This window comes from Lactuca saligna, chromosome 5 (assembly GCF_052625555.1).
Source record: "Lactuca saligna cultivar CGN05327 chromosome 5, ASM5262555v1, whole genome shotgun sequence".
NCBI lineage: Eukaryota > Viridiplantae > Streptophyta > Magnoliopsida > Asterales > Asteraceae > Lactuca > Lactuca saligna.
The window spans coordinates 307,531,031-307,603,119 of NC_136421.1; the positions used below are offsets into that span (position 1 = coordinate 307,531,031).

The 72,089-nt window shown below is 33.7% G+C and overlaps 5 protein-coding genes and 2 long non-coding RNA genes across 8 annotated transcripts in view; 2 read left to right on the forward strand and 5 right to left on the reverse strand.

The window, feature by feature from the left end:
- Positions 1-23,916: 23,916 nt before the first annotated feature.
- Positions 23,917-25,177, reverse strand: LOC145048523 (uncharacterized). The gene is made up of 2 exons (XR_013682894.1): positions 25,041-25,177; positions 23,917-24,761 (listed from the first exon to the last, which is right to left on the reverse strand). It is a non-coding gene; the product is annotated as an uncharacterized LOC145048523 (long non-coding RNA).
- LOC145048522 (uncharacterized) lies at positions 24,713-25,375 on the forward strand. Its single transcript, XR_013682893.1, has 2 exons — positions 24,713-24,835; positions 25,104-25,375. It is a non-coding gene; the product is annotated as an uncharacterized LOC145048522 (long non-coding RNA).
- A 4,790-nt stretch (positions 25,376-30,165) lies between these two features.
- LOC145048524 (Leucine-rich repeat transmembrane protein kinase family protein) lies at positions 30,166-33,766 on the forward strand. The gene is made up of 2 exons (XM_078997042.1): positions 30,166-33,073; positions 33,155-33,766. Exons 1-2 carry the CDS (start codon positions 30,442-30,444, stop codon positions 33,586-33,588), a joined length of 3,066 nt encoding a protein of 1,021 aa, XP_078853168.1. The 5' UTR covers positions 30,166-30,441; the 3' UTR covers positions 33,589-33,766.
- Positions 33,767-34,336: 570 nt separating this feature from the next.
- Positions 34,337-37,289, reverse strand: LOC145048525 (Nuclear transport factor 2 (NTF2) family protein with RNA binding (RRM-RBD-RNP motifs) domain-containing protein). 2 transcript variants are annotated; one of them, XM_078997044.1, is made up of 9 exons: positions 37,010-37,289; positions 36,757-36,891; positions 36,127-36,433; positions 35,698-36,032; positions 35,422-35,593; positions 35,215-35,336; positions 35,062-35,127; positions 34,880-34,961; positions 34,337-34,677 (listed from the first exon to the last, which is right to left on the reverse strand). In XM_078997044.1, exons 1-9 carry the CDS (start codon positions 37,046-37,048, stop codon positions 34,577-34,579), a joined length of 1,359 nt encoding a protein of 452 aa, XP_078853170.1. In that variant the 5' UTR covers positions 37,049-37,289; the 3' UTR covers positions 34,337-34,576. The 2 variants fall into 2 exon arrangements, with proteins under 2 accessions (XP_078853170.1, XP_078853169.1); XM_078997043.1 differs by having other exon boundaries at positions 34,337-34,686.
- Positions 37,290-44,284: 6,995 nt separating this feature from the next.
- On the reverse strand, positions 44,285-49,525 carry LOC145048526 (pre-mRNA-processing factor 39-1-like). The gene is made up of 14 exons (XM_078997045.1): positions 49,367-49,525; positions 48,084-48,465; positions 47,877-47,989; positions 47,561-47,790; positions 47,313-47,480; positions 46,861-47,221; positions 46,234-46,377; positions 45,992-46,144; positions 45,787-45,903; positions 45,639-45,719; positions 45,403-45,552; positions 45,065-45,325; positions 44,858-44,986; positions 44,285-44,712 (listed from the first exon to the last, which is right to left on the reverse strand). The coding sequence occupies exons 2-14, from the start codon at positions 48,433-48,435 to the stop codon at positions 44,584-44,586; spliced, it is 2,388 nt and encodes a 795-aa protein (XP_078853171.1). The 5' UTR covers positions 48,436-48,465; positions 49,367-49,525; the 3' UTR covers positions 44,285-44,583.
- An 11,956-nt stretch (positions 49,526-61,481) lies between these two features.
- LOC145048527 (Glutathione S-transferase family protein) lies at positions 61,482-63,691 on the reverse strand. Its single transcript, XM_078997046.1, has 3 exons — positions 62,865-63,691; positions 62,111-62,360; positions 61,482-61,957 (listed from the first exon to the last, which is right to left on the reverse strand). Exons 1-3 carry the CDS (start codon positions 63,665-63,667, stop codon positions 61,769-61,771), a joined length of 1,242 nt encoding a protein of 413 aa, XP_078853172.1. The 5' UTR covers positions 63,668-63,691; the 3' UTR covers positions 61,482-61,768.
- Positions 63,692-70,463: 6,772 nt separating this feature from the next.
- Positions 70,464-72,089, reverse strand: part of LOC145047018 (uncharacterized) — a 4,358-nt gene continuing 2,732 nt past the window's right edge. The window contains exons 4-9 of the mRNA XM_078995265.1: positions 72,015-72,089; positions 71,307-71,473; positions 71,084-71,204; positions 70,944-70,996; positions 70,779-70,866; positions 70,464-70,628 (exon numbers count right to left, since the gene is read on the reverse strand). The exon at positions 72,015-72,089 is cut by the window's right edge and continues 12 nt beyond it. Coding sequence (XP_078851391.1) covers positions 70,464-70,628; positions 70,779-70,866; positions 70,944-70,996; positions 71,084-71,204; positions 71,307-71,473; positions 72,015-72,089 — 669 coding nt within the window. The remainder of the gene's footprint in view (positions 70,629-70,778; positions 70,867-70,943; positions 70,997-71,083; positions 71,205-71,306; positions 71,474-72,014) is intronic.

Below are 72,089 nucleotides of genomic sequence, written 5' to 3' on the forward strand. Positions count from 1 at the left end.
AATTATCTTTAAGTCGACATTCAATATCCTTTTTCAAAATATTCAAAATTACTTTATAAGGTAACAGTTATCAGAGTACAATCCCAAAACCATCATAACATGGAAACATGGGTGGAAGGCTACAATCAAGTTGGGCCCTTCCCTTCCGAACCGTAAGTACCTTAAACAATAGCCATAAAAGCGTAAGCATAAAGCTTAGTGAGTTTCCAAAAGTAAAACATACCATACATAATAATCACATTTTGGGCCCTCGCCTTCATCGGGCCTCGCCTGTCATCAGGTCCCCCCCCCCCCCCCCGCGACATCGGGCCCCACCCGGCATCGAGCCCCACTCAGAATACAAATATGTCGGTTATCAGGCCCCGCCAAGCATCGGGCCCCTCCCGATACACATATAATCATATAAAAATATAATCCTACACAGACATGCAATAATCACAAAGACAATAACATACCATACAGTCATCAACCCCCACCTGGCATCGAGCCTTGCCCGATAAGTATACCATCACATAACACATGTAAGAGTCACACATACATCTAGCATCCTAACATATAAACCATGAGACGACATTGGTGCCTTCTGATGGGTTTTATGCATAACAAACAAAACCTATGTGTGCATGAAACCCTAATTTTCCCGATATATGTTTTCTCCAATTGAGCATACCACATTTGAACATCAATTGGGAACCCTAATCCTACTAGTATAATGTTGAAATCACTAATAGGGATAGGAAAAACATACCTTAATTGTTATATATAAATAACAATGAAATCCAAGTCTTATTGAACTTTGAGAGCAAGCGTCACAAGTGTCACGCCTCTAGTGGTTCACACCCAAACTAAGCAAGTGGATGAGAGAGCAGAGAGGAGAAGAGTGCTAGGAATTTCGGCGATTCCATTAGGGTTTCATGTATCCGAAAATGTGAATGGGGTAAGGCTCCTTATATAGGTAAGGTAGCTTAGAGCCAAATCTAGGGTTTAAGGAGGAAACCCTAAATACTTAGCTTATGGACAAAGCAACCCATGAACTCATGATTCGAAGTTTATTTGCTCCTTCTTGGATTAGAAGCGATATCTGGGCCCCTCGATGGTTTTGTGTTGACCCATGTAACTGGCCCAATCATAACTAAGTTGATGTGTTCAATTAAGTTCTATGTCAAACAAATTGGAAATCGGGAAACAAACTGTTGGACAATAAGTAAGACATTGTTCCATGTATTTTTTCGGCTGATATCTAGAACTGGAGATTATATGATCCTTTATCTAAAATGGTGCTTCATAGTTCAAAAGAGTTTTAAGAGTTACGATTTTCGGTTGGTTCCTGAAGTCACACTTGCAACTATAGTTATTAGACTTATCCAAGTGGGAAATTGTTGTATAAGGTGTTCAAGTCCATAACTATATTTGAGAGGTACTTGAACCGACCTGGCATGGTCCATTTGGGTTGCACAACAATTTATATGGATAATATTATGAGAATAGTATAAGTTATGATTTATTAATATATTATAAGTTCTAATATATTAATATGAAATCATATTATTTAATTAGTATTGATCTAAAATTAACTTAGAATTAATTTGGTGATCAAAAGAATGACTAATTAAATATGGACTCTTGTATTTATATAGTATGGGCTAATGCTTATTTAGAATGGGCTAGGCTTGCATGGTAAGTCCATGGATAGTCCATGAAGCTTTAACCCATGGATCTCATGGAAATTAAAGGTCATGGGTATTAAAGTTTACATGGATGTAACCCTAATCCACCACACTATATAAAGGAGTCCTTAGCATTTGAAATGGCACTAGTTGTGTGTGAGCAAAGGTGGCCGATTTCTACAAGTGTTCATACTCTCTCTAAATGTTTCCAAGGTTTGTGGTGATTTGTGACTTCCATTTGAGGCATCTACATTATTGGTGCAAGGCTCTCAAACTCCAAGCAATCAACCACTACTAAAAGGTATGTAACTCTACTAGCTTATTAAGTTTCAAAGTTCCCCATGCCATACTAGTTAGGTTATGAACCTTGGAAAAGTAAATTTGCATGTATCTTAGTAAAACATAGATCCAAGGTTTCTAGGGTTGCATGTACACCATAGGAGTGTTAGAGTGCTCAAAACCCTTCACTGAGTCCCTGGGTTGTACGCGATGCGTACTCTAAGTTACGCCGGACATACAAACAAATTAAGCACTTTCCTCTATTAAGTTATTAATACTCGATGCTCTAACGTCCAATATAAGATCTGAGCTCATTAAGACATCCTAGGGCATAAAGTTGGCAACTTTATTCCCTTGCATGCTATATGGGACATAAAACTTCATTCTTCAAATTAGGACTTCATATAAGGCTTCAAACTCATGCATGGAGTCTAGATACTCGCCAAGCTAGCACCTTTATGCATCTAGCATGCTCACAAAGCTCAGATCTAGTCATTTCAGCCTCTGGAGTTTCTCAACTCTCAAGAGGAGGTCCAAAACCAACTAAAAGGACCAAATAGAAAACCCTAGCTAGATCTAATGAATAAGATGACAAGATCAAAGCTTTATACCTACAGAAGCTCTTCAAGGTGAACTACTAGCAAATTCTTGAAGCCCAATGCCAATCCAAGCTTTCTTAGCAACTCCTTCTTATTAAATGGACACTAAAATGGCCATAAATGCACTCCTTAAGCTCAAAAACACACTCTCTAACGATTTTAGGGTTTCCAGGGACGTTTGAAAGTGAAAGAGGCTGGTTAGGGTGAAGCTCAAATGAGATAAGGATGCTTATATAGGTCTTAACTCTGGAAATTAGGGTTTGAACATCCGTTATGTATGCCCCACGTACCTTTTGGTACGCCCAGCATACGTGTTGTCCCTACGCGATCATCCATGCATGGTATGCTAAGCATACTCATGAAGTACGCCCAACGTACTTAAGGGACTTATTATGCAATAATTAAAATTTCAAGGGCTTCAACGGTAATACCTGATTTGGAGTGTTACACGTAGGTTGTTGACCCTGCATCGGAGGGTTTGGGTACCTTACTGGGGTGGTGTACGCCAGGTTCTAATGGAGGAGGCTCACAAGTTGGATTCTCCATTCATCCCGGGGCAACAAAGATGTATCGGGATCTTCGCCCTGATTATTGGTGGCCCTGCATGAAGTGGGACATAGCTTGATATGTGGAGTGATGCTTGACTTGTAGGAAAGTCAAGGCCGAGCACCAGCAACCTCACGACAAGATGCAGCCGTTGGAGATTCCCGTGTGTTAATGGGAAGACATCAGTATGGATTTCATCACAAAGCTTCCTAGGACTGTACGTGGAGTGGATTCGATTTGGGTCATTGTGGATCGGTTGACCAAGAATTCTCATTTCATCCCGATCCTGGAGAGTATATCGACGAAGAAGCTAGCCGAGATCTATGTACGTGAGGTGGTGGCACGTCATGGAGTGCCGGTTTCGGTTGTGTCAGATCGAGATGTCCGTTTCACTTCCAGATTTTGGAAGAGGTTTCATGATGAGATGGGTACTCATCTTCAATTTAGTACAACTTTTCACCCTCATACGGATGGGCAGGGCAAGAGGACGATTCAAACTCTAGAGGATATGTTGTGTGCGTGTGTATTTGATTTTGGTGGGAGTTAGGATACGTATCTTCCATTAGCGGAATTTTCTTATAACAACAGTTATCACGCTAGCATAGACCAACCTCCCTTCGAGATGCTCTACGGGAGTAAATGCAGGACCCCAATCTATTAAGCAGAGGTCGGTCAGAGAGTCATGGGGAGTATCGAGGTGGTACTCAAGACTACCGAGATGATCCAGCAGGCTCCATACTACTCAGAGTCGGCAGAAAAGCTATGCCAACAAACGTCAATCAGACCTAGAGTTTCAGTTAGGGGATATGGTTCTCCTGAAGGTGTCACCTTGGAAAGGTGTCATCCAGTTCAGGAAGCAAGGCAAGTTGTGCCCCATGTATATCGGCTCGTTCAGGGTTTTGGCTCGGGGGGGGGGGGGGGGGGGGTCGGGTTGCTTATCGTTTGGATCTTCCACAAGAGCTTAGTCAGATTTACAAAACCTCTCATGTCTCCCAGTTGTTGAAGTGTTTAATGGGTGATTCCGCAGTTGTACCCTTGGACGATATCCAGGTGGATGACCGCCTAAATTACATAAAGAGACCGATAGCAATTCTCGATCGGAAGTAGAAAACCTTGAGGAACAAGGTTTTACAGTTGGTGAAGGTGAAATGGATGCATTGCAAGGGTTCAAAATGGACGTGGGAGCCAGAGGAGGAAATGAGGGAGAATTACCCCGAGTTTTTCGAGGCAACGGACTTCAAGGACGAAGTCTGATTCAAGTGGGGGAGAATTGTAACGCTCGGTAATTTACCAAGGTAGTATTTATGTATTGTATTAATTGTTTTATATTGATTAGGCTTGGATCCATTGGATCCTTGCAAAATGGGCTTAAGGGGTGTCGTACGTTGGGCGTACCACCCTATGTACGCCCAACGTACTAATGAAAGTTGATCGCGCATGCCATGCACATACATGCAATGTACTAAAGAGTACGCGCAGTGTACGTGTGTAGTCCCCAAAACCCTAAATTTAAGGGTTTGGTCCTTATATAAAGAACATTATGCCCTAAAGCCCAGCCTCCCTCTCATCCTTAAGCTACTCCCACGAAACCCTAACCTATATTTTGTGTGTTCTTGTTCTTGGAAGGCTTCTTGAGAGTTTTTTTTAGTGTTTTGATCCATTATCCAAGGAAGTGGAGAGCAAAGCAAGGTGGTGGTTCAAAGGAGATGGTGTAGATTTAGGATTGTTGCTTCATTTCAGACATTTTCAAAGTATAAAGTATTGAACTTGCTCCATAAGTGCTTAGATCTCTTATGTTGAGTTTTTAGACCTTTTTTGTCCCAAGAATGGAGCTTTATGGTTCCAAATCCGTTTCTAGGCTTAGGGTTACCACCCTTAGTGCTATTTGAGTCCCCAAAGAAAGAAAAGTTACCATCTTCAAGGTCTTAAAGAGGTCATGCATGAGTATGAGTCTTTTCTATGGAAGTAAGTTGTCATATGTCAAGTTTGGGTCCATTTGGGGGTTTGAAAGCCACCAAGTAATCGAATTCATGAGTTAGGACACTTTATTGGACTCAGATATGTGTTTGGAGCTTTAGGTCTTAAGGGGTTAAGCTCTTTTTGAGATTATGGCTTAACAGGGGAGTATGCTGAGGGTACAAGCCCGTACGCACAACGTACAAGCCATCCAGCATGTACGCTTAGCGTACAGAGGAGTACGCCCCACATACTCATTGGATTTGGGCCTCGGTTTAGGCCATTCCTTGGACTTTTCTATCTTGGGCCTTAGTGGGCCATCTGGAATTGAACCTTTGGACTAGAGAATAATTATTGGTCCTTAGATTGAGGCCCATGTGAAGGGATTGGGCCCAATTGGAAATTGGGCCATATATTGGGCCTTATAGGAGTGTTTATCTTTTTGGTTCAAGGGCTGAGTAGAGTTCATTTTGGGACAAGAGTATGTGAAGGGTAGAATGGTCTTTTACCCCAGTGAGGACTTATGGTTAAGTTATGAGAATCTCGAACTTAACTAGTTTATATGATGATTAGTAGCTCGGGGAGTCGAGAGATCACCAACTTGGGGATCTGACAGCTAGCAGCCAGAGGATTATCCGTGAGATTCAGCTTTGCAAGGTGAGTTTCCTCATGTATGAACGAGTCGAAGGCACCAATGTTGGCCAGTATATTTATGTTAGTAGGTTCCGGACTAAGGTCCGATGTCGGGTCGTACCCGATGTATGCTTATAGGATTTCCGGATTTCGGTCATATGTCGGGCATTGCCCGAGGAATGTTTGTATGCTTGATTTCTTCGTGATTCTTGCGTGTGTTCTGTATTTGTATGTTTCTGGATTACGGTTCGATGTCAGGAAATGCCCGAGGAATGTTTATATGCTTCCGGATTTCGATCCAATACCGGTCAGGGTTTGAGGAATGTTTATATGTTTATGTTATGTGATTATTTTATGTGTATTTGTTTATATGTTTATATGTATACCGAGATTTGCTCGATGTCGGACGGGGCCCACAATACGTTTATATATGATTACGTGATTATATGTATGGTATGTGGTAGTTTGGGGAGACTCACTAAGCTTCGTGCTTACAATTTTCAGTTTTGGTTTCAGGTACTTCTGGTAGCACGGGAAAGAGCTTGGGATGACTTCATTACACACACCATGATGTTTTATCCTAGGATGTTTACTCTGATATATTTGACAGATGTTCATGATGTTTTGAGATACTATGACTTATGTTTTGATGAGATGATTTTGATAACTATGGTTTTATTAATAATTAAAAATGAAATTTTTGGACCGTATTTTATAGGTGTTACAATATATATATATATATATATATATATATATATATATATATATATATATATATATATATATATATATATATATATAAAAGTTCAACAAGGAACCATTTTAAACCTTAAAACCAACGAATCATTATATTTTCAAATTTTAAAACTTATTCTTTATTGAAAAAAAAATCTAAAAATATCTAATATCCTCTTTTTGTTGATATCAATTTGATATAATTTTTTTTTATACTTTTTTGATCTGTTCAGATTCACGCTATGAGTCTGCATAGATTCATAGTGTGAATTTGCACAAATCAAAAAAATAAAAATAAAAAATATTATATTGAATTTGATATCAATGGAAAGATGATAAAAAAAAAATAAGCTCTAAAAATTAAGAAAAGATTGGTTCTTTGATTCTAAGGTTTAAAACCATTATTTATTGAATTCAACTATATATATATATATATATATATATATATATATATATATATATATATATATATATATATATATATATATATTATCATCTAATAAAAGAGTAGTTTTGTGTACACTTGTCATGTTTTCAAAGCCTCTGTGTGCACGTGTCAGTTTTTTAGATTTCCCTCTTAATATTTTTTTCTCTTCACTTCCTTAAATCAATCGATCACGAAATTCTTATAGTCGTGTATCAAATTAAGATTTTATATAAACTCAGTTGTATTTTGAATTTGAATTCACATTGCAATCCTGTAATCATGCATCAAATTAAGATTTTATTTAAAGTCTGAACTTTTTCCTCACTCTAGCAATTTTGGAATTAATCTTTTTCACAACTACACTCTCATAAAATCAGGGATAATGATATTGGATTTCCTGTTTTAAATCATATACAAAACCAAATTCTCTTCTTTAATTGTCTCTCTAAAACGATAACTTTGAGAAAGAATATGAACCTTTTTCATTTGTGCTTCGTCTGTTACTACTATGCTATTTCAATGCTCAACCAAATTTGAAGTTGTAGCAAACAACTGACTCTTAGCCCAGATAACAAACTAAATTAGGTTTTCAGTTTCAGGGTTCCTTAAGATTTTTATTATTGTCATTTCAATCTAATTTTAAATGACTTTTGAATCACATAGTTGATTACATGCTTTCGTCTCTCATTTGGCCTCCGTGTGATTTATGACAGGAAAAGAATGCAAAGAATAGTGGAGTTGTCGGGCGGATAATAAGTGTGGTGACCCATAAATGTTCTTCTAAAGAGTTTAAGGTAAGAATTAAATTGCGATTACACATTAGTTGTGGATGGATGTGATACTTGGCTGGTAAGATTTATACAGGGGGGATATCTTCGTTGGTGATTGGTACACATAATAAGTTTTTTCGACATGTTTTGCTAAAGATATTGTAAGAGTGGCTTAAGGTATGAAACTATACATTATTCTAATCCATCAAATTTTTCTATAAATTGTTTTTTGACTAATTTATTGTGCTATTTATTCATAAAGAAATATTATTACTCACCTAATACTTCAACTCATGTTATCTTGGCTGCAATAAAGGATGCAATGTCAGCTTTGAATAACTTTTGAATTTGAAAAACCTTTATGTGAAAAAGGTTAAGTTCAAAAATATGGCAAGGTAAGTATATGTAGCTACTTTTGGAGTTTTTCATCTAATGAGATTTACAAATGGTAATTTTAAACTCCATCAGTTTAATTTCCATGTTATTGTAGCTTATTGGTGTTGACCACGATGGGTTCCATAAATATTAAGAGGCTATAAAGTCAAGTTCAAAACATTCGAATATCATAAGGATGCCTTTAGAGGATGAACCTCGTTTGGTGATAGAAAAATAGACAGTTTATGAAATGATTTAAATTGAGAAATAGACGATAAGAAGAGTTATGTTGGCAATTTTATATTTTATTACTTTTATTTATGACTACCTATATACAACATATTTTATCTTTTGCAAAATAAATTTTTTAAACAAAACATATGAATTATGAGAGCTCATTATGGTAAGTGAAGGGAAAGGCTGGGAAAAGATTATCGTGTCCCCACCCCTACTCCATTTGGATGAACTTTTTGTAACAGAAGAACGTTGTTCAATCTTCTCTTAATTTTTGGGGGTTTTATTTTGTAAGGGGGTTAGTAGGGTATTATTAGACTCATCAAAATGAGTAGCTATCTTTAGTTTATCTTTAATAATAATCATGAATTAATCTCATATTTCATCATCTTTTTGTTGAATTCTAATGGTGCTTTTGTTCAAGCAAATTGTACATTGATAGAATTTGTTATGATTGGCTTCTCAATGTTCTTAACTAAAAAAATGGAAAGAAAATTGTGGATTTTGCAAATCATTGGTGTAGGAAGTGACAGCCAAAAGATAAAACCTAAATCCTCACATAAAAAGAAAGTTAGCCCACCCTCAAATGCGACTAACCATAAAGTTGATGTTACTAAACAATGTGTGCAAAATATTACACGGAAAGTACATAGGTATACAACGTTCTTCGAGTTCTAATTTTTAGTTTGTGAAATCCTAAATGAGTACCATTACATTTATTTTAAGTGTTGGTCAAATTTTATCTAGATGATCTTATGGATAGTTTTTTATAATAGATTAAAACTGAGCACATTATGTGATATGGTCAAGATGAATCTACTAAAAATGTCAAATTATTAGCTAATAATCCACATGGTTTTTACTTGATATGTTTATCTTTGGTTGTTATGAAGGTTTGAGTGGCTTGCGATATGCCATATTGGCCCTAATTCCAATTCAAATCAAATGTCGTTACATCAATACAGTTGACTCCTTATGCATTGTTATTGTTTGGTGTTATCGGGTGTTGATCACTAAAACATAAGTTGATTGGTTATTTGGATATATTTAGTTTGATTGTCTACCCATACAAGTGGTCCTTGAACAAATTGTTACAGATATGTTTATTGGCGATTTGGTGCTTCAATTGCTTCCTGGATGCTCATCATGGTATTTTCAGAAGTCTATTTCTATTTATCGACTTTGGCTACCTTTAAGGCTGACTTGCTTCTCTCCTTCACTAAATTTCATTGCTATTTGTACTTTAATGTTTCTACATGGTAATCACTTAAGCTCAATTGTATCTTGGGCTTTTGGTCACCTCTTAGGTTGTCAAGATCTCTCTATCTATCTCTCTCTCTCTCTCTCTCTCTCTCTCTCTCTTCTACATGAAAGTTCATTGTTATTTCCATACTTTGGCAACCTTATCCTCAAGATGGCAATGAGGATATATAGTCTTAAACTCATGGAATCGTTCCTAAGTCGCATACTCTAGATAAATACCCCTATTGTTCCATCACCCATGTTGCTAGGAAGCCTTTGTATAAGACACTCGAATATCCATAAACAATTAGCGGTCGCTCGATGAGACTTCCATTCTCAACCTCTACTGGAAGCTTTGTCGGGTTGGATGACATTGTATCATATTATGGTTTAATTTGTTGTATATATCTTTTCCATCATGAAAAAGGGTTTATGAAATGGATTACATCAAAGTATTTGTTAAAAAGGTTGTATAAAGATATAATTAATCAACCACATAAGAATGGTATTGGTTTATGGGTCTTATTTACTTTGTGTAGTCTATATTCCCTAGTTTAAACTAAATCATGTTACAACAAAATACTTGAATGAAAAATATTTCATAATTCATTATTAGTTTCAAGTGTATAAATAAAACTTGTTTGTAATGATTATTGTGGAGACATATAATAAATTTATGGTTTTTTGACACCTTTTAAAAGCTTATGGTGTGTGTTGTATTTATGAAATTCCATTTTTTGTTTTTTAGGTGAAAAGAGAAAAACATCATTTTCACATTTCAACTAAGACATATTCATAGTTCAAATATTATATACACGGTTTAATAAACATATTAATTCAATCATTTACTATTTAACACAAAATTATATATTAATTCACAACCTAATACAATCCATTATATACAAATTTGCAGCTTAACATAAGTCAAACTCAAACGGTACCGCCACCGCCGCCGCCAACTACCACACGTTGCCTCCAACCACCGGTATGACCATTGCCGCCATCTTTCCCTCATTGGATCTGTAAAAATAATAATGTATTCACAACTTGTACTTATGATAAATCATGCATTTACGGTTTAAAACTTATGTTTTTAATTGAAGAAATTAGATATGTATAAGTAATCATGTATGTACAACTTTAAAACTTATAAAAAAATCCTTGCATTTTTTTTTTTGGAAAGGGAACTTCCCTAACGAGGGTTTCCGGGCCAGCTTTCGCGCACCGACTAATCTCCCGCTGCAAACATAAAGCTTTGTCTCATTCCCTGGAGTCACTGCAGGCGAACCTCCATGGCCACAAGGGCTGAGTGGTATCAGGATTTGAACATGGTCCTTGCATTTACAGTTTAAATCTTATATCTTTCATTGAAACACTCGTATTTTTATTCAAATCCATGCATTCACAACTTAAATTCTAAAAAGTCATGCATTTACAACTTAACACTTATAAAAATTCATATATTAACAAATTAAAACTTATATTTTTTTATTAATAGCAGTTAAAACTAACATTAACATAACTAAACAATAATTGAAACATTAAAGCATCATAATTCACAGCTTAAAATCTAAATTAACATTATTTGTGAAAACACTAACATAATAACAAAAAAGAAAACAAAATTGGATTAACAACTTAACTATTGTTAAAACCAATATTAACAAAAGTAAACAACAAAAAAAATATTAAAATATTAAATACATAGTTTAACAAAAGGAAAAACAATCAACAGAAATATCGGCATACATGATGTGTTTCACCATAGATCAATGAGAAAGAGATGGAAGTAAATTGGAAGTGTTTCACCATTACTATGGGGTAACAATGGTGGTGGCTGTTGACGGCGACCTCTAGTTCTCAATCTCATCAGAGCTCTTATATCTTGATGCTTAAATCATAGATCTATAGATAAAAATTATAGATCTATCGCCGGAGATCGTAGATCTACCATCGAAGGTCATAAATCTCGACCGGGCCACTTCATATCTGATAGCCCATTCATAAAAAAGCAGCAACGGCCGATGATTCATGGTAAAGAAAGATGGGGATGATGGTAGAACTGGTACAATTGTAGATCTGGTGACAACATTTCACCCCATCGTAGATCTAAGCTTCCGCCTAGGGTTCTGTAATAGGAGGCTGCAGAGGAACGAGTCAATTGTGGTGGTATTCATAACCTTCTTTAAAAAAAGTGAAGTCGTCGTAGTTGATGTGTTGCCAGAATAAAGTTAACATCTAAGCTATAAATGATGACTTGTAGATCAGAGTAAGTCAGTGAGAATATGATAAGCCTAAAAGAGGTGGTGTTAGGGTTTGTGTTGTGGGAGAGTTTGAGATGGTTTGAAATGAAGAAGTGTTAGAACTAAATTGAAGAAGTGTTGTATTTGATCTAAATGAAGAAGTGATAGTTTTAGTGTTAAAGTTCAAAATGACATAAATACCCTTATAATAGATTTTATTAAAAATTAACAATCGAAAAAAGTAACATTTATAACATTTGAGATATTATATAGACACTCTTCCTTATAAAGCTAAAAATATAAGTTCCCAAGTTCGTATTTGATTTTTGATATATATATATATATATATATATATATATATATATATATATATATATATATATATATATATATATATATATATATATATATATATATATATATGAAAATATTGAAGCACCCGAGATTTTATTGATTTTTAAGACATAAAAATATATAATACATAAAGAGGATATAATGTACGCAAATTTGACATATAATTATTTTCCACCATCATTTACATATCCTAAAGCACGAGATCATGCATTAAGATGTGTTGCCACCATCACGGTTATTAATAGCCCTTCCTACATTTTTTAACCTCTTATCGGCCCTTTCTTGAGTATTACCTATAAAGGTACCTACATGATTTCCTCTTGTCTGTTTATCCCGATCATTAAGTTTTCCACCCAAATTCTTGATTATCATAGCAGCAAGTTTGACACCAAGTTTAGCTGCAATGTAATTTGTTCTTGCATTTTTAAGTGCAGCACGTAAATTTACATTTCTGCAAAATGTCTTCTCCCCTCCAACGATCTTTCTACCATAAACCATGGAAGTTGTACAAATTAATAAATAAAAAACTAAAACAACAAAAGTCTTAACAAACTTCATATAGGAATTTCTTATTCGTCTATGGATGACTCGAATGACTTGAAGTAAGTGATAAAAATATAGCATGTATAAATAAGGAGTTAAGGTGTCACAAATTTAATATCACATCTAAGATGTAATTATAGTAATGAGTTACGTGTCAAAATTCATACATAAATGTATTAATTTTTTTGTTTTGTATTTTATACAACTAACATGTATTGATTTGACAAAACCATCAATTACATTTTTGTTCGTTTTTCCTCTATATTAAAAAATTAATTTTATTCATGTGATTCTGTTCTTATAACAATATAATAAACATATCATGTGATTGGTCTACATCAACCTATCATATCGTCAATGTGAGAGGCTATTCATCCAACTTTATTAATATTTTAGATGTGTCAAAGTTTGAATTGTAAATATCTTATATATCAAAGTTTGAAATGTAGAGACCACTCATCCAACAACTAGGCTTTCATCACAAAAACTAAAAAAGTATATCCAAAAGTACTTTTTTTTAAATATATTAGTATTATTATAACGATATGAAAAAAAAATGGAAAGTCATAGCCACTTTGGAAATTGAAATACATTATAACAATATGGAGCTATATGTCACTAAACTTTTAGGTGTTTCCAAAGATCGTGTTTAACACGGTCCATGTAAATAAATGTGTAGACTTTGATAGTTTAAAATTAAGCTACTGAAGATAAGGAAATTCAAGTAGTTGTTTATCGCTTTTTTTTAGTTACCTAACATAAAAATATTTAGTGAACTTTCTATATAATTTAATTTTTCAAAGTTATTGTCCAAATTTTTTGTGTAAATAATCTATAGTTTGTCTATTGAAATTTCACACATTAGATAGCTAAGAGAAAAAAAAAAAAATGCAAAAAGTAAGTATTATTATCACAACCTGGACTTATTTTGGTATTTGGATTGTTACCAAACATATATTTTTGTACACATAATAGCAACAAACTTACAAATACATACATGTGATAGCAATGTACTAACACTTTTTTTTACCGATAATAGGAATATGTAAAATAGAACTTGTAAACATTTTACAAATTTCAGATTATATATTTGTATTAGTGTTAGAGAGACGTAGTTACACTATCATCAATGGCGAATCTAGAACAAAAAATCACATGGTTCCTTATGTAAATAAAACAAAAAAAAATATGAAAGAGAAAAAAAAAATACTGGTGATGACGGATCGGATTGTATGCCTAAAAATATTTCAACATCACTTCAATAGTTATAATAAAATTCTTACAGTTGAAGGTTTTATATCTTGAAACATATTCATAATTATGGTGTTATTGATAATTTGTAAGATATTTTTTCAATATACGACAGTAAATTAGATTCAAATTTCATTTTTTTTTCAATATACGACACTAAACTATCGTTAAAGTATATGGCACTGAACTATCACTGAAAATTATGATATTTTTTATTTTGAAATTGAATGTTACCAAGCATGAAACTAATAACTTTTATCAATATTTTGTTATCAATCGGTGTTGGGCGCTACGATGTTTCTATTTTCTTTCTTTCTTTTTTTCAATATTAAATGGATTGGACAGATGATTAATAAGAGTGGATTGGGTTATGGATTAATGAGAGTGGATTAAGATATTGGGCTATTCTTAGATAGGTCCTTTGATAATGTATTAGTAGTTTTTTTTTTTTTTTAATTAATACATTCCTCTATTGAAAAATAAAAAAGATAGATCTGAGGACCTATCTTCTATCTTACTAGCTACGTGTCTTACTATCATTACATGTAATAGATATCAAGTATCTTACTATTGCGGATAAAAAGTTTTTTTTTTCAATTTTTTTATGTTGCCTAAATAGAATTGCAAAACTTAAACTAACTAAAACATAGTGATTAGAAATAAGGGTTTATTTTTGTGACAGCTACAAGAAATTGCACTATATTAGCCTGTTAGGTTGGCAAAGTTTGAACAGCACATTAACCTAGTGCAAAGTCTTGACTAAGTTGGTAAAAGTAAGGCAATGTATCATATGACAAAGTGGTGATGATTATTTGAAATATATGACTTTCAAAGGGTATTTTAATCAAGGGTACCCTAAGGATAGATTCAATTAAGGTTGTTTGATTTTCTGAAGCAAAAATTCATGAAGTCTGCGGACCACCTCTGCAACCCTCTGCAGTAGAAGAGGTGGACCAAACGGCTGCAGACTATAATAAGAAGCATGTTTGTTTTTTTAACATCTACATACTGCTGCAGATATTAAAAAATTAAAATAAACTAATTTTATAAATCAAAAATAGTTTTTTAATACGTAAAATTTAATAATGTATAACATTTTGGTAAAAATTAATGATATTTCAGTAAAAAAAAATGATATTTCAACAAAAAAATAAAAATATTTTAGTAAAAAATAATGATATTTCATCAAGAAATTATCATTATTGAATATAAAAAAATGAAAAATAAATTCAATAAGAATAAACGAAAAAAAACGGAAAAAAAAATGTGAAATAAAATTTTAATAACATATAATCAAAATTTCAGCAATAAAAAAAAGAAGAATAAGAGGTTGGAAGCGGTTAGAAGAGGCAGTACAAGTGCTGCGCCAAACAGAGCCTGCGCAGAGGTTTTTGACTCAAAAGACTTCTAAAAAACAAACAACTGCGAGATGAAAAGTGTTGCGCGTGTGCTGCGCCGCGCAGCAGTAAGAGGTTTAAAGAGGTTTTTTCCAAAAAACAAACAACACCTTAGCATCAGTCAGTTTAGCGCTTCTCGTATTAGCATGAACATATACTCCAAAACCAATCGAAGAGTCTTGTCGTCTGATATACACATTTGAGTTTAAAATTAATATATGAAAAAATAAAAGAACTATTATTTTACAAAAAGAATTTAGTGGAAAAAAATGTAGAAATCACGATGAAAAGGACGTCTTTTGTATCTGTCTGCAGTAGAGAAAGGCAGTAATCTATCATCGATGGATGCTTTTTTTTTATATCCAGCTTCTGCCAAGATCGTATTGTCAGAAATTAATCAGTTTTTTCATCAACAATCAATTTCATTTTTACTACAAATCGTCTATCATATGCATGCATCTTTTTGTCTAGAATAGAATCGGTTGTTTCGGTTGCTTGTTCTTCTGCACCTCTCTGTTTTCTTAGTTTCTTTTGTATTTACGCTTAGCAAGACATCCCACAAAATCAACATACAGTACAAAATTCGGAAAAGGGCTTATAATTTTCTCATTAAAAAGGTGTCGCTTCTGAACAACAAATCAACCACTCACATTTGACCAATAATTATCAAACCAATTACACAATCAAAGGGAATCTTTAAAACCCTGGTTTAGAAAAGTAAAATATCATGGTTAAACAAACATCGTTTTTTTTAATAGACCTTTGGCGTAATCGCCGATCACCAAATCGATATTCATGAGAAATTCGATGGAAAACTAATTTTAGTGGGAATCTTGGAAACCCAATTTGGTGGTGATGTCAACGAAGAAAAGATGTGAACGTGTCGTTGGAAGGTGATAGGGGGAAACGGGGAATCGATGGATATATCTACACGCAGAGCATGACATGGTAAAGTGAAAGAGACAACGTAAAGGATTGAATTGAGTACGTGTAAGTTTTACGTGGAGACAGGGAAAAGGAAAAAGACGGCCATGGACAATTTTTTTTGGAGTGGATTTCAAAATTTAGTCATAAAAATCCAAATTTTTGGCTATAGACCCCTCAACGGGCTCTGCGGGCCGATGAAAGCTCCGTGGAATCGGGGTATTTTCGTAATTCCACCTCTCCCCTCTTTGTAAAAACGGGTCTCCTCTTTGGTCCCCCACTGGTTCTCCCTGTCTCCTCTTCGACATCAATCTATTCTTCGTGTCTCCGTATCGCTACTCCCCTTCATCCGACAACAACCGTCATCAGCCTTGATTTCTTCCGACATCGACTACAACCCCCACTTCGGACGAAATATTTCGGCGACAGCAGATGGAGTAGAATTTCCCCAACATTTTCGCCGATGGATACGGCTCTTAGGTAATCCGTTTTAACATTTCCCTCATTAGATTAATGTTTCCCTTTTTGTATTGTTTAGATTTAAGATTAAAATGGTATGAATATGCAATTCATAACCTGCGAAATGTTTAGATTTAGATTTAGGATTAAAATAAGTTTGAAATAACGAAGATCAATTTCGCGGAGGGACAAGTCATTCTGCGGAGTGATGTATACTCTCCGCGGAATGGATCTACTCTTACATTGAAATGGCTAATATCTACTCTTACATTTTTCCCTTTTTTCTACCCTTTTATATCAATTAATTTCAAAATGAACCCTTTATAGCAATTAATTTGAAAGTACGTTGCTATTTAATTTTTTATGTAAATTGATGTGAATGGTACAATTGGGTATTTTTCAATTTTATAATGTAAATTGAAAGTACATTGCTATTTATCGCCTTAACCGAATTAACTATGTAGTTTTAAAACCTTGTTTTTATTTTCAATTAGTAACGTTTTATATTAAATTAAATGTATATGTTTTCTAGCACGGCGATCTCCAACAAAAAACAGATTTAACTTTAAAGGCGTGGTCAATACAATCATTAAATACTTTCTGCAACTAAGACAATCGCAACGAGCATTATTTGAAGCTTCACCATTTGGAAGATTCTTAGGAATGCATGTCCCTAATGGTGACCCCCTACTTGTGTATTTGATGATGTTGCATGAAGTACGGTCTCAAGAAGTGTTTGAAATTGGGAGGTTTCTTTTTTAGATACAGGGGATGCAGTTGGATTTTGGTGAAACTGAATATATTGTTATTAGTGGGTTAAGAGTTGGTCCTTGTGTGGATTTACTCCATGAAGAAGGAGGTCGGTCAAATTCAAATCTTCAGGTTTGGTTGTTCCCTGACATTACAGATGCACGTTTGTGGCTCAAAGACTTAAAGACTACATTATTTCTCCGAATTATTTGGCACTTCAGGATGAAGATGCGGTAATTCTCATCCAACTTGTTTTTATGTTGAAAGGTCTCCACGGACGAGACGTTAACAAACATTCTCGCACCAGTATACAAGCTTTCTGATAACATATATGATTGGAACACGTATTACATTTAAAAATTATGTATAAGTACAATAATAATTATAATAAATAAATTGAAAATTACAGGTTTGCATGGGATACATATTTATGGACCTATACTTCGGGGTTGATGCGTGAAATGTTTGAGAAAATAGAAAATTTTAGAATATTCAAGCAGGCTAATCCTGAATCGAAGAAAGTACACAAGTATACCGTTGCCGGTTTTATGCTTCCGTTTAAGGTTAGTTTCTAATTTATTTAAATAGTTATCATATTTTCGTTTTTTATTTTGTTTTTTATACCATAATAGCATTGTACTTCTGTTTGTACTATATAATATCGTTGTACTTTCATTTTCATAATATAATAGCATCATACTTACCTTTTTTTCATAGATATGGATTTTGGAGACATTCCTAGAGGCAACACAATATTATGTTCACATGCCGACAAAATTGCCACGAATGAGGTCGTGGAGAGAAAAACATCATTATTTTGGGTTCAATGTTGTCGAATAATCAAAGTGTTTGTGGTATGCTTTTTTATATTATAATTATATATAATTACAAATTCCAATGTTTTCTCATGCTAAACTAACAATCTGTTTTTTGCATCCTAAGAACCATCATGTTGTTGTCGTGGCAAACGAGACGAAGATCATGGAGTTGTTTTATATTTGTTATGTGAATTGGACTCTTAACCATGAAGAATCTCCCCCACGACAGCAAATTCCACTACCTATTGTTGCCTCAGCTCCTCGAAGAAAGAAGTGCAAGTCGAAAACATCTTCGAGTGAAACGGCCACACATGCTTCTACCTTGCAACAGCCTCAAGTAGAAAGAAGTTATATGTCAAGTGACACATCAACAAGGTCAGTAAAGAACTAGAAGACGAGCACAAAGGCATTGGTGAAGCGTCTAATAGGCGTTGTAGTTGACTTAACGTCTAAAGTAGACTGTGTATTGCAGAAAAAATATAAACTAGATACAGAGTTTAGTGAGGAAGAGGACATGGTAAATGAAGAGGAGGAAGAAACATATTACCATGGTACATATTTGCATTATGATGATACATTTATGCATGGTTTGGAGGGGAAGTTATGCCTACACCTACAGGGAAATATGTTGGGTCGTCACCGGACGTGGTTCAACATCACAGAAAAACAGTCACTCATATTGTTAGGCCGCAACGAACGATGAGTGCTTCATGGTATCATCAGATGTCATTCACAATGGTATTAATCTATTTTAAATATGGTGTATTTTTAAAATATTACGTTGTTGATAATTAATTAACATTTTAATTTTTTAGATGGACTCCACATCAAAATTGAAGAAAATCACCAAAACAAGGAAAAAAAAGCAACGGAGTGTCCCGAAAAAGCAAATGAAGACATTAGTGATGTTTCAAATCATCTACTATTAGACAATCTTTATGTTGCTAGTATGTTGGGTTTTTGGAAAGAATGGAATATGATCTCTTTCAAACTCAACACTAAACACATGCTACATATACTCCCACTGGATGTGGAGTTTTGGTCAATGTTACTTTCAGTTACTGACTTTGGGTGGTTAATTTCTTCGGTAACATTCGTTAAATTTTAACTACTATTTTAGACGATAATTTATATAAATAATTGTAACATTGTTCTATTAAAATATACAACATATTGCAATATGTAGTGGCTTGCTCATGGAAAGATGACCGACGAACGCAAAATGGATAATATACCCTCAAGAACTCAATTTGCAAGCTGGAGAATCATTTTTTAAGGAATGTAGAAAATGGTGTTGGAGGCTATCCTATATGGAAGGATGTGGATAAGGTTAGTTTAGTTTAATATATATATATATATATATATATATATATATATATATATATATATATATATATATATATATATATATATATATATATAACATTACCGAATCTACTACTATTTAATTAATTATTTTTTCCAGGTTCTATTCGTCATAAATGTTGTTGGTGTCCATTGGTTTTTGGCTATGCTACATTTAAAAATATGGAAAGTAAACATTTATGATTCAACACGATCTATGAATTTCTTCACAAAATACAAGATTGGTGGAGAATTCCAAAGTTTTGGGGATAGTATTATCTCAAAGCTAGATGTGATCAAGTACCGGAACGATTTCTCCGATGGACACAGAGACACTGCAATTGTGGAGTTTGTTGAAGCTATAGACGCGCCACAACAGGAATACAACGAAGATAGAGACGATTGTGGAGTATTCGTATGCATTTTTATGGAAATGATTGTTTCGAGGGTATTGGTGAAGATTGATAAGCCACGCAGAGATGCGGGATTTATATATAAAAATATGACGATGAATATTATTTGGGACACTATATAACTTGATTTTAGGAACTTTGTATATATTAATATGAAATACAAGTTTTTAGTAATTTCTTTTAATATAAATATGTGTTTTATTTTTGTTATTATATTAGTTTCACGGACTGCCAAGTAACTTCCGCGGACTGTCAAGTCAGTTATGCGGACTGAGAAGTCGTAAATTACATTTCACTATAAAATGACTCAAAAATATGTATCACTTAATCTAATCTATATCACTTTATCTACATTGTATCTCTTACAATGGGTTAAAAACCATGGACCGCTGAGGAGTATTTACTTCAAACTCGTGTATATATTAATACCTACGAGAACAACAATTTGAATGATATAATGTTTTGGCCCCGTTTAACAAATAATTTCAATACTGACACTCAAACCACCATAGAAAACCATCGCAACACCCTTGATATAGCATCAAAATGGTATGAATTAAAAACAGAAGTTGTGTTATTCAACGATCTTTATAAGAACATTAAAGACGCACGTGTGAATGATACTGAGGAAGACATCTTGGAGACGGCTAAATAATAATACAAATCCATTAGCAACGGAGAGATTTTCGACTATGAAGCCCTTTGGAATCTTTTGAAAGATCTCCCATATTTTTAAGTTGTCCTGCATTTGTATTGCTTTATTTATATGTACTATGGTTGATTTTTTTTTATGCATTTGTATTATGTTATTTATCTTTTATTTTTTGAAATATAATGCACAATCAAATATTACGATACATTCAAATAAAAAAAACATTACAAATAACATAAAAACATTACAAAAAAACAGAAAAATAAACATTACAAATAAGATATAGGACTGACAAACATTACATAAAACAATACAAATAAAATAGTCGTCTACATGAAAAAATGTTTATTTTTAACGAGATTCCAAACATCCTTACACTCGAACTCATTTCCATCAAACTCGAAAATGTAATATATGTTTACTTCTTCAAAAAGTTCTTCATCGTCTGCATGAGAGCGTCACATTCTCTCATAATTGTAGCATTGATTGAACCATGTGAATTTTTTCTTTAAATTTATCCATTTACTAACAATATCGGGTTTTATTCGTTCTTGTCCTTCTCTCACCTCATGGTTGAACAAAGCTATTAGGTGGGATCATTCATCACCAACAATGCAATGAGGGGCAGTCATTGTTGGTAGACCTTCGTAAACGGTAATCCAGCATTATGTTAGGACCAACACTTATGCTGTCGTCCATGGATGTGTACTATTTGATGGAGCTACTGCATTTGATGGATTTGTTGCATTCGAAGAAGTTGGTACATTGGACGTCATTTCGTGAAATGATCCTTTTTTGTGAATAAAAGATGTGAATTTCATATAGATACAAGCTTTATTATATAAAAAGATAGGTTACGCGGACTGCCAAGTCAGTTATGCAGACTGACATCAGTTATGCAGACTGACATGCAGACTGATAGGTTACGTGGACTGACAAGTCAATTCCGCGGACTGCCAATTTAGTTACTTCCGAGGACTGCCAATTCAATTATGCGAACAAGTCAGTTACGCGGACATATATGCCAAGTTACGTCCGCGGAGTTAAACGGTGTATAAATTGATATTATGAATTCATTGTATTTCTAAACTTTTTCTATTATTAAGAATTTATACATTGTTAATTTAACTTATAACACGACTACTTTAAAAGTCTATGACGGTTTTGTTTTTGTTAGCTGCTATAGCATTATACTTTATTTTTTTTCTCATTAATATATCTATACTTTAAAAATCTAACAACATAAAGCATTATTTTTTCTATTCGAATATTATTTTTTCAAAATCCAACTTTTGACGTACTTTTGCTATTTTTTTTCTTATTATTGCAGTTTAAAAAGATCACCTTTAATTTTGACTATCAATTTTGGCATTATACTTTCAATTTTTACTAATTACGGCATTGTAATTATATTTTAACCTAATAAATCATTGTACGAATAACTAAACATGTTTGATTTTGGTACTAGTTTATATTTGATGTAAATATTTAATGCACTAGTTTTTTATTTATAATTCCTAGTTTATCGCATCTAAACCACACCTTACACGCAGTGAACCCGATCAAGTATAGTATAGCTTTGATAAGCAAGGGTGTCGAACACAAGGGGAACGGTAGTGAATTAATTTAGAATGTTTGATTATAGGTTACAGAAAACACACAAAAGCAGTGAATAAAGGTTTTATGGAATTACATCTCAAACAATTGATTAAACAATAAATCTTGATAAACTGATCGAAGACAAATCTCTTTAGGTGCTTTGGTTTATACAAATTACATCTTAAAATCATAGATAATTGCACACACAGATTTATTTATTCATATTCACCGATTTCTAAAATGATTAGGTTCATGTTCACTGTTACTAATCCTTTAGCCAACAAATCAATTCAAGCAGTGATCGGTTGATTAAACTAACAGGTTTCCTAGTGTTCGGTTCGTATCAAGCAAGACTTTTAATAAAAGTTAATCAAATTGGTTGATTCAATTAACTCATATGTGGTTGGTCATCACACATTGATTTACTTATTTTCTAATTAACCTTAGGTTATGTTCACAACATTAGGCTTACAATCTTGATGGTCATCAAAATCATAAGAGCCAAGCAGTTAAGAAAATGTTCATACAACTCAATATACTTTGTAATTAACAGAAAATAATTGTCATTAACACATAAGGATCTTTTAACAAGCTTAACAAGATAAATTAAACATGAATAAAACAATCCAAAGAGCAATTAATCCACAAAATCAAGGGTTCATCTAATCATAAACATAAAGCAAAAGGTTTTAACACCCAAATCAAAAAGTAATTGCATACAGAATCATGTTTAAACATTAATCTTGCTCAGAACAATGAACCACATGATGACTGACATGAATCTGTTCTCCAATCCTTCAGATCTTCGCTCCTGTCAACTTAACGGCCTTCCGACCGCCTTCTAGTCCCTCAAAACGGCTTCTTGGGGGTTTATAATCGTAGGAATCAATCTAGGTTGTTAGATCTCTCATTAGGGCTAATTTTCAGTTCTATTTATAGTTTTCAGAATCAACTCGACGGCTTTGGACACCAACTCGGTGAGTTCTTTATTAAAATCTCGTATTCCCCAAGTCGGAATCAAGAATCACGAAGCTTCTATTCAACTCGACGAGTTTGTGATAAACTCGGTGTGTTCGTTGGGAATCACCATTTTCTCAAAACACAAAAGTCGTCCGAAATTGTGTCTAGTTTTCAGAACATTTTGAATCTCGTCAATAAGAGTTATGAGTCATGAGATATTGTCAAAACACTGACGAGGGATCAAGTTGTCCAATAACACCATTTTTGCGTCTTTTTAGCTCATGTCTTATCCTTTTGCATTCCAGCTCCCATTTTAACTATAATTTAATATTTCAAATCATATTAAGTATTTTTTAAGTCGAAATAACATAAAACATAGTATAAAATAATAAAAAACATCATAAATATATGCATAAAATAGACGTTATCAATATTACTATGTATTATATATTTTTGATTTAGGAGATTGTTTTATTGAAAATCTAACAGATTATAACATTTTATTTTCACTTATAATCTTATATTTTTATTACGAACTACTCTTTGAAACCTAAACTTGTTTACATTTGGTTACCAAATAACTTTGATAATTCTTTTGTTTTTCTATTAACATATTATATTGATAAAATTGCAAAAATGGTTCATGTGGTATGCAGGGTTTTAGTCCAAACCACAACTTTTTTGGATTGGTAGTCATTTTGAGGTAGTTTTGTTGCGTTTTTGGTCCCTCGGTAAACTGAAATAAATGACTGTAATGCCCCTCATGTATTTATTTTTTATTTTTCTTTCATTTTTTAATTTAATATACATTTATATGTTTTAATAATTAATAAATAAAGAGAGGGCGGACCTCTCTCTCTCTCGACCAGTTAACGTTCCATTCCTTTCAAATCCATAACTAAAATCTAAAGTTTTAGTTAATTGTCTTCTCCCAAACATAGTTTTCGTAGATTCACTTGAAACTTGGTGCAAGTTGAAGGTTGCATCTCTCTGTATTCAACTTATCTCGAAGGTAGTAACCCAATGAGTTATTGCCCGCCTCTTTATTCAACTCCACCCCATTTCCTTTCACTTGTAGATGGACTTTGAACAACAACAGGTATGTGTGCTTTAATCAATGATGCATAAAAAACCCTCTTGTATGTAGGTTTGTTCGATTGAGAAGTAGCAACGCACACACATTTAATGTGGTGTCGATCACAGACATATGGGATGAGCAGCAGAGATCTTGAGAGAAATTAGATACATTATGTTTGTAAGGAGAATAAGAAAATGCAGGAAATAAAGCCTACGACCTCCAGATCTGAAAACCACTGACGACAATGACGTCTATGGTCGATCTGAAAAGCGAAGACGAAAAAGCAGTAATCATCCTTCTCCATCTCGAACAACCACGAGATCTATCATCCTCTTTCTTCGGTTGTTCTTCTTGTTTGAGCTTGCCAACCCACGTTTTAGATTTGGAACAACAACATCATCATCATCATCATCTTCTTCGTATGTGGGTTGAGATAGTCTGTAGCTCGATCTCTATTATGAAGGGGAACAATATTGGAGTAGAGAGTACCAGTCACTATCTCTGCTCTCTTACCTGAAAAGCGCCAGCCATAAAACCCCATCCAAATTGTCAGAGATTTTAACAAATTGCCACAACAAAAACTTTGGGTATGATTTTCACAAACAGATGCAATCGACATTCGTGATCTATCTATTTAAGTGATAACTCTATGTATCACACTCTTATAATTTCCATTAGGAACCACCTAACTTTCGATAAACAATGCCCCATAATTAGTTAAGCATCAATTGTAAATTTGATTAGAATCATTAATTCTTAGATCGGATTTAAGGGTTTAGGGTTTTATTTTACCTTGATTTGTTCACTGAGATTGATGAAGCGTGAATGACACATGGGTGAATCATCGATTTTCAGGTTGCAATAGAAGATGGAGAAAGGATAAACTCGCCATTTGATTCATAGTGCGTAAACGATAATGATGATGATGATGAATACGGGTAGAGAAAGAGATGTTTAATTGTGTCTTTGTGTGTGTTTTTTTTTTTTTTTTTTTTTTTTTTTTTTTTTTTTTTTTGAGAGAGAGAGAGAGATGGGTCCACTTTAATTATTTATTTTTTTTTCTATTTAAATTAAATAGAAAAAAACATTAAAAAAAATCAGAAGGGTATTACAGTCATTTCAGTTTACCGAAGGACCAAAAACGCAAAGAAACTACCTCAAAAAGACCACCAATCCAAAAAAGTCGTGGTTTGGATTAAAACCCCAAAAAAATGCATACCACAGAGACATTTTTGCAATTTTGTCTATTATATTTTTAGTATATATATTTTTTATTTTTTGTTACTATTTATAGAATTATACTTTTAAATTAGTGTAAATTACTGAAATCGTCCCTATAGTTTGGTCAAAATTAAACGTTTGGCCCCTAACTTTTTTTTTGCACTCGGATCGTCCCTATGGTTTGATTTTGTTGCGTTTTTTGTCCCTTACATACATAAAGTTAGGGACCAAACGTGCAATTTTGACCAAATCATAGGGACGAAAAACACAACAAAATCAAACCATAAGCACGATCCAAGTGCAAAAAAAAGTTAGGGACCAAACGTGCAATTTTGATCAAACCATAGGGACGATTTCAGTAATTTACTCTTTAAATTATTTCTGGGACGTTTAACTTATGTTGGTGATTTTGCATCATCAATGTGTATTTAAGTGTAATGGATTGACTTGTTGACCAAAAATAAATCTTGATGAATATTAAACAAGTAAGGAATGTGCGGAGTGCACATTTGTTTGAGTTTATTCAAGATTCAAAGTAGACTGTCATTTAGAGGCGAAACCCCTAAACGAACGGGGGTCTGGGGGCAGCGCCCCTGGGAGCGGGGTCCAAAGGGCAGCAGTGATAGTTTGTGAACCCGGTTTTAGTGATAGTTTGTGACTGTTATAAATCGTTTTGACAGTTGGAGTAGTTTTTGGACAAAGAAAACTACCTTGATAGTTTTCAGACAAATAATATACATAATTATTCTTTGGTCATTATTTTCCTGGTACAAAAACAATCACGAAATCATAACTTCATATTCTCTATTCTAGAAACTCTTCTGAGTCTTATCCGATTAAAGGTTGGAAGTACCACCCAAACACTTTAATCTGAAAGTGTTTAACACGATTCTCAGGATTTCCAAGTCTTTCCATACCCCAATTTTATAACAACTTATAACATCTAACCAAGCCAGATATAGGCTTATAGCATTATACTTTTAAGACTTTAAAAATGTAAACTTGTTTGATTCCGATTTCAAAAAGAATTTTCTTTTCAAATCTTTACTAGTAAGACATTGAACTTTCAATTCTATTTTGATTAATATGTTGTACTTTGATAATCTAAACTACTATTAAGACGTGGATTTAGTTTTATTCCTATTAAGACATTGACATTGCATTTTAAAAATCTAATTGTTAGCCATCAAATTTAATCTTGATCACTTGCTAATAATTTTTTCTTAAATCCATACAATAATTGTTTTTTATATTAATCTCTCTCTCTCTTTATATATATATATATATATATATATATATATATATATATATATATATATATATATATATATATATATATATATATATATATATATATATATATATATATATATATATATATATATATGTGTGTGTGTGTTAAACTAATTACATCGTTCTCTCTCTAATAATAGGATCTAATAACAGGATGATGGAAAGTGGTGAAAGATGGCTTTCTCACATGTGAATGGCCTTTTGATGCCACAAAGTGACGCACCACTCGCTCTCTTTTTTAAGATTTAAAAACTAAGCACATGTTAGCATGTGACATTATGCATTTGCAACCATCAATAGTTGATCATATGTCCATCAGTCTCTTAATATTCACTTCTCATGTTTTCCATTTCCAATATTCTCTCTCTCTCTCTCTCTCTCTCTCTCTCTCTCTATATATATATATATATATATATATATATATATATATATATATATATATATATATATATATATATATATGGTTTAGGTTCTATGGAAAAAAAAACCTAAAAATACATAAAAAAAAAATACTTAGAAATCACAAAAAAATAATAATAATAATAATAAGAAGAATTTTTTTATAAAAAAGCGCAGGTTTTTTTTAAAACTCGCTAAAAAATCAATTTTTTTTTTTTTGTAAAAAAAAAATCCAAATTTTTTTCACCGATTTTGTATAAAAAGCTGCGATTTTTTCAATAAAATTTTCAAAAAAAAGTTTTGTAATCTCTAAGTATTTTTTTATGTATTTTTATGATTTTTAGGGTTTTTTTGTTTTCCAAATAACCATTATATATATATATATGTATGTATATATATATATATATATATATGTATGTATATATATATATATATGTATGTATATATATATATATGTATGTATATATATATATATATATATATATATATATATATATATATATATATATAAAAGTTCAATAGAGAACCATTAATAGTTAAGATACCAATTCATAATGTCGGAATTTAAAACGATCAACGGGAAAATAAAGGATTGTAAACTTTTAGAATAGATGCACATGCACCAGATTATAAAAAAAGTTGTTTTATTTTTATTTATTTTTTTCCGTTTAAGTTTTTTAGGACGTGTTTTTTATGGAAAAAAAAACAAATATATTATTGCTCATAATTTTTCATCTTTTTCCCATGAAGATCAATATTAATATACAAAAAATGATTTTTTTTTTTTTAAATTTCACTTTATTTTTTGTTTTTGAAAAGTTAAGGTCTATTTTTTATCAAAAAAAAATAATAAATATATTAAAAATTATATTTTTTGGTACTCTTTAAACATAAATTCATATTGATGGAAAAAAAATTCAATTCATATTCGCATTGTGAATCTGCTCAGATTCACATTGCGAATCTATTCAGATTCACAATATGAATAATAGTAAGTTAGATTCACATTATGTCTGAAAATTAAAGTATAAATCAATTTGTTGATTTTACAAAACTAATTTACTGGTAATCAAAACATTAAAATATTATAAAATTATATTGAAATATATTTCTATTTATATATAAATTTCATTAAATTAATTTGTGTGTTCAAGGAGTTGAAATAGTAAGTCAGATTTACATTGTGAATGTTAAAATTGAAATATTTACAGTTCAATTCACAGTGTAAATCTGAACTGATCGAAAAAAAAAATGAATTGATGTTTATTTTTGTTAATAGAGGACAAAAAATTGAGATTCTTGGTGTAGTTTGTTTTTATGGATAAAAATAAAATTAATTATTGAAAAAAAAACAACAAAGTGAAGTGTGTTTTTTTTTCAAAAAAAAAGTTTGTGTTTTATATATTAACATGACAACATAGATCTTTATGGAAAGATGACGAAAAATTGTGAATATCTATATATTCAGTTTTTTTGATAAAAACATGGTTTAAAAACATTTAAACGAAGAAAAAAAAAAGATAGGTCTTTTGGTATAATATGTTGTATGTGCGTCCAATATAAATGTCAATTTTATATAATTTACAGGGAAGGCCTTGAGGTTATACATTTGTTTGAGGGAGACTGGGATTGCCTATTTAGTATTTATAACAAATTGGTTTTAATATTTATTGGTTTATCATATGTTAAAAAGAAGTTTTAGTAAAAATGTTTGGATTAGGTTATTCATTATCAAAACGTAATAAGATTACACATTATTTTTTAATGTTTGTAATATTTTGTTTATTAGTGTGGTGAATTTAAAATAGATATTTCTAATAAGAATTTAAAATAGTTATTATTGATGTGAAATGAAATAAGTTAATAAACCTATTAAATAAATAATTCAACATCATTTTTAAAATAGTTATTATTGATGTGAAATGAAATAAGTTAATAAACCTATTAAATAAATAATTCAACATCATTATAATAACACAAAGGTTAAAAATAAAAAGGTTATAACTAAACTAAATTTCCAAAGTCAAATGTAATTAAAATTATATTCAAATCGACATATACATAAATATTTTGTTTTTCTTGCTATATTTGATTTTACACTTATATATATGTAGACCCAATATATGGGGTTGGACATTGAGTGTTTTTGACTCATAAATCATTATCTTTGTCATATAATTGGGATTTAAATATAAGGAAACTATTGAGAATGTTTTTTTTCATTTATCTTATATGTATTCAGCATACAGCTTTTGGAACTTGCTTTTAAAAGCATAGATTTTGTTGTAGCATTGCCTTCACTCATAAGCAACTGTAATTCCACCCCACAACACTCCATTTTTATAGAAATTAATCAATTATGAATGATGGGTATTTTAGGTTAATTTTATTAGACTAATATTTATATTTATATGTATAAAATATTATATGATTTGATTGGTTATTTAAATTGTTCATCTTAGGCCGAGGGCGGTTTTATGTGGGTGCCAATAGTGGTACCGGCAATGTTTGGCTTCTTCAATGCAAATATTTTCAAAAAAAAAAATTCTACTACCAAGCTTTTCTTTTTAATTTATCTATTTAACTACGTCTGAAAACAAAATACAAGCAAATTGATCCGTCTTGAAGATTTTAGTAAAAGATTGTTCATCGACCATAAACTTATATTTTCATGATAGGTTTATATATATGTATATTTTCCTGACAATATTTTAGAAAAGCAAATAAAATTGATCTAGTGTAAACTTTTTAGAGTGATATTTTATTAATCGCGAATGCTTTTATGTTACGTTTGAGGAAAGTAATCAAAGTATACCCTAATGTTGAAAATACTACACTACTACAAACTTTTCACCACATTTACGAGTTATCATACCTCTAATTATGATGAGAACCTAAAAAGTAAATTTAAAAAGCATCTGATAATTAACATCACAATTATATATTTTATCTATATATATATAATATTATATGGGTAACTAGTAAGTAGTAAGTTGACATATGGAATTAGGAAGAAAACACATTCTTCCCCATGTTAGTGTCGGATGTTTATTCAATACGTCCAAATTTCACAGAGTGTCCCATTACCTTCTTCAAGATCTCAACCCCCTGCTTTTTTAAATTAAAAACAGAGAATTATTAATCTTCCCCATGTTATCTGCTTAACTGCTACTGCTTACATATAATTTTATCACCACTTCACTTCCACTCACCTTCTCTATCCAGATCCAAAATGATCGAAATTTAACCCAATTCTTCAAGAAACAGAGCCACCACCACCATGTCGAAACCCCATTTTTGGTTATTGTTCTTCTTCTTGTTCTGCTGTTCATCGGTGTTTTCAAAGGTGGTAGAGGAGAACGATCAAGCTTCGATTCTGTTAACAATCAAATCACACCTTATTGATCCTCTCGATCAGCTAAAAGATTGGAAGATCTCTGAAGAACCCAATGTCCATTGTAATTGGACTGGAATTGAGTGTAATCCCATCGGAAGAATTGAAAAGCTTGATCTTTCACGTCGGAATCTCAGTGGACTCGTCTCTGATGACATTCAACTTCTCCGGAGTCTCACTTCCATCAATTTATGCTGCAATGGGTTCTCGTCTGCATTACCCAGATCACTTTCGAATCTTACACTGCTAGAAACTGTTGATGTGAGTCAGAATTACTTCATTGATTCCTTCCCAAAAGGCTTAGGAATGGCGATCGGATTGACATTACTCAACGCTTCCAGCAACAATTTCTCAGGCGATATCCCAGATCTTGGGAACAATACCAGGCTGGAGACGTTGGATTTGAGAGGGAATTTCTTCGTTGGTTCGATTCCGGTGTCGTTCAAGAATCTGAGAAAGTTAAAGTTTCTCGGGCTCTCCGGGAATAATCTAACTGGATCAATTCCAAAGGTAATGGGAGAGCTTTCTTCTCTGGAGAGTATCGTTATTGGGTACAATGAGTTTGTGGGCGGAATTCCGTCCGAATTCGGGAACTTGACGAACTTGAAGTATCTTGATTTAGCATACGGGAATCTCGAAGGTCTGATTCCCCCGGAATTGGGGAATCTGAAGGGGCTAGAAGCGATGTTCTTATATAAAAACAGACTCACGGGAAAGATTCCTTCTGAGATCGGGAAGTTGACTTCCCTTACTCAGTTGGATCTCTCTGATAACATGTTATCCGGAGAGATCCCGGCTGAGATATCAGCATTGAAGAGCTTACAGCTCTTCAATGTGATGTCGAATAGACTCACAGGTTCGATTCCGCCAGGAATCAGTAGCCTAACTCAATTGGGAGTCCTCGAGTTATGGAACAATTCCTTTTCCGGTTCTCTACCGGATGACCTCGGCTTGAATTCCCCTCTGGAATGGGTTGATGTATCATCGAATTCATTCACGGGATGGATTCCGGAAAACTTATGTCATCAAGGTAATCTCACGAAACTAATTCTATTCAACAACGCCTTTTCGGGTCCGATTCCGGTCGGTTTTTCGACTTGTAACTCATTGGTTCGTGTTCGTATGCAAAACAATTTCCTTTCCGGGGTAATTCCGGTTGGATTTGGTAGTCTTGAGAAGCTTCAAAGACTGGAATTGGCAGACAACAATCTAACAGGTCAAATTCCAAACGACATTTCATTGTCAATTTCCCTTTCTTTCATCGATCTTTCACGAAATCAACTTCAATCAACACTTCCGTCCTCGATTCTCTCCATTCCCAATCTTCAAAACTTTCTGGTCTCTGAAAACAGTTTCATTGGGAAAATCCCAAATCAATTCCAGGATTGCCCTTCACTTTCGATTCTTGATCTTTCTTCCAACCAGTTCACTGGAACTATTCCGGCGAGTATTGCTTCCTGCCAGAAGTTGGTGTCCTTGAATCTCCGGAATAACCAACTCACCGGAGAAATCCCGGTTCCAATTTCTATGATGGGCACACTCGCCGTTCTTGATCTGTCCAACAATTCGTTGACAGGTGGCATCCCAGAAAACTTCGGGAATTCTCCGGCATTAGAATCGCTTAATGTATCTTACAACAGACTTCAAGGCCGAGTTCCGATGAACGGAATGCTCAGGACAATAAACCCCAGTGATCTCGTTGGAAACAGTGATCTATGTGGTAACGTGCTGCCACCATGCACCGGAGCTATGGCTAAAGCTTCAAAACACAAAGGCTTGCACACGAAGCACGTGATCGCCGGTTGGGTGATCGGAATGTCGGTGGTGTTAGCTGTTTTTTTGGCCGCATTCGCCGGAAAAGCTCTGTACGGTAAATGGTACACGAATGGAAGCTGTTTCGAGGACAGATCCGAGATGGGAAAAGGAGAATGGCCATGGCGGCTTATGGCGTTTCAGAAACTCAATTTCAACAGCAATGACATCCTGAATTGCATAAAGGAAGCGAACGTGATCGGAATGGGAGCCACCGGAGTGGTCTACAAAGCAGACATTCAACGAACGAACACAGTCGTAGCGGTCAAAAAGCTTTGGAGCACGAAGAACGACATCGAGTTGGGAAGCAGCGCTGGTGATTTCGTCGGAGAAGTGAACGTCCTGGGAAAACTCCGGCACCGAAATATCGTCAGATTGTTAGGGTTTCTCCATAACGACAAAAACGCGATGATTGTTTATGAGTACATGACAAACGGGAGTCTCGGCGAAGCGCTACATGGACAAGCAAGGCTGTTGGTGGATTGGGTTTCGCGGTATAACATTGCCGTCGGAGTTGCTCAGGGGCTGGCTTATCTCCACCACGACTGTCATCCGCCGGTGATACACCGTGATGTAAAGCCGAATAACATTTTACTCGACGGAAATTTGGACGCCCGGATTGCTGATTTCGGGTTGGCAAGGATGATGGTAAAGAAGAACGAAACAGTAACAATGGTCGCCGGATCTTATGGTTACATCGCTCCCGGTAAGTTTCCACATCAAGATTCATACTTACTGCTTCCATTAATTAATTGTTCTTCCTAACGAGTAACGATGGTGATTACAGAATACGGCTACACATTAAAGGTCGACGAGAAAAGCGACATATACAGTTACGGGGTGGTTCTGATGGAATTGGTCACCGGAAAACGGCCGATAGAAGCCGAATTCGGAGATTCAGTCGACATCGTTGAATGGGTTAGAAGAAAAATACGAGAAAACAAATCGTTAACAGAAGTAGTCGATCTGAACGTAGGAAACTGCAAACACGTAGAAGAAGAGATGGTTTTAGTCCTCCGAATAGCCCTAATATGCACCGCAAAGCTTCCGAAGGATCGACCCTCCATGCGAGACGTTATAAGCATGCTCGAGGAGGCCAGACCTCGGAGAAAAAGTAGCAGTAATACTAATAACATTAATGGCGGATTGAGTTCTGCAAATAGTGATAAAGATAAAGATAGACCGGTGTTTAGCCCGTCGCCTGTAAACGGCCTTTTGTAAGAAGATGTTCCGTGACGGGTTCGAATCACGTGGACGGTTAACAAGAGTTATGTTAATTTTGTGTAGAGATTATTATTCACATTTTGTAAGTTTATTGAGTCTGTTAATTATGTGTAGAAGCATGTTGTTGATTCTTATTGAAAATAATGTAAACATATCACTTATTCTTATCGTTAAATGAGTTCCGACTTTAATAGAAAACATACCAAATAAGAAAATATGCGATTGTAACTATCTTAACTGTGAGTTTATTATATAAGACAGATGAACAAGGTTTCTAAGGCTATTTTGAAATATTATTTATAAAACCTCATTCAAATAGTTTTGAAAACCATTAGCTAAGAATTTGAAGGGAAGTCTTTTAACAAAGTAGAAAGGAGTAATAATTGATGTTATGGTTTAAGATATCCTCAAGTCTTTTTCGATGACCTTCCATAGTTGGTGCAGAGCAGAGGTAATTGCATGTGCACTAATGGTGATAAAAAGAACCTATGACTAGACAAGGAGAATTGAAAATCCCCAAGCTATATTAGAGTTTTGAAGCATGAGGTTTAAGTTTTAAGTGTATGTATACGAGGCATAATGATTTCATATGGTTGACATGGGTGAGTTCATCTTGTTATAGTTTAGACACTCAAGAGGTGGTGAGATGGCATAGATATCTCGATGATCATGTTAGTAGGATAATGCATCATGCTTGCAACAGGTGCTTGTAGTGTGGCTAAAGTGGTCATACAAGCCGTCTATGTTACCAATAATAATAGGTTTGTGTTTGTATAAAAAAAACAAATGCATCTCTCATAAATTGAAACATGGAAGCTAGAATACACTCAAGAGATAGATATCACTTGCGCGACATCGATGACTCTCTAGGATAAAGACAAAAGATGTAAAACAAGATTAGCAACACAAAAATCAATCACAACTCAAACCATCATTGTAAAAAAGAAGCTGGTCAAACCATCATTGTGTGGGATGTAATGATCTTTTAACGAAAGCCATTGCCCCTGCCACCACCACCATAACGCCCTCCTCCTCCTCCTCTTGATGATGCAGCATCACCCCGCCCTCTTCCGCCTCCTCTTCCTCCTCCTCCTCCTGCTCAAACAAATCACCCATGAAATATGTTTAAGACTTCCGTTTATTTTTTACTTTCATTTCTTTCTATAACAACATTCTACTTTGAAAATCTATCCAACTATAGATTTTTCAAAATATAAATGATGCAATAAGATAAATGATCATAAACAAAATCAATCAAAATTATTGCATTTTAAAACAAAAGACATACTTCCCCCACGAGAAGTAGCACTGCTATTCGCTCTCCTCTCCTCAATGTAGACTTGCCTTCCAGCTACTTGTATTGGCGATGCCTAAAAAAACAAAAAAATGTAAATATAACAACATGAATATGATCAAAAAAAAAAAAAAAAGATATTAAGAAGAAAGAAGAAAAGGTAATTGAGCACAAACCTCGATTGCCTTTTGAACACCCTCAAAGTCCTCAAACTCAACAAACGCAAAGCAAACTCCTACATCCTGTATGCAAATGCAATTTAAATGTTATGTATGAAACAATCCAAACTAGAACAAAGTAGAGACTAGAGAAAGAGAGAGGAAAATAACCTTGCGATTCTTCAAGAATACACCATCCTGCTTGATTTTGCCAAAAATCTTGAACTCTTGAAAAATTTCAAGGCTGGTAACTGTAGTTGGCAAGTTCCTCACATAAACAGACTTTGAGTCACCTGAAAAACACAAACAAAAACTATCAATCTCATAAAATGATTTTATAAATACACCACATAAAACTTGTTTTGGAATTTTATTCACCTTCTTCACTAGCATAAGCTTCCTGCGAGACCTGAGTAGTAGACTCAGTAACAGAAGAAGCAGATGGCAGCTGAGCAACAGGTTCCGGAGTCTGATTCCATTCCGGAGCTGGAGCCGTTGTGACATTCCTACTAACAGGTGGCTGAGGTGAAGACTTCCCTTTAGATCGTAACTTTTCAAATTCAAACAATAACAATATATTAGCAACATTAACTATGCATAGGAGACATAAATCTGACACCAATTTATGGGCTCAAATAGCAAAATAATACATACTATAGAAGCGTATGTGAACTTCACAGGCTCTACAATAGGCTCTTCCACAGCAGAAACCGGTTCTTGAACATATTCTACCACAGGCTCTTGAATCTCCACTGTGTTGTTGTGATGATAAGGTTCTTGCACATACTCCACGGTGTTCTGATGATGAACGTGAGACACGGGTTCTTCAACTGCTGCTGCTTCTTCTTCTTCATCTTCTTCACTGTCATAATCTTCTTGCTGCAGATGCTGATTTTCTTGGGAGTTGTAGTAATCATCTTCATCATTTCTTTCTAACTGTAGTGAATTAAGATTTTCCCTTGCTTCTACCTCTAATGTGTCGTCAGCAACTGCAATTTTACAATTCTAACATCACTTCAACAATGCTAAGAAGGGTTTAAATTCTCATTATCAAATAAATAATTGTTTATTGAGAAGTAATACCTAGTAACTCAGAAGGAGTAGAACTAATTGGTTGAGAATCAACTTTGCTCTCAAGGGAAACAGGTGGTTGATGATGATGTATAACCTCTTCACTTACAAAGTGAAAGATGTCATTCATGACAAAATAACCTTTCTCTTGGGGAGCAAGGAAAAATGTCTGCACAAACTTCCTCCAGCCATTAAAGAACTTGGATCTTACTGAACCAGAAACCACCACAACTATGCCTTGGCTCCATGATTCAAGAGCATTTATTGTTTTGATCTCAATTCCACTAAATTGTAACGACTGAATAAGCGAATGAATTTGCTGCAAGAACACAGTACAAGATTCCAAATTAAGGGAAAAGTAAATAAGGGATTAATTTCATATCCGTTTGCAACCAGCAACCAGCATAGAAAAATCGGACTAAGGTTATGTGTTTTATGTGAGTGATTGCTGTGATTTAAAGAGACTCATATAATCATTTGAGTGACAGGTAGGTAACTTCACATTTATCTGAATAATCAATAAAACGATTCAAACTTACACAAGAAAAGGCATAAAACGATTCAAAGATACACAAACTATGAAGATTACATATATGGAATTCGATCTCTAAATCAAAGGATGATAAGCTCATAGAGACTTACGAATATAGCGGAGGCAGTCTCAGTGGATTCGCCATCAACTCGAACCATGGTACTGGAATCGGCATAAAACTGATGAACGAACTCAGGTTGTTGTTGAAGCACTTGGTAGTATTGTTGAACAAAGTACGAACCCACCTAAAAATCAACAATAAATATTTATCATCGATGTAAAACCTTTAAACAAAACACAGAATCATTAACAAACAGATTATCACTTCGACATCCCTAAATCGGATAGAAAAAATAAAGATACCTGAGAGGCAGTAACGGAAGAAGAGTACGAATTCGCCATTTTCAATCAAGGAAACAGCCGAGTTTTATTAAACCCCTAAAACCCAGAAGTAACACTGTCTAGGGTTTCACAGAGAACACATAGAAGAGGGTATAATTGAGTGAGTAGGGCTCACAGAGTATAAATTAAGTTTTTGATGAGTATACGGAGGAGCTACGGAGGGAGATTGCGATGGTGGCCGTGAGAGTTGCAGAGTTTAAGAGAGGGAAGGGAAGATGAGATCTGTGTTGAAAAAGTAGTAATTTAGGAATTGAATCATGGACGTTGGATTGGAGAATGAGTCATTAATATAGACGGATGAGATTAATTTGAGATTATGATGGTGGTGGTGATTTCGTTGGAGGACCTACTTTTTTAGTTTTTTATGGGTAAATTGTAAATAAGTCCTTCAACTTTTTACTAGCTATAACTTTGGCCATTAAATATACAAAATAAAACTTTTAGTCCAAAAAGATAAAGATTAATCGTCATAAGTGTTCCGTTTGTTTCAAAAGGGTTTCTTTTATAAAACCTTATTTACTTTTAGAGTTTTCAAATTGAAAATCTTTTTGTGTAATATACATGGAATCAAAAATAAGTTTTGAATTATTATTACGTGGGGCGAGCAAAACTACTGAAATTTCCGATCTAAACTTATATCAATACTGAACCAGTATAAAACGGTACTCGGTACTCTAAAATCCCGAAACTTAGGATTCGATATCATCGGTATCGATGCTAGTATCAAAAACCGGAATCATACCATGTATAGGTACCAATAGCATTAGTTCGGTTCGGTACACGGTATTTTTTTTTTCATTTATTTCAATACACCGATTATTACTATGTTATCTCTACATAAAAACAACATGTTTGTTGAGTACACAAATTATTTTGTTTTAAAAGCTCTATGTACCACATTTTTTAGTGGTAATCCTTTAGTTTTCTTTACAAATTAACAAATTTGTAAAAAAAACGTTTGATGTTAGTTAGTCAATGGACGGATGTTAAAAGATTAATCGAAATAATTAATGTTTTTTGTTAGTTTAGTAATTTTCTCTTTAATTTTTACCACTTAATCTTTCGATTAATCCTCACCTAACTGATTAAAGGATTAATTAGTTGGGTGACGATTAATCGAAGGATTAAGCAGTAAAAATTAAAAAGAATATTACTAAATTAGCCAAAAACATTGATTATTTATATGTTTTTAGCTAAAAAATTAGCAATTTTCCCAATATAGCCACCAAAATCATAAACGATTAGGATTGTCTACTCTTTCGTCGTTTCACCTACGGTTTCGATTTAATTATAATTTTTTTTCATTTTTGGAAATCAAAATCGTAGGTTTTAGAAACCTACAGTATGTTCTTGATGGCCTACAGTCTCCCTAACCGTAGGTAAAAAAAATACGGTTTCGGGGAGAAACCTACGGTGTACAAGTACATGGTGCAAAATATGTGCATTGTAGACTTGTAAACCGTAGGTTTCGTATGAAGCATACGGCTGTATTTTTTTTCGATTTTTTTTGTATGTATAAAAATTACTCCTGATAAATAATAGTGTAAAATTTCGGCCAAAAACAACACATACCTCGTTCTTTGGAGCCTCCATTGAGAGAAAGTAGTCCTTCAAGAAAAAAACAGGTTAAACGTGGTAATCTGATATATATATATATATATATATATATATATATATATATATATATATATATATATATATATATATATATATATATATATATATAATGGGCCGATGGGCCCTAAAAAAGTAGACGGACCACGAAAAAAGTAGCTCATTGTCCGAAAGTTAAACTTCTAAAATGACCATTGATCATAGTCAAAGATTTCGTGGGCTATTTTGGGATAAGTAGGTATTTTTTTGGCTAAAAATGGATAAGTCATTAAGGTTTTTGGCTTGTTTGGTAATTACTCAAAATTAAATATGATTAATATCATAACAAATGTTCTAATACCACTAATATCATAACAAAATAGGGAAATCTTCATAAATATCCCAATATTTACGGAAAAGTTACACTTTAGTTCCAATATTTTTTTAACGAAAAAGTCCTGAAAATCGGAATTTTTTTTTGCAGTTTGACCCTTTTTGACCGGTTCAAACCGGTATCAAATTAATTTATGACTATTTAGTAAACTAACCCAAAATATTGTGAATTTTCTATAAAAAAAATACTATGACTTTTATGTAAACAAAAATATTATAACTTTTCTACAAACAAAACCCTTATTATTATTATTATTATTAAAAACATAAATAAGAAAACTATTTTTTGAACTTGTTACTATTAATATTATTACTAATACATATAAATGCATTTAAATGAAAAAATAATATTAATGATATTGTTTAAGGGTGAAGGTGGAGAAAATGGTGATATTTTTAGCATTGAAATCGTAAATGTTTGATTGTATATTTTTATTTTGTATATTGTCATTTCACATTTGTTATTCTTGTTTTCAATTCAGAATAATAATACTTAACAATTTAAAAGAAGTTACATATTTGTAAAATTATTTATAAATCATTGAATGTAGAAAGATTTCTCACTTTGTATATGAAAATGTTTATGGTAGAATGATTACTTTCCAAATCCAACAATCCACTACACACTCTACATAGGTAGCCCATATCACTTTGTATATGAAAATGTTTTTGGCTAGTTTAGTAATTTCTCAAAATTAAATATGATTAATATCATAACAAATATCGTCAATATCATTAATATCATAACAAAATAGGTTAATATGATCAATAAAACACTAATCATTCATCAAATAGTTACTATTTAGATGGAACATTTTCAAAGCGTTAAAATATTATCGTTTGCTATGCTTCAATAAATTTATAGACAAAGATCAGTCCTTAGGTGTCTTCTAGTCGGTCGGCTAGCGCCTAGGAATTAATCAGGACCTAATCGAAATTTTTACAACACTACAAATTAGTAAGTCTTTTTAACTTATTTTGAACATCCGAAATGTCTATTTTTTTTAAATTGATTGGTATATATTAAGGTTTTTTTTTTACATTATATATCAAATATCTCTTGTTGGAAAGATATACATTTAATTTCAGCCTCCATATAGTGGTTCGAACTATATGACATCCATGGTTCAAATTATATGACATCCAAAACATTGTGAGTGAAAATTACATACAATTAGGGTTGTTCACTATTCGGATAAAACCCAATTATTCAATTGGATAATTTTGATTGGACTATTTGATTCAGATTTTTGGATTGGTTTTTCAACAAAACCGAATTATTATTTTGGATTTCGGATTGGTTTTGGTTTATAAAATGAAAAACGAATAATCCAAAAAAACCGAACAAACATTTATTATTTATGTATTTATAATATATATCTATAATTATTTTTTCAAATAGGTTAAAAACGTTTCACTCGATAAAAAAAAAAAAAACATTAATATGCATTTTCTCTCAAAAGTTTTGTATCTATAATATATTTAACTATAATATATTTTCTTATTAGTTGTTTATAAATTTCAAATCACAACTAAATTATTTGTTTTTGTTTCTTGTGTAAAGTTGGGTATAATTATATGTCGTTTTAAAATGCTTCGTTTTTGAAAACCGAATTGTAATTGGATCCGATCGGATCGGATTTGAATTTAGTTTTGACAATTCGGATCCATGTTTTGAAAACCGAAATCAATTTGGATTTATTTGATTGTATCAGATCAAACTGATCTATCCAAACGCACACCCCTACAAGCAATTAAGTTTTTTATAAAAGAAAAATATGTATTTTTCAAAGATAAGTTATCTAAGAAAATGAAAAGTATATTCAATCGAGTGTTGTGGGGTACATTCGAGATGGAGATACCTAGAGAACAAACGACAAAGCTATGTCATGTCTTCGTATTAAATTAATGAAAACGAGGAAATAGTTTCTACTTTTTGAGCATATCTTTATAATATCAACGACAAAAGATCTATCGTCCAAAAGTTTTTTTTCCAAATTATTGGTCAATAACAACAGCTTAATGTCATAACCAAAAATGTCATTTCCGTATTATCCACAAAGCTTATGACGTGCTTTTTGGTTAGTATGTGTAAGGCCACCCGGAATACCGAGAACTAACCGGCTCGTGGTCTACGTGGCCACTAGCGTTTTCCGTGTACATTATCTTGGCCATTTGTGATCAGGTGTTTTCATGATGATCTGTTGTGTCGACGACCAGAAGCAACACCCAAGCAGGACTCTTGACCATTTTGAACGTTTGCCATTTTTCAAAAAAAAAATCCCCGATCATTTTACCTATAAATATCATACTATACAACCTCAGTTTCTACATCATTATTTTCTTTCTCTATTAAACATTTACACACAACTTTCATTACAACCAAAACCATAGATACAGCTCCCCATTAATTGGTAACCATGGAATCACCTGTAGCATTCTGTTTTCTGTCATTTCTGAGTTGTAACCCGGAAGTCGATTGTGTAAGGCTTTGGACCTTAAAGAGGCAAAGTTTATTCCTTGTGGAAAGAGATAATGATAGTTAAGATATTTAACCATTTAATTGTGTTTTGGATCGAAGGGTAAAAAGTGAAAAGTCATAGGCCCATTTCTTGTATGTAATATGGATATTTTTTTTCGAGAAGTTTTTAGTCCAATATATTTAGATGATATAGTGGGGCTCCTCAACACCTTTATGTGGATATAAAGATCGTCGAAATCGGAATTGGAACAAAGAAGTTATGATCGTTTGAAGTTAGGACGGTTTTGGGTTAAGCCACGAACGTTTGGCGTATGGGGAAGTATGTTGGGCATACTAGGGTATCCATGAGTATGCGGGATGTACCAGTAGTACGTTGGGCGTATGTGATCCTTGCCAAAACCCTATTTTCGTGTTTTAAACCCTATTTAAGCTCCTTAACTCCCGCAAACCCTTTCCATTCTTAGCCTCCAACCCTTCAATATCCTCCCTTGAAACCCTAACCCTAGTTTGAGCCTTGTGAACAAAACGAATGTGTTTTTAAGTGCTTTGGAGTGTTCTTGGTGCATCTTGGAGAAGAACGAGCTCATCGGAGAAGTGTTGGTTGCATTGGAGCCTGTAGATCCAGACCTTGTTCACCTTGATCATTCTTTTGGAGGTAAAATGTTTGAATCTTGATGACGAAATTGTTAGATCTAGCTAGTTTTGGGTGTTATGAGCTTTTGTTCACTTTAGTGCATAAAATCTAGATCTTGAAAGTTTGTGACATTAGGGTTTCCTCCTGACATTAGTACACCACGTGCACATAAGTGTACACCCAGCGTACTAGGGCACGCATCATACACACATGTACGCTTGGAGTACTCCTCTTGCCCAAATTACGAAATTGTCACTAAGGCTTCAAAGCATAATTCTTGGACTTAGGGACCAATTTGACATGAAATAGAATTATAGGGATGAATTTAGAAGTACCTGAACTTGGGATTTTACATTACGATACGAGAGTCGTGTCGGTTTAATCGTGAAACTTTGAAGAAGCATAACTTCTTCATACGATGTCGGATTTTAGTGTTCTTTATATGAACGGAATAATTGTCGCATATACTATAACTTTGGTTAAGATTATTTATCCTAAATGATCGTCTATAGACCCTAACTCTCAACCTCATTCTTACCCTAACCTTCACCCTTACATCCACACTTTACACTCTCACCTTTACCTCTACGATATCCACACCTATTTTCACCCCACTCCCCTATCAAATATTTAATATATATATATATATATATATATATATATATATATATATATATATATATATATATATATATATATATTAAGTAAATATAATAAAAATACATTTTCTTTCTAGTGAGCTTTACCCTAAATTTATATATTTATATAGATAAACTTACATTATTGCATTTCGTACATTTTACTCTAATGAATCCACAAACACATCAAAGTTACTATTTCTTTCTTCCTCGCCTCATCGACTCCTCACATCTTCATGTGCCCATCGACCAACACCAAATCGGAAACGTCGTTGTCTTCTTGTTGCCTTGCTCAGATCATAACCACTTGTCTCCTCCTCATGACAACCTTCGTGTCCATGACCCCGTGTTACTCGTAAGAATCTCAACGCCCTTATTGGTAGCAATATTAACACATGTGCATTTTTGCACTCTTGGAGTTATAGTTTAAGACGTGTTTGATTGAGCATGCAACTCAATCTTAGACTCGGTCATCACTACGTTCTTTTTAGCAAAATGCATACACCAAGGCACTTCTCTGGATCTCACAAGACATTTCGTCTAAGATCAAGGCGAAATATACAGATTGAGAGTCAAACCCCGATAGTGTTCAATTTCATCAGAAAATAACTATTTGTCTATAAATAAGTCTCGAACACATGTCGTAGACCAACAATATATATATATATATATATATATATATATATATATATATATATATATATATATATCGTTGGTCTACGACATGTGTTCGAAACTTATTTAGAGACAAATAGTCATTTTCTGATGAAATTGAACACTATCAGGGTTTGATTCTCAATCTGTATATTTCGCCTTGATTTTAGACGAAATGTTTTGTGAGATCCAGAGAAGTGTCTTGGTGTATGCATTTTGCTAAAAAGAATGTAGTGATGACCGAGTCTAAGATTGAGTTGCATGCTCAATCAAACACGTGGAAGTCAAATTTAAAAGAAAAATGGTTATGGATCAACATTGTTAAAGCGGAGTGTCTGTGGGGCAATTTTAGTTGTGAGATAAATGAGGTGTAGATAAATGTAAGTATATGAAGGAAGCTCTTATCCCTAAAGAGGATTTGAAGTATCTAATGTCTATTATCCATAAAGGAGATGGTGTGATGGCAGACGTCACCTATCGCATATGTGTTTTGTGTTCTGACTTTTATTGTTATACCTAATTTTGTTTTATTTCTCGTATTGTTATATTGTTCATAATAACTTACTTTCCTCTTTTGCAAGTTGTTGAATTTCTTTACTTATATTATGATTTATTAACATACATGCTTTTCCACTCACTTCAACTAAATCTCCCATTGTTTGTTTGCCTGATTTATAGGCGCCCATTTTGCAAATATCAAAGGTCATTTATATAAAGAGTCAAATTTCCAGCATCAAAGACATGATTGTGAACATCAACTTTCCCCTACCCGATTTTAATGGGATTCCAAAGGTCTGTTGTGGTTACTATCTATTAACTTCTCTCATTTTGTTACGAGGTGCTAGAATGAAAGCTGAAAAGCAAATTTGGGTATAGATCACGGAAAACGTTTATCAATAAAAAAAAAAAAAAAAAAAAAAAAAGACATTACATATTCAAATAACATACCAACTATACCCTACTACGCGATTATCTGCTAAATAATCTACCATCCTTAAACTCAAACGCAAGGATTACTCTGAGGCCCACCTACGGAAGAAAATACTATTCTCTTAGCCTTAGGTTGATTTTACAGACAAGATAACAATGGACCAAAATCCCATTGCTTTTATGATAGAAGTACAGTCTTGCTGGGTCAATATCAATAGTAGGGGGTCCCATAGTACGACTGAGGTGCAGCAGCAGTTGGTTGTTGTGCCGGTGCTGGTGCTGGTGCCGGTGCTGCCGCCACAGCACCACCAGGCTGTGTGTAAACTTGCTGTGGGACAGCCTGGTATAGAAAATTTTGTGACAACTTCTTGTTAGTTCTTGCCAATAAGTTATATTTTCGACAGACATCAAAAAGAAACTTGCAAGTTGCAAAATTAAAAACACTGATAATAAGGGCAAATTGATAATTTAACATCTAAGAATACCTGGACTGGGTATGAAGCGGGATAAGTAGCATAAGCAGCAGCTTGTGGAACAGATGTAGGAGCTGGGTGTTGTGGTTGGGGTTGGGCATAGCCGCTTCCATAGGCAGTGTATGTGCCATAAGCAGCAGCCTAAATCAGAAAACATATCCTCAATAGATGAAAATGGAAGTAATTATAAATGCATTAAAAATGAAATATTAAAAATACCTGTTGAGTATATGTTGCAGGCCATTGTTGTCCTTGAGCTTGTGGCCAAGCCTGAGGCTGGACACCATAACCTGCAGGCCACTGGTTGTGTGTGCCAGGTGAGCCGCCACCCGTTTTTGCAAGTTTTGCTCTTTCTGACACTAAATATCCCTCCATGTGTCGCTTCTTCGACTCTGTTGCACTTTTATGATGTACAAAAAGCTTGCTGTGTCTATTATCCGCCTTTTTTATGGTTTGTGTGTCCCCAAACAGATCTAGAAACTGCAGAAGAATTAATAACAGCAACTTGTCACACCATCTGCATAACACATTTTTTTTTTTTTTTTAAATCATTCTACCTCCAAAAAAATGCTGGATAACTCTTCTCTTTCGATATAACTTGCAGGATTTGGATTATCGGGACCTGGAGCTATGAACTTCTCCACCAGTGAGTCTAGGCGGTTGATTTGTTTTGGAAGTGATTGAATCGACTCCATGTGAATCAAAGCCTGCAATTCCATCATTAATGTAAACAACTAACTAAACATACAATCAATAATATATAAATATATATATATATTTTTTTGATAAAGACCTCTAAAAGTGGTTTCGAAATCTGATTGCTCTCAAGGGCTTCATCTAGAATCTCCCTTGCTTTTTCCACCCTTCCCAAAACCTATAAACAAAATTGTCAGCAATAAATAAAGGATTATTAAGTCACAAATAATGTAAAGAAGCCATACCAAGTACATAAATCGAGAATATTGTGCGAGCAAAAGTGGCAGGGTCTGTGAATGTTCTTTTCCTTTCTCAATTGCAATTGTCTGCTCATACAAAGAACAAGCTTCTTCCGGATTCCCCTAGTTATATTAAAAAGGAAAAGCCAATTAAGACATGAAAACTCAGATCAATGTTATGATGTTTTTAAACAAGCATTAATTGGGTTACCAGACGATGTTCCATGTTGGCATGCTTGATAATTGCTTCTAGAAGACCAGGAGAAAGTTCAGTATGCACAAGGTTATAAGATGCACGAGCACCCGCAATATCCCCACCATGCTCTCTAAATCGGGCAGCAAATAGGTGAATCTCTGGTTGCCTCTGTAAACATTATCAAAACAAAAAAAAAATGTTAAAAAGATCAAGATCATCATAAAGATGATTAAATTTACTAAGAATAAAACGTGTACCTTTACAAACACCTGTGTGGCACGAGCAAGTGCATTTTCAGCAAGATCCATACTCCCACTGGCTTCCATACACAAAACGTATCGTATCCAAAACTCAGGATAATTTGCACACGCGATAAGACATCTTTCATATAACTTGAAAACCTGATGCAAAAAAATCCATGATTATGTATGTATCCAAAAAATGTGTTTTTTTTATTATATATGATTGCAAAAATAGGAGAAACACAAAAGAGATAGATACTCCGATGGCAGAACAGAACAGGGAGGCCCCTCAAAAATGAAACGAGGGACCCATGAATGATTTAAGTAACAACACACCTGCATACATAACATTGCAACTTTTAACAAATGGTTTTATAGTTTATTCCATGATGAACAACCCAGAATCTCGACTCACAAAATTTAGGATTTGAAAGAAAGTACTTAGCCTTATAGCATTAGCAACCAAATGGGAGGAGACCCATCCATGCTTTCAATATCCGTAGAGTTTAAAAAGATGCTTCATCCAACGAGTTTAGCCAGAGAGATATTACTTAACTGTAAGTCAATGTATAACAGGGGCAACTAAACGCACAAACCAAAAACATAAATTCAAACATCTGATAACTGAACACTTATTTATACCTTATTGAAGTCATCTCCTCCTTCCATAAAATCAAGATAATTATGCCAGTTTTCGAGCTCTGTCACGTTAAGTGGTCGGACATGAAAGTAGGGTCTTCTGATACCAGTCTCAAAATCAATAATCTTAGAATCCAATTCTTTAGCCTTCTTGTACAGCTCTTCTCTAACAGCGATATAAGACTCCACCTCTTCAGCTTCTTCACTTACAGGTTTACAAGCTTTCTCTTTCTCCACTGTATCTGGATGAACTTCCCCTTCACTTTCTTCAATCGTTGCTTCCTCTTTAGAATTTGTTGCAGCTGCAACTTCCTCAGGGGTTTTCAGTTCAGATAAAGGGCGACTTGCTATTAATTCCCTCAAGCTGAAAATTGTAGAAAAGAATATGATCATGTTTAGTTTATGTTAGACCTAACAGAAGCTAGAAGCTCCTCTACTGAACAAGTGTATATCACCTGTTATAATAGCGGTCCAATTGCTGATTAGGATGCTCCAATATCCGTGTGTATATCATTGCAAGATTGGACCACTGCTGCTGTTGATACTCGTATTCAATGTATTTATCCCATAAAGGAAAAGACAGGTAATCAGTTCCAACATAAGCTAGTCCCCGTTCAAACAGCCTGAAACAAGAAGGTAAACCAAATTATTATTCTTAATTATGATAGTTGATTAAAAATATATATATATATATATATATTACCTCCGTACTGTGTCGGGATCTCCATAAGTGTGAATGGCAAAAACACAATAGTGCAACCACATATCTACAGAATATGTTACCCCATGAACTGCTCGTTCATAAACCTCAACAACTTTGTCCAAAAATCCCAGGCGTGCCTCGTGATCAGCATACTTCTTCCAATAACCATAACACAAGGGAAATTCGGCTAAAAAGGTATCGTAAACTTTTCGAATCTTCAAAATGTTATCCTGTCAATAGATGAAATACAATTAAAGCTGTTGTTTATAACAAACTTCATACTTACTTACAACAAAAACCCTTGCCTAATGCCTACCTCAGCTGTTTTTTCAGTCTCTTCTATAAGAGCAGTCCAGGCAGTGAAGTCCAATGAATTGGTATTTACTATGCTCCACAAGCGTTCTTCTTCAGGAGACAATGCAGCAATGACTGCCAAAAAAAAGGAGTCAAAAAATTGAAGTACAATCTCAGAATCAATATGAAAGTTGGATTTAGTGAATGAACAGGTATGCCAAGTGCATACCAGAAGCACCATCATGTGGTTGATTTGCAGATGCAGAATTATGCTCATCGTATGAACCAACACCATTTTCACTTATACCCAAAGTTTTTGCATCACTGGTGTCATTTCCATTCACGGAAGAATGGTAAGCAGTAACATGAGATGAGTCTACATTCTCACTAACATCTTGTGTAGTTGAAGATGGAGCCTCATTGCTGAAATTGACATCTGTAACCTTTGATCTTCCAGCAGAACTTCGATCATCCTCATGAGGAATGGCAGTGTCTACATCCATGGTATCTCCATTAACTGTAGTTGATGGATGCTCCTGGATAGCTGATGATTGAGCAACAACTGTTTCACTATCTCCCATTGTAAATAGGTGATTGATTGTATCTTAAACCTGTATAGAAGATAAAAACCGTGAACAACCAAGGTAACCATACAGAAGTGATAGCAGTTCCAATTTCTCAGCTGTGTAACATCTAATCAGTCCAAATAAACACAAAAAGTGCTAAAAATTATATATTTTAACCAGGCAATACAAATGCAGGTCTAATGAGGAAGTAGATAACCTAACCATAATAATATTTCCAGCTAGCTATATTTGTGATACAGTTGCTTGAAGAATAAAAGGTTGCCACAACTTTTGCAAGAGTAGACTCAGTATGTTAAATAAGAATACAATGTTGAAAGCCTACGAAACTATATCAGTGTTTGTTTGAGTGTGGAGTACCTACTACATACTTAGAGATAATCCATCCATCAGCCATGGAAGCTCTATACTCTAGTCGTTTTATAAGTTCTTCAGTTAAGCTTTCTCATTAAAATTTCCATATCTCTGTAACAATCAGCCTTAATGGAAACCCTAAAGGTAGTCGTTTCTGTGGCAATTAACATGCAGAAGCTATATAACTTATTTTCCTTTCGTTATCCTATATCACTTTTTCGGACATATAAAGCCCTTCGGACCCACACATATTCAAAGTGCACATGTACCATGAAGTGAATTTTAATTTTTCCGGCTAGAAAAGATCTTGACATTAATACGCCGAATCATACATTGCAAACTCTGAAATGAAAATTTGTGACAGCACGAACAAACTGCTAGGGTTACGTCTGTTTCATGTGTCTAGAAAGCTCCTACTCGCGTCAAGTAAACGACTACAATACCAAACTAACAAGAATAATCCTCGACGAATAAAATTCAGTTATAATGGAAACAAAAACATCTAGAAAAATAGAGTTATACTTCGATCGAAAACCCTAATTTTCAGCATAAAAGCGAAGAGTTTGAAGATTACTTGGCGCAGTAGTACGAGCAGACTACGGTGACGAACAAGAGAGGCACGCAGGTCCGTAAGCAGAGAGAAGGAGACGGAACTGACGATGAGCGGCTGTCGAGTGCGTGTGTGAATTTATGCCCTAACCATACGAAAACATATACCGTTTCTCTGTTTCCGCATGCCCCTTTTTTGAACTGACAATGCAAAGTTAATGGATATTAACAAACTAACCCTTATAAACTAGCTAATTAACAAAAATAACCTTTTTGTATCCTAATTTGAAAGGTACTCATTTTATTTGGAATGGTGCATTTCGTCTAGTTATGTGTGGTTTGGAATTTCCTGATACTCATTTTGAATTGACATCGTACGTTTAGGGAATTTCGGACTCTTCACATTACACGTCCATGGTTTTTCATCTTTTTTTTCACTTACGTTTAATAATTCGGAATTACTTTTCCCAACATTTGAAACGAGTTCATCATACCGAGTGCACGAAGAAAGCTTGTCAACCTTCATATTTACATTTATAATCTTGAAACAACACTTTTACCAACATCAAGAACAATAGGAGATTGTTTTTTGTTCTATTTTGTGGCTCCATGATATGTTGTAAGATACTTTTGTAATATATCAATTGTACGTTTGTAGTTGTTAGTTTTGTTACAAATGACGTTCCAAAAAAAAATATAGAATCATACATTTATGAGTTGTATGCTACCAGTGATCACATGTAGTCTTCCTCTAAAGGTAGGTACTTATGATCAATGTATATTTTGAAAGTATCTTACGAAGAAAGATACATTATAATTGTGTGAAAAAATACTAAAATGTCTTGTTTGATAATTGAGAGATAAAAGTATGAATGATAAATTAGCATCATTCATCACAACAAAAGCAATACATAAAGTGTTATCAAAATCAGAGTGACTGTTAAATGTGGAACTCTGTTGTTGTGTGTGATGCAGTCAACTCAAGTTCTTCCCCTTGGACTTGGAAGTACCTAAAACAAAACTAAAAAACTAAGCACAAACCTTAGTAAGTTTCCCCAAACTACCACATAGTATACATACAATAAGCATATATAGTGGGCCCCACCCGGTCATCAAGCTGAGCTCGGAAGTAAATCGAGCCCCGCCCAACATGCATATAACATATATCAAATAAACATATACACACGCAACATAGGTACATAGCATACAAACAGTCATTGGGCCCCGTCCAGCATCGGACCTTACCCGGAAAGCATCTAAACACATATACATGCAAGACTCATGAAGACAACTAGCATAATGACATAGCATAAACATAAGCTTGCATTGGTGCCTTCGACCTGCAATACCAGTGAGGAAACTCACCTCGAAAAGCTAAATGAAACGAATGATCTCTGATTGCTAGTCCTACAGCTCCCCGAGCTATCAATTACTAAATAAAAGCTAATTAACAATGGCATCTACATCATTAACCAAAAATCCCTACATGGGGTAAAAAGACTATTTTACCCCTAACATAACTTGGTCCAAGAACAAAACCCTAAATCACAATCCAATGGCTCAAAAGGGGTAAACAATTCAACAAGGCCCAACATATGGCCTAATTTCTAATTTTGCCCAATCCCTTTGGATGGGAATTGGCCCAAAGGGCCAAAAATGCTTCCATAGCCCAAATTTTCGATTCCAGATGGCCTACTGTAATGCTTGTGTTTATGGGCTTGTCATTAATAGCAATGTATTAGTCTATGTTAACATTTGTAACCCATTTTGAAATAATAAGAATGTATTATTTGAGTATTATATGTTTTGTGCTTAGTTGTGTGGCTTAAATGAATTAATAATAAAAAAAAATAAGCGTCAAAATAAAATAGTAGATAAAGCCGATATCTTTGGATAATTTTGTAGTAGTTGAAACGACGTTTCCGAATATATAAAAAATGCCGAAATTCGAGTTATAACGAAGAAGTTATGATTTGTCGAAGTTTCACGACAGAACCGGCACGACGCCGAATGACGTAAAATACAAATTTAAGATAGAACGGTATCTAGCCTTAGTAATATAAACGAAACTTGAAGAGTTCGTTAAATCAAGAGCGTACATAAAAAGAACGCCCAAATCTAACTTCGTATGAGGAAATTATGATTTTCTGAAGTTTCCGAATACTCGATTTGAGATCGAGCAGTTTTTAGCCGAACCAATCTAAACGAGAATCGAAGATCTCGTTAATAGTAGTGAGACGATAAAAAGATAGGCGAAAACGGACGTCGGATGAAGAAGTTATGACTTTATAACGAATTTTTCTGTCTCGGCCTACTAAAAATAATATATAAGTATTATATTTATAATATATTAAAAATAAAGTCAAAATCAGCCAACAGAGTCTAAACGAGAGTTGTAGATCATAATCTCACATACGCGTCCATATAAAGAACGTCGAAAACAGAGTTCGTATGCAAAAATTATGAATTTCTGAAGTTTGAGGTGCGAAACCCCAAACCTGTCAGATACCACGACGCGGTCAATCTTCTGACACCTCCTGGAGTCCCCCAGACGCAACTTGCGATGACGCATGTAGTGACGACCAAGCCCACGACGTGGAAAAAGGTGTCACGATGTGGCAAGGGCAAAATTTGTCCTATAAATAGATTTGAAGGGCCAACCGTTTAAGGTTGCTATTTTCTCTCCTCTCTCTATCCCGTTCTACCTCGATTTACGTGCAAGAACTACCCCCGAAGCCCCGATATCATCCCGAGACCCAAAGCGAGTCCCGAACCCCGAAGATCCCGAGAAGAAAAGAGTTTCGAGCCGAAGCTCTGCCCGCAAGGAGCCCGGTTTTTGTGAAGATCTTCCAGATCTACCGAAGAATACTACTTCTACAAGTTGTAGTGTTGTCCGATCATCTTCTGATCAAGTGAGTGTGTAGTCACTTTCTTCTAACACATAATTATGAAGTATTTTATACGAAATATGTATTATGTGTATATTTTGTTGTTATATGTGTGAATGTATATTCATTTGCTTCTATCTCATAGATATGATTTATTCTCTATGAAATACGTGTTATGTGTATGTGTCTCATCTGTTGTTTGGAATATGTGTTGAATGAGAATGCTATACAGGTTTTAAAATGTATAAAAATATATATTTTTATCTACTAATATGTTTGGTAGAACATGGATAGATAGTTGATGTGTGATAAACAGATGAGAGGCCTCGATGTTGTTGTTGACCTAGTCATCTAGCGGAGTATGGATGACGACCACGGACTCTTTCTAGACAGTCATGTGGAACACTAGCAGGTTCATCACCTGTAGGTGTTGTGAACGATATGTTCACCGGTGTACTTTATCCCTCTCATGGTTGCCTTTATGACATCTATTGCTGAGGAAACCTCTTTGCAGTAATGTTCGTCCCGATGAAAATCCTAGATTAGGTCCCAGGTAATAGATGTTGTCTTAGGGGCGTAAAGTGAGGATAACGGGAATGGGTAATCGGGTTATTGTTGGTTGGTGAAATTAAATATAATTATTTATTGTGGGTTGAAAACTCTATATGCTCACCAGGCTCCCAAGCCTGACCCACTCAGTTTTGTTGTATTACAGGTAGTGGCGCGATAGCATAAGTTGGATGACTTATCAAGATCTTTTGCTATTAGACCAGATCTTATATGTAACTGTTGTATGGTCTATCTTTTGTTTTTTATGCTTTTGGTCTGTTTATCGGAACATGACATCTCGAATATTGTTATATAATGAAAATGCATATCTTGATGAAATGCTTTGATAAACTTTATTTCATCATATTTTGTTTTGGGAACAAATTCCGCAACTCTTTTAAATAAAAAAGATTTACTCTGAAATTATTTTAAAAGCATAAATGAAATCGGTCTTTTTTGGCCGTGATTTTGGGGATGTCACACCTATTAAGGCCCAAGGCACAAAGTCCAAAAAAGTAGCCTAATCGAGGCCCAAAAGACGTGAATCCCAAATCCTTTGAGTACGTTGGGCGTACAAAACTGTACGCTAAACGTACAAGCTGCATGGCTTGTACGTTGCGCGTACTGGCTTGTATGCTCATCGTACTCACCCATTAAGCCATAATCCCATCAAACACTTAAATCCTTAAGACATAGTGTTCCAATCACAAATCTAAGCCATAAGAAGTGTCTTAAACCATAAAATCGACAACTTTGTGGCTTGCATCCGCCAAAATGAACCCAAACTTGAAATATGACATTCTACTTCCATAAAAATGACCAAAACTCATGCATGGATGATTCAAAGCCTCAAAGATGGCAACTTTATGACTCAATGACCAGATGAACACCAAGAGTGGCAACTCTAACCTCCAGAAAATGGTAGTAACTCACAAGATCTCATCAAACGGAACCAAAAAGACCCAAAAACTTAATCAGGGAAGATCTAAACAATAACAAGGCAAGTTCTTAGCTTTATACCTCAAATGAGTGCCAAAAAGTCCCAAAAACTCCAACTACTCTCCTTCATTAAGTTCTTATTCTTTTTTCCAAGGCTCCAAACTACCAACAATGCACTCCACAAGGTCAAGAACACACTAAGATGACAAAAGGGGTCGATTTTAGGGTTTATGTACAACAGAGGTTGATAATGGACTAACGTATGGGACTTAAGGACAATTTATAGGGATGGAACCCTAAAAATTAGGGTTTCTGGTCCTGACCACGTACATTGAGTGTACATCCTCGTACGATAAGCGTACGTGAAAATTTACTTTAACTTATGAAAAATTACTTTGAGTCCCAATAGGTTAGCCCAATTCATTGTTTCTGCTGAGGTAACACCAATACCGAATACCTTTAACTTATGAAAAATTACTTTGAGTCCCGAAGAGATATAAAAGCACCTTAGTATACATGCAAGGTTCTTGAGATATAGTAGGTCCATTATCCGGGATTTGAACACTATTGAAGAGCCCTTTATCACAAGCCGATTTGAGAGCCACACTCAACCCCTCCATAGCGACAATGAATAGATATGGGGAGCCATTCTCATTGGAGATCCGTTAATGATCACCGAAGCCCTAGACGAATTCAGGTAGCCCCGAATAAACATCCGCAATTTGTTCCTAAAGCCCATTTGTTCAAGAACCGAATCCATGTATTGCCAGTACACCGAATCAAATGCTTTATCAAAGTCAACTCAGAAAAGTAGGATTTTTTTCGAGCTCTCTTTCGCCTATGAGCAAACCTCATTAATCGTGAGGGGACCATCAAGTATGCAGCGCCTATCCACATAAGCAGACTGTACATCACCTATTAATCTCCCGATAACCAACTTCATCCGATTGGAAAGTCTTACTTATGATCTTGATCAAACATCCAACTAGGCTTATAGGGCGGTGGTCATTCAAAGATAGTGAGTCTTTGATTTTAGGAGCTAGAGTAATGAATGTCGAGTTACACCCCCTAGAAAGCGATCCAAACTCTTCAAAATGCCTCACAAACTTCATCACATCGCATTTGATAACGTCCCAAAAAAAATTCAAGAGCTTAAAGGTGAACCATCAGGTCTTGGGGTTTTTTCACTCCCACAATCCAAAATGGCAAAATCGCAACCTTAACCTATTCTAGACTGAAAGAGGATTTGATTCTAATGGCATCCATTGTTGAAATTGTCTTAAACAATGGGTTGATAAGCTTGGGTCTAGACACATGAAATTTCGAGAAATTTTCCTGAAAAAATCTGAAGACTTCCTCTTTGATCTCGTTAACCTCTGTTGTCTAACGTCCATTAATCAAGAGACCATGTAGAAGATTCCTCCTATTTTTGTTATTAATGTAACCATGAAAAAATTTACTATTTTTGTCACCGTCGATGGTCCATTTAATTCTACCTTTCTGTTTCAGATCCAGTGCCTTACGTCATTCCCACTCCGTTATCCTTTTGATCCCATTGTACCATATGTCCATTTTAGCTGAAGAAAGAGGTCTGGATTACACAAGATTTTCTATATCTTTAACCAGAGTCATAATGTCATTAAACTTTTTCTTTTCTTTTTGATCCCCATCCCTCCTCCACTACTTAATCATCTCTTTCAAGAATCTGAGTTTAGCAGCCAAATAAGCGTTGGGAGTACCATACCCTATAAATCGATTCCATGCTTCAATTACAACTTGATCAAATCCTTCCTTAAAGAGCCATGAGTTAAAGAGTTTAAACGAGATCAGACCAAAATCTGACATAGCAGATGTTAAGGTAATGGGACAGTGATCGGATAGCTCACGTAGGTGAGCCGTTACAAAACTAAAGGGAAAAGATGACAGGAAATTTGGACAGGCCAAGAATCTGTCAAGCTTGCTTAGTTTGGCATCAACACAACTCATAAATATAAACCTTTCCCCACCCATGTTAAAATCCTTTAGATTAGCTTCCTGGATGAATCTATTGAAAGCAAAAGCGCCAGAATGATAGAATTAGGAGTTACACCTCTCACCAGGATTTCACATAATAATGAAGTCTCCAAACATGACCCACATGCCTAATCTCTCATTTATAATACTAAGTAATTTCAACCATACCTTCTTCTTTTCAGTTGGGGACTAAGGGCCATAAACATTAACAATATTCAAGTTACCTTCAATGTTCTTGCACTTACCAATGACTACTAGAAAGTTACGATTCTTGATTACATCTGATTTATGGAAAAGTTTGGTGTCCCATATAGAGATGACACCACCCGATTGGCCGCTGGAATCAACACCAAAAAATTCGTAATCATTTGAGTCCCAACATCCTTTAACATCTATATTAGAAAAGACCGACAACTGGGATTCTTGTAGCCCAACAAAAGTTGCTTTATGTTTAATCTTCAACCTTCTTACCCAACTAACTTTTGCATCCTCACCCACCCCCTTACATTAAGTGATAGGAAATTCATTAATTAAGAGTGCTTACTCCCAAACTACGCACAACCTCGGAAAGAATGTGGTTGTTAGCCTCCATTTGAAAGCCAATTTCAGTCCCTATGGCCACCGTTTGACGAATTTCATTAGATACAGTCTCATCGTGACCTTTAGAGAAATTATGTATCGAAGCTAAGATGGAAGGTTCCATATTGAGATCCACATATACATTATTGCTGGTATAGCGAGAATCGTTGATATTCTGGGTTGAATAATTGGCGCGCAAAGGAGAATCTTCAGTTGGGGGGGGGGGGGACGACAACCTCTAACTCTTTTTCTTTTTTTGATTTTAGGTTCACTGCTGCAACGCTCAGAACGAGATGATGAGTCACATTTATGGGCTATGGAAGCATTATGGGATGATGGAGTGGAGTTAGGGATTGTATTAGAACACACAAATAGCCCGAAATTATTATTAGCCCCAATAACATTTAAATTAGGATCCACACCAATATTCTCCGGATCTACGTCAACTTTGCATGTAGTATCCCCAATTAACATGTCACTCCTTAATACTTGAGGAATTCCAAACGCGTCACATAAGTTGCTCGAGTTAACTACCGGTTGGGGAATCACCTCTGTGGACTCGATAGTCGCCTCGATTTCATTCTCAAGATTACCCGAACACTTTCCGATTCCATCGTGAATACTCATCTTTTTCGGTTGGATTTCCGATGCGACACCGGACCATATTTCCCCTTCCTCTAGATCGTTATCGTTTTCCTACAACCATGTCTCAAAGACTCCTTCATCCTCGCCATCATCTTCGCTACCCTCCCATACAGACTCATCTACCACTTTATCGAACTGGCAAGGTTTGAATGGCGACAATCATCAATATACTCAACGACCCCGACCAAATATAATACACCATCTACACAGATTTGAACCTCTTCATTAATCCACTTCATTCTCGATTTGATTACCCCCATCTTGCCCATGGATAAGTCTCTCCTGTCGTGAATACTATCGAATGGGATTATGACCTTTTTCGAATTTGCTAGCAATCCTGGAGAAATTGTCTACGTCCCATAATCTTAGGGGAAAACCGATGATTTTTAGCCAAGCCAACCTTTTGTAACAAATATCCTTATGCTCTTCTAGTACCATCCACTTAAACCATTATTGCCATCTTGTTTTGTCATCTAAAAACTCACGGGCTTCCTTAGACGAGCCAAATTTGATGGTCATCCTTAGACCTCTAAGATATTTAGTTCCATCAGACGTGAAGATAGGAGCTGGCAAATTGGCGATGTGATCAAGGTTGTGGGCCTTTCCAATCAGCAGAGTCTTATGTATCTATTCACTCATAGCAGTTTTAGGACTTAGTAAGAGAGGGGGGGGGGGGGAGTTACAATGCCAAATTCCTGTGATACCTGATGCCACTTGTGCAAAGGTTCTTGAGTCTCTAACACCGCTTCTACCGTTTAAGGTTGTTTGAGGTTCAACTTGTTTATCTCTCAGGGGTCTTTTATTGTGAGGACTATCCTTTTGGTATTTGGCCTGGTTAGAGGAAATAGTTGTGCCCCGAAGTTTGACGCCATTCATTTCAGCTTCCAAGATACTTGTTTATTTCACCCCATCGTATTGGATGAAGGCAAAATTCTGCTTACGTTGATTCTTCTTCCCTCCAATGTAAATGTCCGATATGTGGCCAAATCTACCAAAGATTCTGCGCAGATCCACTTTACTAGTTCCGTCTTGACAACCTGCTGCGTAGAACGTAGACGTGTCTTCCATGCATCCCTGTTCATTTCTATATATACTTCGACTACAAATCTCCGTCCACTCATCTCCTGTGACCACTGATCTCCGTCCACCCATCTTTTTTCTGGTTTTTCCTTGTAGCTACTTGCTAGTGGGGGGTCTTCTTTTATAAAATTGGCTGGTAAAAAAAAAGTTATAAATAGTTAAATGATTTATTAGGAGTGGAATTTTGATCCTCCAATTTGTCCACACTTAAATAGTTATAAATAATTAAATGATTTATTAGGATTAAAAATTTGATCAAATGTCTTATTGTCTATCATCTTCTACTTTCATAAATTATAATTGTATAGCAAAAATAACATATTTTGTTTTTTATTTAAAACTTAAATCACCATGTTATAAATATATACAAAAATTGCTACATGAGTAACTTGCATATTTTTACCTATAATGTACAAGTGTCCAATGAGTAAGTTTAAGTTTATTATTTTAATTTTGTATAATTTGTAAGTCACTTGCAACCCTTCTAACTTATAAAATGATATCTTTCGCCGTTTTACTTTTTAAAATATCATTTTCGCCCCCTTTATTTTCAACTTCGTAAAGTATCGCTTTCATCTTTTTATTTTTTAAACTTTAGTGTTTATCCCCTGTTCCCATAAAATTTGTTGTAGCTAATAATATAAGTGGTAACATTTTATTTTGTAAAATGATATATTTCATTATTTTACTTTTTAAAATATTAATTTTACTATTTTCCTAATACACAACAAAAACAAGTAAAAACTTGTGGCAAAAAGCGAACTCAATTATTAGTTAAGTCATTCCTTATCCTTACTTTGTTTATCAACATTTATGCCCCTCCATATTTACATATGCATAATACAACCCCCTTATATTTCTTTAAAGTAACATCACATATCCATAAAGTTGTTGTATGCTTCAATAAATTTTCTTTACTTGTCATTGTCTTTTGTTACAAACTAGTATTCGAGCTCGCGCTTTGCTGCAGGTTGTTACATGTTTTTAATGCGTATTAGACATAAAAATTGATCAAACTAGTATAACATATCATATCTTCCAAAAACACTAAAAATTTCAAATAAAGAAAACATTTGGCGATTTATCAAAAGTTGAGAAGGGTTTATGGACTATTTTTGTATGTTGTATGATTTTTGAATAATTTATAAGCATATATATAGACAATTACATTGACCAAAATACAATAATATAAAAACCATGATTAAAAATGATAACAACCAAAACATATGGATTAAAGTTTGACAAAAAAAAGTGTCACTTCAACTTAGATAAAAAAACACGTAAAAATACACAAATTTATGACGAAACATAAATAAACTTGAATTTATACCAACACATACATAAAAAATAATTGACGTTAGTTCTTAATATATAGTAAATAAAATTGAACAACACATAAACAATAAAAGTCTTTGTGGTTAAACTTATAAATATCTAATTTTAAAAAGTTTAAAGGAAACAATCTGGATTTGGAGATGGTTTGTCAATAAGTGGAAATAGTTTAGGGACCAGTTTTGTAATAAATATTAAACGTTAGGGGGCATTTCAGTTATTATAAATGATCAATTCAAGGCTGACGCAAAATAACAAGAGAAATAAATAGAAGCGCATAACAGTTGTACAATGTGCCTTATGAATAGTACTATTAGCTACAGTGTAGAGACAAAACTTAACCTACATTTTGTATATATTTATAATTTTTAATATATATTAATCTTCTTGTTAATTACCATGTGACATAATTTATAGCATTTTTTTTTATCATATATTCGACCTAGGTCGGGTGCTACAATTAATAGTGTCAAACAAGGTTAATCCTATAGACTCGGTTTTAATTCCATAAAAAACTAAAATACTCATTTTTTTATTCAAAATGTAATATGAGCAGTTTGAGATACGAGTAAATTAAACTAATGTACAATAAAGAAAACGTTAACTAATATAAAGATAAAATTGTAAAAATGGTTCATATGGTTTATCAATTTTTTTGATAAGATCCAAAAAAAAAGTGTTTATTAGCAAAAAAAAAAAAAAAAAAAAAAAAAAAACAAAGGTTCATATTTGGTGGTTTTGTTGCGGTTTTGATCTCTACCTCGTTAATTTTAACACAATGATTGTTGGTTTTTGGCAAATGACGGATTTACACCAGACTATAGTTGTATCTTTTTACCAAACTATAAAGATCAATTATATAATTTTTCCTTTTCATTTTATTGAACTATTGTATATTAATCCTTTTAATTATTTTTTTTTATAACTTTTTTCTTATTGTATTATTTTTTATTGGATTATTATATATTAATAAATATTATTTTTAATATATTATATTTATATATTAATAATATTACTTTTTTTTATTATTAATTTTTTTAATTAACTTTTTTGAATTTCTTCTTTGTTGCATTAATTTTTTATTAGATTATTATATATTAATAAATATTACTTTTAATATATAATATTTATCTATTAGTAAATGTTATTTTATTGGATTATTAACTTCATTTAATTAATTATTTTTATTCTTTTATTGTGTTAATTCTTTTTATTGGATTATTATATATTAATAAATATTATTTTTAATATATTATATTTATATATTAATAAATATTACTTTTTTATTATTAAATTTTTAATTTTTTTTTGAATTTTTTTATTATTGCATTAATTATTTTTATTAGATTATTATATATTAATAAGTATTATTTTTAACATATAATATTTATCTATTAAGTGTTATTTATTTGGATTATTACTTTCATTTAATTAACTTTTTTATTCCGTTAATTCTTTTTATTGGATTATTTTATATTAATAAATATTATTTTTAATATGTTATATTTATATATTAATAAATATTATTTTTTATTATTAATTTTTTTTGAATTTATTCTTTATTGCATTAATTTTTTTATTGGATTATTATTAATTTCATTTAATTAATTTTTTTTTATTATGTTCATTCTTTTTATTGGATTATTAATTTAAATTTATGATTTTTATTTGTAATAAATAATATTTTTAAAATTGTTTTTATTTTCTTTTAATTTCTTTCTTTATTATTTTAAATAAAAATACCAAACACTCCTCATCAACTCCTCCATTCGTTGCTTTTTACCACCTTACACCGTTGTATCATCTTGCTGGAAATCATTGACTACAGTCGACTATTCTCGACGAAAACTACATCAGTCGACTACCTACACAATGTGCAATAAACCCCAGAAAGCATACAACCTCCAGCCGACGTAACAACCATGCTGTTACACCTAACGAGGTAGGGACCAAAACCACAATAAAACCACAAAACAAGGACCTTTTTGCTAATAAACTTTGTTTTAAACCTTACCCAAAGAAATTGACAAACCATAGGGAGCATTTTTGTAATTTTGTCTAATATTAACTAGTCGGTGATTAAATAGAAATCAAAAGGTTGGGAGTGCACACAACTAAAACACAAAGTTAAGTTATATATTTGTGACAAAACCTTCATATTACAACCCATAAACTTTACATGTTCCGCTTTAATGGCATGAAATAAAACAAAGACGTCCAAATGATTTTCTCTCTCTCTCTCTCTCTCTCTCTATATATATATATATATATATATATATATATATATATATATATATATATGCATATATATACACTTCCAATCTATGAAAATTGTCCCCAATATTTATACCAGGATTAAAATTAACAAGCATGACATAATAAGCTAATGCACATATACACTATCAAACAAGAACCTGTACACTTTGTGATGAAGCAGAAAGCGATTCCCTATTGTGAGTTTGTGAGAGAGAGTGATGGTCAGAATTAGAGGGCATGATGGGTCTAATGTTTCCTGGATTCAATGGGAACAAGAACTTATAGTAACCATCCATCATTGCTTCAAGATTGCACGTCTCTGCAACACCGGGAATCTGTCCCAACAAAAATGTTAAACAAGGGCAGATTCGTAATTGACTCACACTTAAGAAAAAAAATGGAAGGGAAAAATCTATATGAAAAATGATCAAGTTAGTATATATAAAAGCTAAAATTGAAGTGAAGAAGAATGAAAGTAGTATACTCACCTGATAGATATCTTGCATGTAACCATGGAGACTCGGATATTCAACCACCTTCTTCTTTGTACATTTGAACATGACATTGTACACAAGATCAAATCGTATTAAAGTAGTAAACAAGCATACATCTGCTAGTGTAAGATTATCCCCACATAAGAATCGTGAACCTTTTAGATGATCATCTACAGTGTTTAAAGCATTAAATAACTCGTTAACAGCAGTGTCATATGCTTCTTGACTTTGTGCAAACCCGCATCTGCAATTAATTTACATTATCATACATACATAAATCCAAGGTTGTAGCAAAATACAATTAATTTATATATACCCGGTAACAAGAAATGCAATTAAATTATAACAACTTAAATGATTCATTTGAATCAATTAACGAGAATTTAATTTAGAGTTTTTGGCAACAATTGATTATGTTGTGATTATGATTAAGATACACGATAAAGTACCTAATTATCCTAACTTTAGCACCTCATCATCTAATTACTTGTTTCTCTAATTCAGATAATTCAAGTTGCAATAATCATTTCGAAATAATCCCTCTTTGTTGTAAGTTCAATATCAAATCGTATATGATTGTTAAAAGCCAAATCCAAATCCAAACAACTCTTACAGTCCGAATATTAAGGCAATTTACATCTTCTGGAATGCTAGCAATATCATTATAATCATGATCAAAACTTTCAAAACTAATTAGTGTGAACACCATATGAAAGTTAAATCTGATAATAGTCTTATTAAGGTTTACCTGTAAACGCCATTGTTGATACTTGGATATATGATCTTGTTCCATTCATCAATCTGTTTCTTGAGCTCCGGGGGTGACAGGTCCAAATCTGGATTCCGAGCTACCTCGTTTAAACCCGAATTCAACAATTCAATTATGTCATAGCTCTCATTACAAACAACCTCTTTCTTCTCAACATCCCAAAGCATGGGAACGGTGCACCGGCCGTCGTACCCTCCTCGCCGCATTTTGTAAACTTCTCTGACAGTTTTAGCGCCGTTAACCTTATCCCGAGTGGGGATAAGCTTATCCCCATTTGGGATAGGACTATCGTTGAACACCCATGAACCATCTAACCCTGGAGAAGCAATTGAGACGGGTATCGCATCTTGAAGACCCTTCAAAGCTCGAACGATGAGTGTCCGGTGAGCCCAGGGGCATGGTAGGGCGGCGTAGAGGTGGAGGGCATTGGGCTGAAGTTGGTGGTGGTTGGGGTTTCTAAATTGGGAAACGGGTCGGGTGTATGATCCTGATGGGTCGGAGGGAGCGAGTTGGGACATCATAAGGTGCCAGGCGGTGGACCAGGCGGAGCGAACGGTGGAGATGAGGAGTTGTGGTGGGAGGGATTTGCCCCAGAGGAGTTTGGTGATGGAGGTGATAAGTTGAGTGGGGTTTGGAGTTGGAGGGGAGTTGTTGATGGACATTTTGGGTGTTGATTGACGGAGTTTTCTGGGTTTGAAATTCCGTGGTGGAACTGTGGTGGTGATGGTGGTGGATCGGAATATGATGAGAGGAGAGGTGAGGAGTGATGTTGCAGTAGACATTTTAAACGAAAATATCAAACATGAGACTTGTGTGTGATATATATCCTTTTGTTAACTTATACGTTATATTTTGTTAGTGTAACTACAACCCTTTTTATTTATTTATTTATTTATTTTTATTTTTTTTAAAACCCGAATAAATGAAAAAAAAAATGTTCGAGGGTGTCTTACAACTTTTGTCTTAAATAAAAAATTGTCTCTCTTCCGTTGTCTCAGGCTTGCACAAAAAAAACGCTATAAAAACCGAACCGCCTCATAAACCGAAACCGGTTCACTATGAACTGATTTAGGAACCAACCACCGATTTGCACCAATACATGGTTATTACCGTTAGGACCGGTTTCATGAGAATCGACTTGCATAACTGGTTTGTCTTTTATATCGTTGGAACTGGTTTCAAATCGGTTTTTCCGATGACTGTTTCTTTGTTTTATTCTAACGGCTTTATAGTCGTTTGAGGTTGTTAGAGGCTCATTTTTTGGTCTTTTTTGTCCATATATAACTATCCATTGATATTTAATCAAATTGTTGAATGTTTATACTTAATCAAACCATTAAAAAACTCTCTTAGATCAAAAAATCGTTCTCAAGTCAAGCAATGGATTCGGTTTCCATTGGTGTTGGAGATTCATAAGCAATATTACTGTTGTTGCCATCAAAGAAACAAATGAAACCCGAAGATTTGGTGCAATTATGATTTGTATGTAATGTTGATCAGTTCAAATAAAGCACGATGCAAGAAATGTGGTATTTTTTCTTTTCAAAAAAAGATGGGAATTCAACAATGAAAACTCATATGAACAAAAGATGCCTATTGATGAAATTTGGGCTGGTGCATAATTAAACAACAATGACGAAATATACTACATTGTGAATTACAAAGAGGCTAAAGTTCACGATAGGATGGCGATTACGAACACAATGATGTTTTATGCTTTTATATTTAAAAATGTATTAGTTTAATGTTTTATGTATTTCCATATCACAAAACAAAAAAAAATGAAAATTGTTGAGCCTCACTGCAACCTTTTCAATTCAATACACAAACATCATACATATGCATATATACTCATGTTAAGTTTTTGTTTAGAAAATATCGAATTTTTAAGAAAATAACCAATCTTACGGTCAGTATATGCACATATTAGTCATATAAGCCCAAAAAACAAAATAAACAAAAAAAAGGACTCATAATCGTCATTTTTTTTTCCGGTTTCTTCCAAACCAATAAAGGATGGACCGAACCGGTTTATATAGTGTAACGCTCGTATATCTAGGCTAGATATTAATGATGATGTAATCATGTAATAGTCTAGGTTAACATTTGTAATTTGTTTTGAAATAATAAGATGTATTATTTCAGTATTATGTGTTTTATACTTAATTAGTAGGACTTAATAAGTTAAGGATAAAAATAAGCGTTGAAAATAAATATTAGATGAACCCGATACCTATGAAGAAAGTTGTAGTGGTTGAAACAAGGATTCTGGAGATATAAAAAATTCCGAAATCCGAGTTATAACGAAAAAGTTATGACATGTTGAAGTTTCGCAACAGAACCAACATGACGTTGTGACATAAAAAGTGAATTTACCATAAAGTGTTTTTTAGCATTAATGATCTAAACGAAAGTCGTAGTGTTCTATAACCGAGGGCGTGCATAAAAAGAATGCCCAAATCTGACTTCGTATGAGGAAGTTATGGGTTTTCTAAGTTTCGGCTTAGCAGTATGCAACCCGAAACTCGAATTTTAGATCGAGTGATTTTTAACCGAAACAACTTAAACGAGAATCGAAGATTTTGTTGATAGTAGTTCAACGATGAAAAGACAGACGAAAACGGACGTTGGATGAAGAAGTTATGAATTTTTAAATGACGTTTCCTATCCCGGCCTATTAAAAATATAACTTTAAAATTTAAGTCAAAATTAGACGAAGGAGTCTAAACGAAAGTTGTAGAGCATAATTTCACCAACGCATGGATATAAAGAACGTCAAAAACGGACTTTGTATGCGAAAGTTACGAATTTTTGAAGTTTTGGGCACAAACTTTGAGGCTGGTCCGTAGGAGTACGTCCAACGTACTCGTGTACGTGATCCGAAGTCAGTCACCCTCCCTACTCCTTTGCATGAGAAACACTTGTCGTAGCCTTGACACGTCCGAGTTGATCCCTTCGTACACCCAACGTACGAAGTTACGTCCAGCGAAGAGAATTTGCGAGGCAGTACCCCCCATGTACCGAAGAATTACGCCCAACGTAATAAGGAGCTTTAGCCTCCTATAAATAGGATACGAGGCTGCCCCGAAAATGGTTACAAAACTTACTTCTTTCACCCTTCTACTCTCTTCCAAGCTACACTAAACCCACCCCCCCCCCCCCCCCCAATCCTATGATATCATCCTAGCATCGTAAGCAAGCCCCGGGGAGACTCGAGAAAAGAGTTTTTCGAGACGAAACTCTGTCCGCGTGAAGCCTGATTTCATCGAAAAAGATTGTTTGAAGGGACAGAGTGTTGTCTAATCACCGTCTTATAAGGTGAGTGTAGTCACTTTCATCTTACACATAGATATGAAGTATTTTCAATAAAATACGTGCTATGTGTATATATATAGTTTGTTTATTTGAGATGGGTGTCGAATAGATGTTTTATATAGGTTTTAAACTGTATATGTATTTTTATCTACAAATATGTTGGGTATAACATGGGTAGATGAAATAGTTGATATGTGATGAAACAAAATGATGAGAGGTCTCGATGTTAACGATGTTCTCAGGTCATCTAGCGGAATATAGATGACGACCACAGACTTTTCTAGATAGTCCAGTTGAATATTAACAGGATCGTAAACTATAGATGTTTTTCGGGAGTATGGATTAAGACATAATTATTTGTTATTAATCCAGGAGTATGGATTAAGACATAGTTATCTGTTATTAATCTGGGAGTATGGATTAAGACATAGTTATTTGTTATTAATTTGGGAGTATGGATTAAGTTATAGTTATTTGTTATTAATCCAGGAGTATAGATTAAGACATAGTTATTTGTTATTAATCCGGGAGTATGAACTAAGAAATAGTTATTTGTTATTAATCCAAGAGTATGGATTGAGACATAGTTATTTGTTATTAATTTGGGAGTATGGATTAAGTTATAGTTATTTGTTATTAATCCAGGAGTATGGATTAAGACATAGTTATTTGTTATTAATCCGGGAGTATGAACTAAGAAATAGTTATTTGTTATTAATCCAAGAGTATGGATTGAGACATAATTATTTGTTATTAATCCGGGAGTATGGATTAAGACATAGTTATTTGTTATTAATTCGGGAGTATGGATTAAGACACAAGTTATTTATTATTAATCCGGGAGTATGGATTAAGATATAGTTAATTGTCCCTAGTCCGAGAGTATGGAATGGGCACAGTTATTGATCCGGGAGTATGAATTAGGTAAGGAGGTAAATTTTAAATTCGGAAGTATGGATTAGGTAAAGAGGTAAATTTTAGATCCGGGAGTATAGATTAGGTAAAGAGGTAAATTTTAGTTTCGGGAGTATGAATTAGGTAAAGAGGTAAATTTTAGATCTGTGCGTATGAATTAGGTAAAGAGGTTGATTTTAGATATGAGAGTATAGATCGTGTCGTTGTGAGGATCGATAGGGTGGGGTAATAAAATGGATAAAGGTGATGGGAAATTGGGTTGATTGTTTGATGTTTAAATACAATAAATTTATTTATTATGGGTTGAAAACCCTATATACTCACCAAGCTCCCAAGCCAGGCCCACTCAGCTTTTTATATTACTGGTTGTGGAACAAGAGCATCGTTGGATGATGACGAGGGATTTTGGATTATAGGCCAATAGATGTAAATAACTGTTGTAAGGCCTATATCATACTGTTTATGCTTTTGGTATGTATCAGAACATGACATCCCGAGGTTTTGTAATATAATGAAAATACATTTTATTAAGAAATGCTTTGATAAATTTTTATCATATTTTATTTTGGGAACAAATTCCGCAACACCTTTTGAAAGATTACTCTGATTTTATTTTAAAATCATAAACAAAATCGGTCTTTTTTGGCCGTGAAAAATGGGGATGTCACATATAGGATCAGATTTTTTCAGTGACGAACCGGTTCGAAAAAAACTGGTTGGTGCACCTCCACACACGCACAACTGAATGAGTTGATGCATATACGTTGGGACTTTAATCCCCGTAACCGCCTTCCCTTCTCTCAAATCCGAGTTCAACTTGAACGAATGCTCCGGGAAATTCAGGTAAACCTACCGACTACTTTCAAAATTTTCCCTTGCTGATTTTGGTTGGAAAATGAAGTAAACTTCCAACATCACATTAGAAATTTCATACAACACAATATTCATGTGGTTGTGTTGTGTTTATTACGCATGACTGTACAAGCTTTCTAGGGTGATTTTATTGATGATAAGAGCATTTACGTCTTTTGTGCAATGCAAGTCTCTGTCCTGCATTTTTCTCATATATATTTGTGTAATTACTAGTTGTTTCTTGATTCACAGGACGAAGCCAAAACACTAAATGGAATTGGCAGGTAGACATTTGAGTGATTGGGTACTAATTTGTATAAGTGGTCAAACATTAAAAGAAGAAGAAGAATAAGAATAAGAAGAAGAAGAAGAAGAAGTTAGAGTAACCTAGATGGAACAATTGTTACACTTGGTTACTATTTTTTTGACATTGACCCCACTTAATGAATATGATATAGCAGAGAACATAGGATAATATAAGAATAAAAACAAATGATATAAGGGAATGGGATGATAATGCCTAACAATAAGTGGTAGTAATAAAATGACCCAAGGAATAAACATGCTAGCTAAGAACCATTACATACATGTGACCATATACGAATTCCCTGACAGAAAATAAGACAAATAAAACCAGTGTACAATATCTGCTCCGGCATGTTTGTAGCCATGGTATGAGTGGCAACCACACACTAATTGGGTAGTTATTTAGTTATTTAAACACAAAAAGGTTGTTTTATTATGTAAACTAGATTATAACCCTCGTTAAACGCGAGGGAGTGTATAAAAAAGCATAGAATTGTAAACATATATTACATCATAGGAAGCATAACAATTAAAAGTACATTACCATAGCTATTTTAAATTCATTTTCATACATTACAATAGCTATTTTAACCTCATAACAATTAAAAGAATAAATAAAAAACTAATAAATCATAGAGTAATATAAAATATTTAAATAGTTCATTACAAAAAAAAAAAACTGTGTTCGAATGCAAATTAAAATATATATAATCACTAATATCTACTTGGAATAGTCAGTTTATGAATATCAGAACGGATTGAAAAAACTTGTTGAGAAGGATGTGCCAGAACCACGTACTCAATTGTATTTCCATTAAAGAAATATAGGGTACTGTTTCTATAATCCCACCATTCATGTGCACATTCATTGTAGTTACTAACATCTACTTTAATCCACCGATTTTGAATGAAAACACAAATAGCCCACAAATGATCTCCACTTACAGAGAAATATCCCAATTTTCCGTGAAACTTGATCAGTCTCGATGCATACGGTCTGAAGTCATTAATAATAGAAGGTGAAAATATGAGTATATGTTCTTCCGAATAAATATCAAATCGCAATATGGTATCATTAGATAATAAGAAGTAAATGACACCGCCACTTGTAACTGCTTCATTAGATAATAAGAAGTAAACGACACCGCCACTTGTAACTGCTTCATCAGAAACAGGATAAACAGATGATGGTAACTGGATATTTTGAAACTCCATCCATTGTCATGTAGTGGATGAAAACAATTATATGTTGTAGTAATCGTAGTCTACTTTTTCCGTAAGCATATCACTACAAATAAAATAACATATAAGTAAATAATAAACTAAATTAATAACATAAAATATACTACATATAAACTCTTACGATGGCTTTGTGTATGTCAATCGAATGACCTTGAAATGTAACAGATTCGAACCGATAACTACCAAAGCAAACTTTGTCGTAGTGTATTCAGAGGTCGGAGAAGGTATCCATTTGAAATCTGTAGTCGTTGGTTTGATAACAAATAACATCTTTGAAACGTATTCATTTGATAACAATGGTGTTGTTGGGGAAGTGTTGCTGGGTGAAACATTAGTAACAAACCTTGTAGGTTTTTTCTTTCCCGAAGCATTTGAAATGTCACTCATTTCAATATGTTTGATAGGTTTTACGTTATTGGTTATATCTCTCTCTCTATATATAGTGATGATGATGATTTCTAACACTCATTTCAATAAGGGAACTGGATATTTGAAGGGTTTAAATTAGGTAAAAAAAAATAAATTTTGCATATAATTAAATAAAGTAATGAAATATTAGTTGGGTTTAAATTAGGTAAAAAATAAATTCTTCATATAATTATGGAGGAAATAAATGCAATATAGAAAAATAGATATTGAATGCATATTCCATGATTTTATTCTGTTATCATATGCAAACGATGTATATTTAAGCAAATAAAATTTAAATTTGACTTTGACAAATAAAAGTAGGTGAATATCATATATAATAAAAATATAAATTTTCATGTGTGTATATATATATATATATATATATATATATATATATATATATATATTCTAACTCTTTAAATTAGGGAACTGAATATTAGAAGGGTTTAAATTAGGTAAAAAGTAAAGCATACATATAATTATGGTAGGAATAAATAAAATATTGAAAAATACATTTTGAATACTTACACTATGATTTTATTCTGTTACCATATGTACAATACGAGTTTTTGAAGAAGACCACTCCAAAGAGTCAGAGTTCGCATCAATCTCAATAAGGCGCTTCCCCGTACTGGATGATGGTGTTACAACTTCAAGTTCAACAACATCAAGATTGTCATCATGCACAGAATTAGTATTTTCCTGTACAAAACAGAAAATAATAAAAATCGATCAAGTAAAATATAAAACAAAACATAACATATTTGCACAAATTCATGAAAAATGAAAGAAAAAAATATTGAAGAGGGGGCATAGGGTTTGACTTTGGAAATATATGAGACAATTACCAACCTTATTTGGCTTGTTAATAGGAGTGTCATTATCATTTATAGTATGATGTTGATGATTTGGTGACCATTTAAAAACCTCAGCAAGAACCCTTTCATCATCAGTCAACTTATGCACAGACAGTTGTTCTGTAGATTGAACATGGATATCTGAACTTTGAAAACATACTTCTTATTTAGAAGGATTTTGAACTCATCACGTATCTGTTGTCGCCCTTGATCCTATTTACATTATAAAATGGTTGGAAAAGTTAAAGAAGAAAAATCATATATGTCAATCATTTAAATAATGGAGATATTTTATCAAACCTTAGCTATTTTTTCCATCAACCATTGGTTTCCACGACGAATAAGATCTTTTACATGACGCTCAAACAATACGAACGAAGAAGATCCACTTTCATCTTGCACACGAACTACTATCCTAATCCTAAAAATTATAACATAATACTTATATTTAGCTTGACATACACAATGAAATATATGAAAAAAGTAAAATACATGCATAGTCAAAGAGATAATAATTACTTACTTTCCAAATACATCCGAGACAAATCCACAATCATCACAGTGAAAAGGGCCAGCATCAATATCATCATTTTTAGTAACTTTTTTATAACAATCACGACAATAAAATGAATACCAGCCATCATCTAAATCAAAACCAATGATAGTATCGATAATGGTTAAACCAACTTCCTGTTTCATATATAGGATTGAAAGGAATCATATTAAAATATTATTTCATATGAATTGTACATAGAAAATCAAAATGATAATAGAATGCGGAAACTGTTATATAAAAATGTTAAGTAAACCTCATTAAAATCAGGAATCGCATCATTGTTTTTTATTTGAAAACGGAGGTAGTAATCCTCTGGATTAGCCACAATAGTATCTGAGTTGAGTTAGGATGTACGGCTAGAAGACTCAACATTCGTATCCAAAGCATTAAGACTACATATACAAAAAAGTGAGGTTATTCAACAAAAGTAATGATTTAGTAAGATAAATGTGTTAACTATGGTAAATAACATACTTTGATTTGAACTCTAAAATCTGAGGCATATTATCATTTATATGCAATCTAGACCCAAACAAACAATTACCAAGTCTCACTTGCAAATAAAAAGTAGGATAATATTGTCAATAATTACTTTGAAGTTGAAATGATAATTTGTTGTAAAAAATCCTTACCACCCCAAAATTTGAGTTTGGCCAAACGTAGCAGGATAATAACAGAAGCAGTCTCATTATGATGTTGTGAAATGTAAGTATTCAGCTTCAGTGCAAAACTGCCCATAAAGCGACTACA

What these genes read in the sequence shown, in the direction of transcription:
- LOC145048524 (XM_078997042.1), top strand. Translation starts at nt 30,442, where the DNA reads ATGTCGAAACCCCATTTTTGGTTATTGTTCTTCTTCTTGTTCTGCTGT. An exon ending in TTATGGTTACATCGCTCCCG is followed by an intron (nt 33,074 to 33,154) that starts GTAAGTTTCCAC and finishes TGGTGATTACAG; the next exon opens with AATACGGCTACACATTAAAG.
- LOC145048525 (XM_078997043.1), bottom strand. Translation starts at nt 37,048, where the DNA reads ATGGCGAATTCGTACTCTTCTTCCGTTACTGCCTCTCAG. An exon ending in CTTCCGTTACTGCCTCTCAG is followed by an intron (nt 36,892 to 37,009) that starts GTATCTTTATTT and finishes GTTGATTTTTAG; the next exon opens with GTGGGTTCGTACTTTGTTCA. An exon ending in AGTTCACATACGCTTCTATA is followed by an intron (nt 35,594 to 35,697) that starts GTATGTATTATT and finishes GAATTTGAAAAG; the next exon opens with TTACGATCTAAAGGGAAGTC.
- LOC145048526 (XM_078997045.1), bottom strand. Translation starts at nt 48,435, where the DNA reads ATGGGAGATAGTGAAACAGTTGTTGCTCAATCATCAGCTATCCAGGAG. An exon ending in GAGGAGATGACTTCAATAAG is followed by an intron (nt 46,378 to 46,860) that starts GTATAAATAAGT and finishes TTTTTGCATCAG; the next exon opens with GTTTTCAAGTTATATGAAAG. An exon ending in CCACACAGGTGTTTGTAAAG is followed by an intron (nt 46,145 to 46,233) that starts GTACACGTTTTA and finishes TAATGTTTACAG; the next exon opens with AGGCAACCAGAGATTCACCT.
- LOC145048527 (XM_078997046.1), bottom strand. Translation starts at nt 63,667, where the DNA reads ATGTCTACTGCAACATCACTCCTCACCTCTCCTCTCATCATATTCCGA. An exon ending in ATCAACAATGGCGTTTACAG is followed by an intron (nt 62,361 to 62,864) that starts GTAAACCTTAAT and finishes AATTAATTGCAG; the next exon opens with ATGCGGGTTTGCACAAAGTC. An exon ending in ACATGCAAGATATCTATCAG is followed by an intron (nt 61,958 to 62,110) that starts GTGAGTATACTA and finishes TTGTTGGGACAG; the next exon opens with ATTCCCGGTGTTGCAGAGAC.